This window comes from Leuresthes tenuis, unplaced genomic scaffold (assembly GCF_036924035.1).
Source record: "Leuresthes tenuis unplaced genomic scaffold, fLeuTen1.0.hap1 SCAF_22, whole genome shotgun sequence".
NCBI classification, from domain to species: Eukaryota; Metazoa; Chordata; class Actinopteri; order Atheriniformes; family Atherinopsidae; genus Leuresthes; species Leuresthes tenuis.
Genome location: NW_027325376.1, coordinates 4,106,013 through 4,169,552, shown reverse-complemented (window position 1 = coordinate 4,169,552; position 63,540 = coordinate 4,106,013). Strand labels below are relative to the sequence as shown.

The following is a 63,540-nucleotide window of genomic DNA, read 5'->3' as shown; positions in this document are numbered from 1 at the left end:
TAAGCAGAAGCGCCTCAGGAAAAGGTCCTGCTGAACAGTCAGAGTTCAAGGATAAAGCCCGGCCAAATGAAGCCTCTCGCACTGGTCTGTTTTATCAGACCTCTGCAGGTTCAAACAACCTGACAAGCTTTGATGCATTTGCTTCCCAGCTCATAAGAGATCTGAAAACGTTTCACTATTTCTGCTGATGTTAATTTGCTCCGTGTTAGGGCCCTGGTTCACAGCTCGGTCAGCCTTCCCTGATACTATATTCCCGTTTGTTTCAGTAAAGGTTCTCCTGTCACATCACATTTAGGTCGAGATGCCTGTGAACTGTGAAAGCACCGCGCGGAGGGACTCGGCCACGCTCAGGCCTCTGGGTCCTGGGCTCCGTCGGTTTGGGGGAAGCGAAGTTTCCCTGCATGGAGAGAGTGCTGAGTGAAGAGGGGAATTAAAATCTCTTTCACCCTTAATTATGTGGAGATAAAAGTCAATTTAAAGCAACCATTTTTAAGCCCAACATGGATAAGAAGCCCCCCGAAAAAGTTTAAAGTTTCTATAATTTAATTAGATGTTAAAAAGATTGCAGCAATGAATATGTGAAGGTCACAAATGTGCTATTTTCTACCAGCACAAGTTAGTTAGAGGCAATAATATAGAGACATTTATAAATGTAGACACTGACAAATCAGAAATATTACTCTGAAATTTAAAAATACAGGAAATTATTATTATTATCCGAGTGATTTTAATTTGTCTTTAAAAAATGTGCTTTTTAATGTCAATTTTAATATAAAGAATGCACCCAATGGTAATCCAGTAAAATATATACAAATATATTATATGTTTAGTGATAAAAATTACCTGAATCGTGCAGCTGTATCCAAGCAGCAGCAGCAGCAGCAGCCTGATATGTTTTCTAAGAAAAGGCAGCAGTGTCTGCTGTCTTTATACCAATCCCCCCTCAGTGGGAAAGCTGATCCCTTCATTCTCTTCCTTGTTAACTCTGATTTCATGAATTATTCATCACGCAGTCAGATGCACAAATGAGTGCGCTAATTGGTGCCTTTTTTTCCGTTTGACTGTCACAGTTATTATTTTTATCATCTCCAACTCTGGAGCGTGCGAATAAACATGAAATTAAATTAATGTGATGGTGAGAAAAGCATTTTCCCAACAGCCCCGCATTAACCCTCTCGCTAATATGGAAACGTATTTGGGGGAAATTAATTTGGAATTGGAGGCAGTTTGTGGTGCAAAGATGTTAAACTCCAAACAGCTGATTTGAATATAAATCCGTGTGATTGCTGGTGGAGACGTGCTGATATTTCTTTTAGACTAGTCAGCTGGAGAAGTGATTAAGTTGGGTCCTAATGAAGCATTAACAGGGTTAAATGTTAAAGACAAGTGCTGATCAGCAGGGGATTTTATGTGTCTGAGGAAAAGAGACACTGGCTATTTTTTCCTGAATAATGACTTCAGGCCTGAAGCAGAGTTGTTACTGGACTGCCCCCCCCAACCCAGGTCCTTTTCTGGGGGGGAGGAGGGGCATCCCAGTGTTGCTCACAGCAGCTTCCTTTATGACTTCAGTGGTGTGTGTTCATCAGCATCCAGCAGCTGAGTGCACGAGGCGTTTAAATGGAGGTTAACACGCACGGTAATTAGGTCACAATAGCTTTGTGACCGAGTAAATATTTTTCCTGAAAGCACTTGATCCCCTTCTTTGATTATTTATCTTTTATCTGCTGGTTTATGGGAAGGCTGAGGTTGTTGAGCTAAAGAAATACACTCAGTTACATTTAAAATTGATGGAACAACCACACTTACTACCTCATGCTAAAGGCCCACCAGTTGACTACATCTTCCTTCTGCGTGCGCAGATATGCAACACACCACCAACCCTTTATATGCTACAAGCGTGCCTTATTTCTTATTCATCTTTTACTTTTTCAAATTATTAATGAACAAACCGGCCTCTCCTTTCCCAAATCCACATTTAGAAGTTGTAAAAAGTCAAAAATCCTCTTCTAGTGGACGGTTAAATCACGGAATATTTCAGCTCGGATTAGATAATGTCAATTTAAAGCATCACTTAGTGCACTTTTGCTACTTTTAATCAGTCAAAAAATGAGGTTGAATAAGAGAAACAGTTAGAAAAAAGGCAGGAAGCAACTAACTGATCTCAGGTTGAATAAGAGTGGCCATGGCAGCTATTTACCCGTAATCAGCTGTCTGCCCAGTTATGGAAAGTGTTGTCATCTGCTTCAAAATCCCAGATTTTTAAAGTTTGTCCTGGAATATACTGGAATTGTTTAATTCCAGCGTTGCTGAATGGATTATTTAAACCTGAAAGTGAGTCTTATCAATCTTCTCCTGAACAGAACAGAGGAATCCTCTGAATTATTCCACTGAGTTTTACAGAAAAAGTGCAGATCAGTTCTAATAATGATAATAAAAAAAGATTTCCAGACTAAATCCATCACTTTATTTCAGATCTGCTTTATGTGACTGTTCCTGTGGTTCTGAGCACACCTGGGCACCCCCCACCCCCACCCCCACGTCCCCTCAGGACCGGCTGGATAAGATGTGCTGCGATGTGTTGGAAAAACACCTGTAATGGTCCAGGTGTGTGAGAGGATTGGGGAGCGAGACCTGCAGCGCTCTCGGGACGCGGTCCTCGCTGCTGTCTAGTTTGCGTCAAAGTGCATTAAAATAAACCTCCAGCGATTAAAAAAAAAAAGGGAAGAAGAAGAAGAAGCGCTCCTTTCCTCTCCTGCCCCATCTGTCAGACAGCGGCAGCATCACAGGCAGCTGCCGCCCGTGGTCGGCAGTTACCATGGCAACAGAAGCAGATGTTGAGGTGTGTCTGCTGTGTGACGAGATTTGAACTGTTGACCTCTGACGTTAAAAAAAAAAGAGTAATGGCGGTAATGGATATGGATTTAGAGCGCGCGGGCTGTGCCTCTGACACAGATTGGCTCACCATATGCCGCAGAATGCATTTTTTATGATGTGCGCCTGTTTTACTTGCAGGGGTTGGAAGATTTACTCCGCTCACAAGCTCCGGGGGGGTATGCAGCAGCATGTAAATAGTGTACGTTGAATCCGTGTGCGTCTTCCTGGCATGAAAAGGAAATGATATTCAGACAGTAGCACCATCTACATATGTAACAGAAGTAAATCTCTGTCTCTGCTGTCAACTTGAACGAAGACAGCGTGTTCAGAATAATGTGCTGCATTCTGTGGGTAAATTAGCCTAACCTGCTACTCGTGACTCACACGCACGCGCACTGTCGACCTAATTTGACAGACTAGGACGCATGTATGAATGAATGGCTTTGGGCGCAACGTGAGTCACAGCGAAGCTAACTGGAAGGGTCCACCTCTGCCTGCTCCCCAGAGGCTGAAACACGCAGGCTTTGGTGCTTTTACTGTTCTCATGACACGGTCGGATTTTGTCCGCAGAGCTGCACCGTTTCCCGTCATGAAGCTATCGCACGCATCCACGGGACTCGTCTTGTTAAAAGTATTGTTTAACTGGCCTCGGGCTGGTCCACGGGAATAAACCACTGAGCAGTAATCACCAGCTGTGGGAGCGCAGCTGGTTTTTGTTATCAGGGCCTTGGCCAAATTGTCGTTTTTTTGCTAATAAAAACAAACAAAAAAAAACTTTATTCATGTGCAGCAGGAGAGTGACACGCTGCACAGTACTCTCATTATGCAGCTGTATGCGGCTGAATTACAGATTAAAGGGGAACTCCGGTGTTTTTAAACCTTATTTGTGGCATGAAATACGTTCATTCACGGTAAGAACGTCCATCGTTACTCAAAGTTGTCGCGTCGTCAAAATCTGATAAATATCCTGCCATGTTGCACAAAACTATCAGTAGCAAACTCCGTGTGAAGTTAGCCGACTGTCACAGAGCACGGAGTGAATAAGCCGTGCTGCAGCAGCGCGTCGATTACATCATCCCAGTAGATGAGTGTGTAGAAAGCCCTCTAAAAGCCCCCCTATAGCCGCCAATAACAACAACACAGCAGCTATGAGCTAACAGAGCTATAGCACACGTTCATTCATTCATTCTTCTTAAAGTACTGGTGAAATAAAGACAGATAATGCCTTATTTAGAGGCTGCATCCTCTAAGCCCCGTTCACTCCGTTATATGGATCTCCAGTTATCTAAATATCTTCCGAAGGACGCCGACTTTCACCAAACTGTTCTGTATTTCATGCCAGAAATAAGGAGTAGGTTTAAAAATGCCGGAGTTCCCCTTTAAAGTTCTCCAACTTTTAGTGTTTCTGTTGCTTTTGGGTTCTTCTCTGGCAGTTCATTGGCAACACTCAGATGAAGTGACTGAGATTGCTGTGTTGGAGGTTTTTGGTTCGGTTTGGATGTGATTGGAGTGATTATGAAACAGACCCCGGAGCACAGTTGAACCCATCCTACTGTACGAAGGAGAGGACTAAGATACCCAAAGTGAAGGACGTGTTCTTCGCTCTTAGAGGAGCCGTGGTTTTATTTCTGTGTATCTGTTGCATCACTTTATGTTTTCTTGTCACTGTGCCGTAACTCTTATCAGAATTGGGCTTTAATAGGTCTAATTTGAATGATTCTGTGTGTCGTTTTGATTCTTTTTAAGGTTCTGTGTAGCTCTATTTTTGATCATTTGCATTTGTCTGAAGTCATTATGTGTCTCATTTGGTGTCTTGGTTGGTTTGTATCTTGTATCTATGTTGATTTTGCATCATTTTACATCTCTTCATCGTTATTTTGTCGTCTCATTTTGGTCATTTGGCCCCCTGCAGCTGTATTGTGCCTCTGAGGTAATTTTTCCACCACTTTATTGAGGCTTTTTATGTCCCATTTTAGTCATTTTGTGTCTCATTCAGACCGTTTCTTTGATATTTTAGTGCTCATGTGGTTATCATTATGTCTCCTTATCATTTTGGATCTTTTTTTTTGCTCACTTTACATCTCTCCCTCTGTTTTGAGTCTCTTTTTGTGGTGGTAGATTTGATATTTTTGTTCTTTGTTGCACTTAATTAGATCATTTTGCATTATATTTAGATGATTTAGCATCTCTTTGTTCATTTCTGCTCCTGTTTTTGCTACATTTTGGATATTTCTGGACCAATTTCGGTTGTTTTCGAGCTTTTTTAGGTAGTCGTGCATTTCTTTGAGTCCCTTTATGCTCATTTTGGGACTCCTTTTGGTCTCTGGCCAACACCCCTGCATTGTAATCTGTCCGTGGATGTGTGTGTGCGCCCTGTGGCTGTTTGGTTAATGTCTGTCAGTTCTACGATGAAAGCACTGAACCAAGGCTTTCCTCCCATCCACTGGCGTTCTCAGTGCAGAGCAGCCTAAACTGCAGGGCAGACCTTGTTCCTCTCAGCTTAAATGTGCAGCTTTGGGGTTTCTTTATTTGTATTTCGCGACAGAAGCAGCATCCCCTTCAAGGGCACAAAAACGCACATTTGGTGCCACAAGGGTTGAAGGTATGATCTCATCATTACAGGGTTTAACTTTGAACTAGATTTGTTGGCTCTGGCTGTTATTTTCCTTCCTTTAGGTGAGGATGCAGATCTAGTGGAGAAGAAAGAGTCGGGTTGAAAATGAGCTGGAATTTAACACAGGAAAGCAGCATCAACTCAAAGTTGTTTGATCCCGTAGATTTAAACTTACCTTAAAAAGCAGGAAACTGTTTAATGTTCTTGTCGCCCAAATAACTTGACGAATTATGGTCAAGTCACAGCGTTTTAAAGTACTGATGAGGTTTGGGAAGCGTCTTTCCTCAAATCAGAATAACAAGCACATAACAAGGATCAAGGTCACAGTTTCGCCCACAGAGCAGCTTCAGTCCCTCCTCCAGCCATCATCCATTTCCCTTCATCCAGTTCAGGGTCACAGTGTCAATCCTTCCTGCCATGCAGCTAGTTCTGAACTTGTGCAACCCAGGCTATGTTTGACTTGTTATAATGTTCACGAACCACTTTTTCTCATGTGTGTGCAGCTTATATCAGTGACTGACCAAAGACTTCTGCAGCAGAAGCAGAAAACGCGGCATCGTGTCCTTTGAAACGGCTTCGTGCCGCTTTGTTCTGACCCTGCAGAAGTAGCATCAGTGCTGTTTGTTTCACTGCTCGGGGTAGCTGGATTTCGCTCATTAGCAAACGTTTGGTTTGAGGTCACATGTGTTTGTGGTGCATCTTCTAACCTCTTCCTTCAACCCTGTTTCTAATAAAAGCTGAGATGCTCGTATCAAATTAAAAACGGGACAAAGAGAAGAATTTAGGGAGATTTTTATGTCTTCGTATTGAATATGTTGCCAGGAGATGGACCGAAAATGTGTGCATTTTCTAAAGCTTTTCTCACCTGCTGTGTGTTGTGATTTGATCTAGTCCCTGGATTTATTCATCTGCAGATGTGTGCACGCATGCTCCCAGCGCGCACGGCGCCCACGCAGGGGCAGAAGATTCCTTCCAAGACTGACTTCGTTATACAGTCAATTAATCTTTAATCCACTCCTCACCTCCATCCAGAGCTGTGACTCTGCCGGCGAATCAAACTTTCATGAGGGTAATGGAGATAAAGCCAAAATGGAGTAAATGCTGCCTCCATTCAGTTCCAGAGAAAAGGTGAAAGAAAACATTTTTCAAGGTGTTACGTGGTGCGAGACGGCTCTCCGAATGAGATTTTTTATCCAAATGTGCACCTTGGGTGGTCAGTGAATCACATCAGGTGCATAGAACAGAATACTGACTGTACGGGTTTGTAATTTAGCATTCGTTTTGTGATGATTAGAGTTGGGTATAACCTACGAAAACATGTTTATTTAGCTCGGAAACCTGAGAAAATCATTTTCCAGGAAGAGTTTAAAGATGAGACTGAGGTTAAAAAGGTGTCTACGCTCAGCTGCAGAGAGGAGGAGGGTGTGAGTTTATAACACCCGGCTAATCTGACAAGCAGATCTTTTTCTCTGTCTTATATAATGTAGCTTAGATAAGGTAAACCGGTCAGTCGAGCATCTGCCGTGCCTGGCTGTTTGAGTGTGTGTGTGAGTCAAGTACAAAAGAAGAGACAGTGTAAAGAAAGAGCAAAGAAGAGAAACACATGGTCAAAGCACTGTGACATGATGCAAATTTACCAAAATAAATTTGGCCCGAGGGTGTAAACTCATGCCTGCGTGCATCTCTAAGGCGCACACATCCACATGTAATGAAGTGCATGATGCACGGATGGGACTGCAGTGTGCTCATCCTCTGTGAACTTTTGACCTCCGCTGCTGGCAACTCACACAGTATCACATACGATAATATGATCCAGCTTTGATTAATTGGACAAATGTGGCGGCACACACTGACTCCATGACCCTGCAAGTGAGGACGGAGCCTCTGCAGGTCGGTCGGAGGACCGAAGCACACGTGCACTGATGCGAATTGACAAACTGTGGGACAGAAGAGGAAGAGAAAAGAGAGAAACGGCAGCGTGGGCGGAGACGGAGGAGAGGGGATGACATGTGAAATGGTAACAGATTTAACTCAAAGACATGTTGCTCTTACTGTGTGGAGCATGTCTTGGTTTGTCAGATCTGACCCCAGAGCTCTGTGTCTCCTACGCTTTTATCCTTTCCTACTATGCAGATACGTACCCAGAAGCACAGGAGGTCATCTTTTCAGGTGAAGGTAAACATGTAAACTTGTTCCTACCATAAACATGTGACCCTGAAGCCTTTCTTTCACATAGATTTAAACTTTTTCTATGAGTTCTTGCCTGTGTTTAAACTGGAAATTCTAATTTGTGAGCGTTACAGCAGGTGAACTCCTTCTGTTCTGTATTTACATGCTGTTCTTGACCCGCTTTTTCAAGACCATGTTCTGTATCATCATTTTTAAGCTGACACTGAGCTGGACGTGCCAATAAAACCCACAGATCCCAGCAGCATTGCCAATCTCACAGCTAGTCCTCATCCATCCATTTTCTAAACCTGCTTAATCCAATTCAGGGTCACGGGAGGGGGTGCTGGAGCCTATCCCAGCTGCCACCGGGTGACGCCAGCCGTGCACCAACCTAACGTGCATGTTTTTGGACTGCGGGAAGTTGGAGTATCCGGACAGAATAACATGCGCACCCCACGCAGAAAAAACACTGCACAGCCCGAATAAGAACTTTAGAAACTTTAGTTTTAATCTAAACTCTCACTTGCTTCCGCTCATTGTTTTCTTCCTCTTTAACTCAGTCAGGTGGGAGGCACGTTGGTGTGCATGTTCTCCCCGTGAACGCGTGGGTTCTCTCCGGTACTCCGGCTTTCTCCCACCGTCCAAAAGCCTGCATGTTAGGAGCCCCGGGGAAGGAAAACCTCAGAGAAACTAACCAGGGTAGCGGATGCTCTTCAGCCTCGCTAATGAGAGGGAAAACTCGGACAAGAAAACCAACGCTGAAGACGGATGTACCACTGGGCCTGTGGCGCGTAACGGCAGCGCAACGCAACTACATCATGGAGACGAGCGAGACACCAACAGACTCAGTCAGGTTAGATTTAGGAATTGAAAAATCACTTGGTTTGGGGAAGAAAAACATCATAACTTGTCTAAAAATGTTTGCAGCCCCTTTTTTCTCTGATTCACCAGATGATGATTTGTGCTTCCTCAGCAAAAGACAAACACGGTGAAGGCATGACGGAAACCTCCCACTGAAACACAAATACATACATTATAAAAGCACTATTCATGTCTTTCTGCACCAGTACAATTTCTACACTCATAACATTCCTAATCTAGCAAGACACATTAACTACTGAACTAGACATGCAACATTGCTCAAGATTAGCAGAAGGAGATGTAAAATTAACCTAAAGAGACCGCAGAATTAGAACAAGATGCAGCAAAGCTATGTGGGATGGATCCATCCATGCCTTCCACACCACATTTTGACTCCTCAGCTGTAAGTCACAGCTTGGATTTTCCCTTTTCCTCCTGGTAGCAGCAACACCCTCTGCCTCCTTCCTCATTCCTGCCATTCAGCCTTCAGGCATCTGCCACCACGGGCTGATCAGAGAACGCCCACTGAGGACCAGAAATGTTCATCATCCCCTCTTCTTACATCCTGACCTTCAGCTGAACTCAACTCACAGCTCCGAGGAGGCCGCTGAGATGGAGAAGCTAAATGTCAAAGTTGGGCTGGGTTGAGTTAAAAAAAAGCAGAAGGCTGGGTTTTTCACATCCTCCGCTTAAGTACATTTCAAATGTCTTGACCTCGCGGTGCCAACCCCCCGGTCCTGTTCTTTAGCAAAAATACAGAAAAATGTGTCCAAACTTTTAGGACAATTACTTTAAAGATTGGTGCAGGCAAAAGGACAACATTTCCTTTTTGAACCAGTGGTCCAGATCATGTTTGGGACAGCTTGCCTGAGTCAAAGTGCACCTAAAAATATGTGTAGGACATCCCAGATGAGAGGCTCTGCCTTCTGCACATAGTCAAAAACCCAATATTTTATTCATGCTTTAAAATACATACCATGTCGCTTTCATCGTCAAAGGCCCGTCTCTGATATCTCACTGAATAAATAAAGCCTGTATGTATATTTTTACAGTGAGAGGAGGAATAATATCATCCTATCTGGATGAGGTCTTTTACATGTCTTTAAGTTCACTGTGGCCTTGAAAAAAAGAGTAAATTACAACCATAAAACATGATTTTCTGTGAATCCATCAGAACTCTTTCAGCCAGATAGAGTTGAATTTGACGCATGAAAGGCCCTGAAACGAAGAGACAACCGTAAAAGTTACGTTTTATACACTCACATGTAAGCTGTATGAATTAATAGTCATTTACACATGTTAAGATGAAAAGATGTCGGCCCCTTTTTGTTTGGTTTTAACCTGCGGTGTGCACATTTTTTAAATGTTAAGAGTATAGATTTCACTCTGCTCATTTAGCTTCTTTACTGTGTGCCACACTGGATATGACTGCCATGAGTCTGACGTCCAACACGCTCTGACAGCTGCTTGCTCAGGACTCGATCAACCAATCGTATCTGCCCCCGCAAGGCCCTCAGCCAATGGGATGGCATCGGGCCCTCGGGGGTGTGTCTCATTAGCTAGATTCCAGGACCTGGCTCTGGCCCACTGGACGCACTCAGCCAGAAAGGATGCAGTCCAGAGGGGGATTCATCATCTGCAGCATCGTCTCTTCTTCCTCACTCCATCGCCCCTCCCTCTTCGGAGGAGGAGAGGGAAGGAAGTAAAGCATGCAGACGGGAAAAAAACCACCAGAGCTGGTGAATAAAATCAAGTTCTTTCCAACTGTATTATAAAAGTCTGCAAAAACTACATGTGATATATATTGAAACTGTATTTTATAAGCTCCAAAAAAACTAAAATATCATGATTTTACCCAACAAGCTGAATCTTTCCATAGCAGGAACATTTGCACTCTTTAAGTATTGTTGTTTTTTAGGGTAAAATTAAGTAAGTTTTCTTCTATCCCGACATTTCCTGATAATAGATCTGTCCTTTCGCTGAAAGAGACGTTTAATAGATCTGTCCTTTCGCTTAAAGAGACGTTACAATCTTATCCACGACTACCACCACCACCACCGAAATGCACAGTTAAATAAAATATGAGCAGTTCATAAAAATACAGTCGACTCGTGTTTCAAGATCAGCTAAAGTTCAAGTGTGCTCCCTCAGATGTGAGCGCCCTCTTTAACAGAACATTTTGTGCTTCTCCGGCCTTCCTTCGCACCACGACTATTTCACAGACTCTGAGGACCTGTGGTGGACCTTTGGCGCTTTATGTAACTGGTTGAAGCAATCCCAATCATTCTGAAGGCATCTATCTAAGTGTGACCCCCGTCAGGTGGCTGAGGTGGGGAGTTAAGGCCGGTGGAGAGAGAAGATCAAGAGCCCGTCATGGTCCATCAGGTTCAATATAAATTGTTGCCCTCAAGGGGCCATAACTGACCTTTACAGCCACGATCATGAAAAGCTCTATCTTCCCACCTACCTGGATCCTGCACCTATTCTCAAAGTGACTCATAGAGCGGTGGTATATTCAGAGATGAGAATTAATGCGCTAAAGAAACCAAAATGTTATTTCAGAGTCAGACTAATGTGTACATAATAAGATTAGCTGGAGCTGATGGCTTGATTCATGGTTAATGGGTCATTTAAAGATGGAAAGAACATTGATTATACTGTATTAGAGGACAGCAGGTACCAATTAAAGAGTCATTATTTAATTACAACTTATTAAAGAACTAAGTCAAAATCCACAAAGGAGGTAAAATAAGTTGAATTAGCTGCTCACAATTATTCAAATAAAACAGATAATTCAAGGTATGACATATATGATCAATAAACCTCAAACAAAATAAATATTTCTTTGCTTGGAATTTATTTTACACTATGATAACACAGTATATTGTTTTTTTAAATGTGCTTTCCCTGCTGCCAAATGCACAGTCACAGAAGATGATTTATCGTTAACTAGCTCCAGGCCGGTGTGCTAATTACGGTGAGTCTGTATGAAACCTGGAGTATTAAAGCCACTTGAATATTAATGGAGGTGTTAAAGCGGAATCACGTTTATTTCCTTCCTGGGTCAAGTACTACAAAGAAAAAAAAGCGCAGAAAAGACCATTATTCAAATGAGAGTGCACCGACCTTAATAGAAATCAGCCAAACCATTAACTTCTGTTTTAACATAGCCCAGTAATTTAGTTTCCAACATTTGTAGACATGATTGCCTGTGCAGTTCCTATCTATTGTGGTTCATGTAAATGTGGCCCCATCCATTTTCCCAAAAAGCCTCAATCAGGACCTTAAAAGGCTCCAAATAAAGATAAATTAGGGTTACAATGTTGCCTTAATCTGAACTAATGCCAGCTAAAACCGAAATGAGTGCCCAAGAGTGGTTTCATCAGCCACTGTTTGCACCATTCACAATGACAATGTGGAGCAAGGATTCACCTCTGAACTCGCAGATATGGTGGTGGTTTTTGTCTCCTGAGAGGCCTCGAATGGAAATATAAAAAGAACGTGACAGTAAATCCACATTTGACACATTTAAACTTAAAAATTTTAGATCATCAGTTCTATATGCTGAAGCTGAAATTCATATTCTTAGAGAAGCCTGAACATATTTCTCTAAAGCGAAATATTCTCTTATTCAAGCTCCTGTACTGCCACTTTATCAGGACTCCTTGGTATCAGACTGTAAATGTAGGGCTGGACGCTGTGAAAAGATGTTCTTTTTAGTCAAATCATGTTCTTTTCTTAACCCTAACCAAGTAGTTTTTGTGCTTGAACCCAAAGTGTGAATGAAACCAAAACACAATAATATGGTAAATGCAGTTTTCAAGGCAAAACTGCTCCAAGCAGGAGAAGATGCACTTCTTGCCTTCTTATCCTTGCAATTCGCCAGTTTCTTAATAATAGAGGGCTCTTTGCTCCTCGTGCCAAATCTCAGTTGTAATTTCTTAGCACAGACGCCAAAGCATATATCTCTGAGATGTTATTGGCTTTGATTGAAGTAGGAAAAGAGGCCGCTGCGCTTTGATATTCAAACTGAAGCTTTGAAATGCTCTAACTGAAGAAAGTGTCCAAGCATCGTTATGCTGTGTATCATCTATAACCATTTAAATATGTTTAATTTTCTTTCTTGCTGATGGAAAAGGACAGGATTCAGGTGGTGGAAGCATCGCATAGCAGCTGTGCTAGGTTTGAAAAAACTGCCCAAAATGTGACCCCCCCACAGCACCACCACAACATTTTACACTCAGCCTTTTGTGCAAAAAATATACAACCTGTTAATGAACAAACCTGTGCCTGTGGGTAGATTTTGTTACATCTAAACAGCCACATTTGCTACCTCCAAAATGCTAATGCTATGTTAGGCTAACGGGCTATAAGCTATCTAGCTAATGCATGCACCCTTCTCTTACACAGTACAGTATTTCTTTCGCTGCACATAAAACACTATTACTGATACCAAATTGTACTTTTTTGGATATAAGTGGTGATGTAATGACACTGTGGACCACTAAATTTCTTGGTTTTCAGGACTTCTCCATGAACAACAATCGAAGCTAGCAAAGCCACGTAATGATTTGTCCAGGAAGAAAACTTTTCTTAGTTCAGTTTTGGACTAAAGAATACAGCGAAAGCTTGATGGAGCTACAAAAAAATGAAAAACTCTGTCAAATAAGTCTTTACATTAGTGGCAGAACACAGATACTTTTAACAGAGACCAGACTTTTGAGCAATGTAGAGGCATGTTAAAGAAACACTGAGAGGATCCAGGCCTACAATGTGCAGAACAGATTCAACTATAGAAACTGGAAAAGGCAGGACCAGATAGATGCCATAATGGCATCTTTTAAGACGGGGACCAGAGTGCTATTCCTATTCAGCCTTTAATTCCTTGCATATCTGGCATCCCATTCAAAGATTGGAAATACTGTGAAACACAAAGCTGGCCTCTACAGCAACTGGTCTTACAGAAATACGTGAATTAATTGCCTAATCTTACAGAAATATATTGAAAAAGGATATACTCTTTAACAGTCCTCTTTCCCTGGTAGTGATAGTAGGGATGTTTTAAAGTTTAATGTTACAGTGAAAGAAACAGTGCCAGCTTAAATTCAACTGGCAGCTTTTTAATGCTTGACACACAGATCGTCCTGTGGTACTGAGCTGAAAACATACATTTCAGGTATTTTGGGTAACAAAACTGGGGGTTACCTTTATGGGGGGTAAAATATTGATGGGCAGCCTGAAAAAACTGAAAAATGAGAGCATGAATAAAGTTTAGTAGTGAATGAAGGGCATGTAAACAGAACCTCTTGGGCACCACTCAAGAAAATTGTTCCTTCTTGTGGTGCTGACATGTAATTTTGACACATTATGTGCCTCCACTATGTTTGATGGTGATAAGAGGGTGTTAAGAGGTCATGTGTTTCTCAAGTGTTTAAGTGGGACCACAACAAAGGTCACTACATGTCATATCATCCATCCTTCTATCCAAGTCTTACACTTTTAAAGAAAAAAACCATCACACACACATACTCTAAACAATCCAAGCTTATAATATGTAAATCAGCTTCTGTGATATTTTGAATTTCATACATACAAAATGCTAAATCTAAGGATTTTAAAGTGAAAAGGAGCATTGCTTATGGGATATTACAGCTAACTTTGTGTCAGGGACCTGAACACATTATGCTAAGTGTATGAAAATTACGTGTGAATCAACTGCAATTTATCAACTTTTTTCTACCAGAAGCTTTGAAAACAGAATCATCCTGCAGAGGCGATCAAAGACGCCAGAGATCCATCTTGACAGAACACCCTCTCATCTCGCCTTCAAAGGCGGTTCACATTGAATGGATAGATTATAAGAAAGAGAAGAAAAGAAACACTGGCGCCATGTTGGATTCAGACCAGCACTCACACTCCATAATTATTAGCCTGATGATTGCACACAAATGTTTTTGGATGTTGTATCTGGCTCCACGGTTGATGGAAGTTGTTGTATGTATCCACCCGCATTTTCCTGGCTGTCATAAAATTGCGCTCTGGAGAAAGCTGTGCTCCTCTCATCAAGAGTCATAATTTACTTGTCAAAGCAGGGGTCCTCTCAGCGTGCGGGAGGCTCCCTGGGGTTATAATTGCAAGACAGTTTCTCCTGAAATGCCTCAAGTCCAGATGAAGCACAGGTCTGATACTCAGGCTTTGTGTGCTCTTCTTTTAAAACGAACCATTACACAGAAAACTGAAAATATGGTTAAAACATTTTTGAGATGCTTCATTATACTCGCAGCACCGAGTCCTTATCGTCTGAGACTTTTTACTGTGATATCTCTGGTGCTCGGGCAGGAATCTCTACGCTGGCACAAGGTCTCCATCTTGTGGAGGGAGTGCTGCAGGAGTGGTGACAGCAGCTTTTTAAGCATTTTTCTGAAGTAATGAATGAATTATGGACCTCTGTTAATTATTCAGTCACCAAGAGGTTAATTATGTGTCTGTAACTTGAATCTATAAACTTTATGGAAGTAAAAATTCTCCTTATTTACAGGGACACAGCAGCACCCTGAGACAGACTTGGTCAAACACCAAAACCATTTATTGCACGGTGGTGTGGTGGTTCCAGGTTTGATTCCCAGCTGGGGCCTTTCTGTGTGCATGTTCTCCCTGTGTATGCGTGGGTTTCTCTCTGGGTACTCTGGCTTCCTCCCACCTCCCTAAAACATGCATGTGAGGTTAATTAGTGACCCTAAACTGTCCTTAGTAGTGAATATGAGAATATGAGCGTGTGTGGTTGTTTGTCTCCTTTGTCTCCGTGTGGCCCTGTGATGGACTTGACTCGACCGACTGATTAAGGATGGATGGACATCAAATCTGGAGAGATCTTAAAAGCCCAAATGTCCGTCCCACTGTGGGTGTTTCTTCCCTTAAGTAGGATGAAACATTTCCCTGTTTGGTGCCCCCGTTCCACAGGCACATAGGCAGAAGATAAGGGATACATATCTGTTGAGCCTCCCCTGGAAGCACTAATGACGAGTCCGTTCGACTGTATATTCCTTATCTTGAGACGCCCTGTTTCTTGCTCTGCACAGCTGGTAAGTATCAGACACATTAACATGAACCTTTTACAGATTTCCAGAGAACTGCAAACTTCTCTTTTACTGTAAAAAGTAAAGTAACTGAATAAACCCCCCCTGAGAGGTTCCAAATGAGTTTCTGAATGACGTTGAATACGTCCGAGCAGCTAGATTTTCCACTTGTTCTAAATATCTGAACTGACAACTGATTGATGTCTCTAATGTTTATAAAAACACTCCTAATTCCTGTAAATCACCAGAGGATGGGACTGTTTTTGTGTAAAAGTGAGAGTTTAACTCCCTCGCTCCACACAGTCTGTATCTTTCTAACATGTCAGCTTGACTCAAACATTCAGCCTCAGTCAGTTCAAAATGAAGTAATTTAAGATTCTTTAGAAAGACAGAAACCAGAACTGTCAGAACATGGTGAAGGTGGAGGAAAACAAACATCCCTTTAACTGTAGCAGCAGCTCTCTGAGCGGTTGGATGACGGGAAATGTGAAAGAACAACTTTCAACACTGTCCAGAAACAGACAGGATATGAAAATGAACAGAGGAGAAGAACAGAGAAGAAGAGAGGAAACATAAAAACAGGCGATAGAAACAGTCAGAAAGATCCGACTGGAACTGGATCTCAGCTAAAACAGAAAGTGGATGAAGTGATTGTTTCCATCCATCATGTTTCTATGAAGCAGGATGGATGCTGTATTTGTACAATGACTTTAGGGGTTGTTGGAATCAGCGGCTGAAGCAGCTGAGAGAGAAGAAGGAATCTGAATCTGAACCTGGATGATTCTGTTTCACAGTTTAACCAACAGGCTCTGAGTATAAGTAACTGTTCTTAGAAAAGGTTTAAAAAGGTTTTTTTTTTTAATTTAGTTTCACAAATATTAAGTGTTTATATAATTTAATAATATTGTGTGGTGTATTGGGGATGGTCGCCTTCAGACAGCCTGTGTGTAGATGATGCAGGAAGAACTCTGCTGACACAGAAACCTTTTTTGCCAACCAGGTCCGTATCAGAATTACAGATTCGATGCATCAAGTCTGGAGAGATGTGTGAGATTTCCCCAGGATCTCTGCCTTACTGAGGGTGCGGTCTTCGTTAAGTAGAATCTGCCGGTTCTTAGTGACCTTGAAGATGTTGCATGTTCCCATCACTAAGCACAAAGCAAGGACATGGTGTGTGCGTAATTTTGAGCCTTTTCTTGGACAAACTAACTGGGGAGTTATTCTCAAAATGTCCTGATTTATACCCATAACCCCCTTACACAGATGGCAATTAACAGACTTCTTATCATTTTCCCAAGGCAACTTTGCACAGGTGGTAGACATCAGACAATTGCTTTATGGTTATTAGGAAATTTAACGGAAACAATATACTGTCTGAGCTCATTGGTGACAACAGATATGTTCTTGGCATGAATATGAGGGTGTGGTTATAACAGAGTCTCAGTTACTCCAACACACAGCATCACAGCTCCAGCAGAGCTTCAACATAAACGGATCTAAACCTTCTCTGATGGGTCAGGCGTGGATACATACAAACAGGGACGGCTGCGTTGAAACCTACAAGCAGCGACAGAGGCGTGAATAACCAGCAACTGCGCGGGATCTGCGCGAAACAGGCTTTGTCAGAACAGGTCAAACCATAAACCAACGACCGACTACCTACTGAATCATCCGATCAGCGTTTAGATTCATTCACATTCAGAGCCGGAACTTCTGAGCTGCCTGAATAACAGCTTCATGTTATAGAGGAAGAAGGAGAGAAGAGAAGGTAATGTGTTTAGATGTTGGACACAGAAAGTCTTTGTTGCTGTTGTTCTGACAATAATTCTGTGTTTGGAAAAGTAAAGTTGTTACTTTTACTGTGTGATTTGAATAGAATCAGTTATACTGGAACATGTTCACGATAAGGAGAGTTTAGAGCAGCTGGAGGGGCTCAAACAGGCAAGAGAAGATAAGATAAGTCAATTTATCACATCCAGGAATCACCAGAATTTATAAAAGATATTTAGTTTGACCGCATGTCTTCGATGTTTCTGCATCTTTAATGTTTTTTCTGAGAAGTTGTTAATGTTAATGTTTCTGAAACTCTTTTTGTGCTTTTTCACGTAAAACGGTGCAAAGCTTGAGTTGAATTATTCTATACAAGGCTGCAATAAAGCGTCACTTTAGCTAATTTAGAGTGATGAGAAAGAAACCAGAACCAAGTACAACAGAATTACTTTTCCTATTGAAGTGAACACATATCGGTTATTCAAGAGATACGAAAACGTTAGGTAGGAGAAAGTCGTGGTCTGACCAGGGCGGGGTTATGTAACTATGGGAGGAGTTGTCCAGTCTTGCGACATCACGGCATGGTCTTCTTGTGCCAATAAAAAATGTAAAGGGAGGCTTTTCCAGACCAGGCTGCACGATTATTTATCTGACGTTACCTTCATTTTCCATTATGTTTCTTTCTTCCTGTCTTCTCAACTCACAACACAGCTCTTAAATATGCAGATGGGGCTAAAAGCTGCTTATTCTACTTAAAAATACTTCAAAGCTGCTTATCAGTCGACTTTAATGATGTTAAGAAGTTTCAACCAGGTGCATGATGGGAAATTAAGTAAAAAAAACTCTGGATGTGTTCTTACAAATAGTGACCCTGTCTTTAAAATCTTTATTCTGTGACTTCAAACTCAGTGACATTGTCTTTAGATGTGAGAGGGTGTCAGGAGTTAGTCTTTAAAGTCTTTCTCAAGGTTTTTCAAGGTTAGTGAATTTGAAATGTAAGGGTGACTTATTGAGAGAAAACTAAAACTAATAAACCTCATTTTCATTCTGCTTTTCAAAATGTTTGAAAGGAAAATGTGAAAGTAGAGCTGAAGGTTCCTGATGTGGCCTTTGGGTTGGGAAATCTCTGATTAATGGAGAATTGTAAGTGAATGTGAATGCTTGTGTCTTCCTGCACAGACTGAAGGCTGCCTCACTGAAAGCTGTCCTGCTTTATTCCAGCTGTTTGGCTCCGCCCCCTCAGGCTGCTACCTTTCCTGTTGAGTAGCAGTTGATCTCATTGACCCTGCAGTCAGCTCCTGTCTTGTGGTGGATCAGAGACAGAAGAGAGGGTTTGTGTTTCTCTGCTTCTAGTTGTTGATGATTGTGTATTTGTGTCTGTAAAATGAGGCGACTCTTCACCTCTGTCTCCTCTCACAGGGAGAAGATGATCTGCAGGATCCTGCTGCTCATCATCCTCACTTCATGTGTCTGTGGTCAGTTTCCATCTTCACTTTATCAAGTCCAAATACTTTGATCATCTTCTGTGTTTGCTTCGATAGTGCAGATTATTGCTATCACATGTTAAAGAGTGTCTGCTCCTCTCTTTCCCTCTCTGTCTCCTCAGCAGCAGCATTTGTAGTGAATGTGCCACAGAGCTCCTATCAGGCAGAGGAGGGGCAGAGCATCACTCTGGAGTGGACGTTCACAACCAAACCTGACAGCTTCTGGAGCTCCCTGATTATCCTCTGTGAGCTGATAACTGATGATGGAGGCTCATTTCTATATCATATTCATGAAGGTGTTGAGGTTTCAGAGTCTCAGGATAAACACTTTTCAGGACGAGTCCAGAGTGACAAAGACGCCCTCAGAGAAGGACGAATCAGACTTCATGTGTCCAGACTCAGGACTGAGGACTCTGGTCAGTATGAGTGTAAAGTGAAGAATGATTATGGCTCCGACTTTAAAAGATGTCGACTCAGCGTCTCTGGTGAGTTCACACAGTAGATTTAATCTTCTTGATATTTTTCCTGCTGGTTCTTGTTCATTTAGAGTTTTTCCTGCTGAGAGTTAACATGAGATTTAAAGCTCAGATGTTCCAGTAGTTAGCCATGAAGAACCACTACAGAACTAACCCAGTTTATCCAGCTCAGAGTTTAAAGTAGCTGAGAACCAACTGATTTCCATGAATCACCTTCACTTTTTGTCCTTTACAGCAGCTGCTGATCTCTCCCAACCTCAGAGACAGACTGAGAGTCCACAACCAGACACTTCAGGAGGGATCGGACTCTATGGTGTGATGGGACCGACAAGATTAGTAGCAGTAGCTCTGCTGGTTATACTCCCTTGTCTTAGTTGAACATAATCCACTAACAGGGCAAACTTCAGCGTAGTTATTCAACAGATCCCTGAAGGTCCATGAAGCTGCTTTTCCTGCACATCCAGACTGACCTCTGACCTTTTCACCTCTCAGTCTGCATGTACTGAGACTGTAATGGAAAATTAATTCTTATATGCATTGTATTGAGTGTTACTGTGTATAAGTGTATAAGGTCCTGTTTTCTTAAATTCCTCTTTACAATGGTGGGCTTGTTATAATGAGATAGCTGCACTTTAAGGGGAACAGGGCTGATATTTACGACTGTGTCTGGGTAACTGTGGTTTGGAAGGTATGTATGTAAGGTATAACTGTGTGTTTTTGCCTCAATGGCCAGAGCAACTCTGTATTTTGTACTGTGTTGTTCTCTCTTGCAAGATATTATTAATAAAAGCATCTTATCTCCTCAGAAGATAATAACTGACTCGCTGCGTTACTAAAATTTCCATAAGACAAACAAACAGAGGGTGAAAGACAGAGAGGACCAACATCTGAGAGAGACCAAGAGGACTCTGTGGATTCTTCTTCTCTGATTCTATAAATATAATCACAGAAGAAGAAGAAGAAAAGGCTCCATTATCAGTGGCTGCGAGGCTGCTGCAGGAGAAACTCCAGCAGCTTAATAACTTGTAATCAGTCCAGTAGATGGCAGTAATGCTCCTCACACAGCTGGAAGTCATGAGTGGAAATGGTCTCTGAGATAATAACAATCCTCAGAGTGATGCTGCTCATCAGGATCATCATTTATATGACTTATGAGGACATTCAATGTTGATGAACTCCAACTGCAAATACAGCTGCTCCACCTCGGTTTACAGTTGTTAACTGTGGCACGTCCATGCTGACGTCATGCGACTCGACTCGACTTGAGTCGCACAAACAAAGACTTTGACTTGACGTTTAAACAATCTTCATGTCATGAAATGACTGTTTCTGATCTTTATTTCATTAATTCTGATGTATGAAGGCTGATGGCAGGCTGAGCGCAACACAGCCTCACGCATGCGCGCAGCCACTGATATCAAAACTACTGTAACCATGGCAGCGTCAAGCTCATCTGGAACTGTGCCAGATGTTGTCTCATTTAGTTATAAAGCGTTCACACAGACAGCAAACAGGCCACTTAAAGTGTGTGGTATCAGGGTAAATAACGCCGGCTCAACTACGTCCAACTTCATCAGGCTCCCGAAACCGCACAAGGACAGGTCAGTCTGTTTATAACGTGAAAGGGAAACTTGGCGCGTATCGACGGGTACCGCTAATCAAACTAATCAAAGTAAGCAGTGCTGTAAACTATATGCAGATTATAGCTTCATTGTCCACTGCACGGCGCTGCTGATTTATCTGCAACAGTCTGTGAAATTTGGGAAGGACTTTGGTTCAGTAGGTTAACAGTCGCAGTTACGTCATCGAAATGACGTTGAAGCATGAACTACGACTAACAGTTACCAAACGAACTGCTCAGCCAAGTCTACGTGGATGTAGCTTAACGTTAACATAATTTCTACTTTAAAATAGCCCACTTTTACAATTTCAGCGACGCCTGATAAAATTCCAGGTTGACACTGTAAAAAAAACTGAAAAATGCACTGAAATTAAGCTGGAAAATGTTATGCATGAGAGGTTCAGGCCACACAGCCGGTGATAAATATGTCTGTTAATGTGTCCTGTGGTGCAGAGCAAACACACATATTTCCAAATACATTTCTATACTTCAAACAAGCTTTCGTGGCGTTTCTTCACACCGGATTGAAATAGCCCTGTTGAGTGAGAGACGTCTGGGTTTCTCTGTTAAAGCTGCTGCTCCCGACCCCCGGAGAAGCGGCAGATGATGGATGGATGGATGTTTTTTCCCTTGCACATAATTAGGTTCATCCATGTCAGCTGTCTTTGTTCCACAGCTGCACCCTGTCACCAATCAGCCCCCCCCACAGTATTTAGTTTCCAGGTTTCCCTCAGTGCAATGCAGAATCCTCATCTCTCTCTCTCTTTCTCTCGATGCTTCAGGTTCATGGTTGTTCAGCTTTTTGCTGTAATTTTCCATAGTCAAGTCTTGTCTTGTTTTGTTTTTCCACAGTTTAAGATTTCTGGTATCTGGTTCAGCTGAGCTTTTTGTTCTTGTTTGGAAATTAATCCAGTTTTTGTTTTGAACTCTGCATCTGGGTCCTCCCTCCACACCACGTCCCTGACACAAGTGGCATGTGTCTGATGATATAATGTTCATTTCAGTCATTTGAGACTTGACTTAGACTTGGAAAAAATGACTTGTGAACATGTCTGCTGTGATTCCAACATGAATAAATAGTGGATATGACCCATCAGAGAAGGTTTAGATCCGTTTACCCTGTAGCTCTGCTGGAGCTGTGATGCTGTTGGAGTAACTGAGACTCTGTGATAACCACACCTTCATATTCAGGACGGAGCCTGTTGGTTAAACTGTGAAACAGAATCATCCAGGTTCAGATTCAGATTCCTTCTTCTCTCTCAGCTGCTTCAGCCGCTGATTCCAACAACCCCTAAAGTCATTGTACAAATACAGCATCCATCCTGCTTCATAGAAACATGATGGATGGAAACAATCACTTCATCCACTTTCTGTTTTAGCTGAGATCCAATTCCAGTCTGATCTTTCTGACTGTTTCTATCTCCTGTTTTTATGTTTCCTCTCTTCTTCTCTGATTATCACCCTCTGAGAGGTTTGAATTGAGTTTCTGATCTCCATCGTAATCAGTTAAGTTTTCAGAAATAACAACAGCGTATCAGGATGGGACACAATAAAAACTAATATTCCCAAAAGTTTAAGAAACCACCTCTGCAGAGCTCTGACGCTCATGACCAAAGGAAGGATCAAACTGAAAGTAAATATCAGCTCCGCTGCTCTCCACACACAGTCTGTATCTTTCTAACATGTCAGCTTGACTCCAACATTCAGCCTCAGTCGGTTCAAAATGAAGTGAGAGAAGAAGAGAGGAAACATAAAAACAGGAGATACAGTCAGAAAGATCAGACTGGAACTGGATCACTTGATCTCTGCTCTGAATATCAGAATCAGAATACTTTATTGATCCAGATTAACTTTATGTTATTGGTAATGTGTTTATTGAAATTCTTTTGTTACAGCTGCATTTAAAGAGCATGAAAAGGAATAGAATATATATGCAACAATAATGATGGCATAATTAACCAAACAGAAATACTTATGAGCCATAATAACAGATTAACTGGTCCAACAGCGCCACCTTCTGGATGAACCGGGTACTGAATAAACAAACGCACATGGTGGTCCGCTGAGTAATTAACCACATGAACTATGTCAAGTTACAAGCTCACTGGAAACTCATCCCACTCACAAACATCTTCATTCTCATTATAATCAGAAACAATGTTAAACAACGACAAGATTTAAAAACTATGCATTTTTAATTTATGTTTTCAGTATTTTTTATTATTGTATATTATGACATATTACAATAATTATTATTATTATTTTTTTTTAATAAAAAAATTTAAAACAGCAGGTTGAATGTGACTTAAGGTCCTCATAAGTCAGATAAATGATGTTCCTGATGAGCAGCATCAGTCTGAGTGAACCACTTTGTGTCAACATGGGATTGTTATTATCTCAGAGACCATTTCCACTCATGACTTCCAGCTGTGTGAGGAGCATTACTGCCATCTACTGGACTGATTACAAGTTATTAAGCTGCTGGAGTTTCTCCTGCAGCAGCCTCTCAGCCACTGATAATGGGGCCTTTTCTTCTTCTTCTGCGTTTATATTGATAGAATCAGAGAAGAAGAATCCACAGAGTCCTCTCAGTCTCTCTCAGATGTTGGTCCTCTCTGTCTTTCATCCAGTTTGTTTGTCTCAGTTCATGAAGACAGTCTGAGAGGTGAAAAGGTCAGAGGTCAGTCTGGATGTGCAGGAAAAGCAGCTTCAGGGTTCTGTTCAATAACTGCACTGAAGATTGCTGTTTTATCGGTGGATTTAGTGAAACAACTACTCCAGATAATTTCAGCAGAGCTACTGCAAATACTCCCTTGTTGTGGACTCTCAGTCTGTCTCTGAGGTTGGGAGAGATCAGCAGCTGCTGTAAAGGACAAAAAATTCCACTACATCAGAAAACCTGGCTCTTCTACCCGTTCTTGTTTGGATTCTCCACTGATCTTTCAAGTTCAGTTTGGGGAGGTTGTGATGATTGCATCAGTGTTTTGTGTAAGCTGAAATGACAAAAGTAAATGAGCAGGAAATTCAGAGCTAATGCTGCTCCTCCTATCAGTCCCATTAAACAATAGAGTCCGATCCCTCCTGAAGTGTCTGGTTGTGGACTCTCTGTCGGTCTCTGAGGTTGGGAGAGATCAGCAGCTGCTGTAAAGGACAAAAAGTGAAGGTGATTCATGGAAATAGGAAACATTTCCCTCATCATTAGCAGCTGTTAGTAATTCTTCATCTGCTGTCAGAGAAACTGTTGTTCTGCTGCATTTTGTCTGTTTTCTCTTCATTTGCTTTGGATTTTGTGTTAACAGCTGACAGAATAAAATGTTGTGGATACTGTTCATATGTATGAGTCTATATGAACAACACAACAACACAAACAGAGACATTTGGTTCTCAGCTACTTTAAACTCTGAGCTGGATAAACTGGGTTAGTTCTGTAGTGGTTCTTCATGGCTAACTACTGGAACATCTGGGCTTTAAATCTCATGTTAACTCTCAGCAGGAAAAACTCTAAATGAACAAGAACCAGCAGGAAAAATATCAAGAACATTAAATCTACTGTGTGAATGTAACAGAGTCAATTATACAGCAGTAATATGCGCAATTATAATTACACAAAATCTGTTTAAATAGTTATTACCTGACATGTCTGACCTCCTGAGACAATATGTGGAACGTTTGAGACTCAGTTTCTGTACCTCAACGTTCATTTTTGAGGGTCCCTCCTATATGATATATCTTACGCTTTTGCCTCTCCCCTTTTGCTGGAGCCTTCCAGAGGTCAACCGAGTTCAACTGAGTTCAAACTACAACTCACAATGCCTGATTCAAACTAGTTATTTCTATGCAACCTTTTGTTTTGTAAAGCTCTTCCCCTTTTCTTATCTCTGAATAAAACCAGGCTGCTGCAGGGAGGATGCTGGAGGTTGCTGAGACACATAAACCTGTGGCTGAAGCAGCGACGGCTCTCACCTTTTGCAAAAGCTGAACTTAATACTGATCACTTGTGTGGTTCTTTCTGTTTAAAGTGGGACTTTGTTAATAAGGAACAAAACCCTATCAGTAAGCAACACTGTGGTCACAGAAATTTCTGTGTTTTAGCCTCTGTTAGCTTAAACTTATTGAGTAGTGCACTCACATATTTCTGTGTCAAGTTGGTCACGATTGACTGGAGGATTTTTTTGTTATTTATTTTGTCAGAATAAACGGGAAAAGTTTTCATGTTCATAAAAACACAACGCTAGAAACTAACCGGTTACATGAACTCACCAGAGACGCTGAGTCTACATCTTCCAAAGCCGGAGCCATAATCAGTTTTCACTGAACACAGATACAGACCAGAGTCCTCAGTCCTGAGTCTGGACACATGAAGTCTGATTCGTCCTTCTCTGAGGGCGTCTTTGTCACTCTGGACTCGTCCTGCAAAGTGTTCCTCCTGAGACTCTGAAACCTCATCACCTTCATGAACATGATACAGATATGAGCCTCCATCATCAGTTCTCAGCTCACAGAAGATAAGCAGGGAGCTCCAGGAGCTGTCAGGTTTGGCTGTGAACGTCCACTCCAGAGTGATGCTCTGCCCCTCCTCTGCCTGATAGGAGCTCTGTGGCACATTCACTACAAATGCTGCTGCTGAGGAGACAGAGAGGGAAAGAGAGGAGCAGACACTCTTTAACATGTGATAGCAATAATCTGCACTATCTAAGCAAACACAGAAGATGATCAAAGTATTTGGACTTGATAAAGTGAAGCTGGAAACTGACCACAGACACATGAAGTGAGGATGATGAGCAGCAGGATCCTGCAGATCATCTTCTCCCTGTGAGAGGAGACAGAGGTGAAGAGTCGCCTCATTTTACAGACACAGAGCTTTAAAAAAATGTAAAATGTTTCCCATCATGCACTTGGTGGAAAAACTTAACATCAGTGAAGTCGACCGATAAGCACCTTTGAAGAATTTTAAAGTAAAATAAGCAACTTTTCACAGGAAGAAAGAAAAAAGCATGGTATAAAGGGGGCATTGTCAGAATAACATTGGTGCTTCTCTCTTCATCTTATCCTCCCCACTCTCTGCTACATCCTATGATGCCTTCACTGACCGGTAAAACAGCTTTGAAGTATTTTTAAGCTATAAGGAAAACGCTGCACATATAACAGATTTATGGATATGTTATACAGAGGAAGTGAAGCATCTGAATCTCCCACCTCTGAACTTCCCATCATCACAGGGGATTACCAGCTCTCTTTTGTTTTTTTTTTATCTCACACCCCCACGCAGCATGGTTTAAAAAATGTGCTCTAAATGTAACAATTTGAACAAAAAGGATAAATTACATACAATTATGACAGTTACGACTGTTTTGAGCTGCTCTAAACTCTCCTTATCATGAACATGTTCCAGTATAACTGATTCTGTTCAAATCACACAGTAAAAGTAACAACTTTACTTTTCCAAACACAGAATTATTGTCAGAACAACAGCAACAAAGACTTTCTGTGTCCAACATCTAAACACATTACCTTCTCTTCTCTCCTTCTTCCTCTATAACATGAAGCTGTTATTCAGGCAGCTCAGAAGTTTGGTTTGTCCGCAGCTTGCTGAATAAATAGTGGATATGACCCATCAGAGAAGGTTTAGATCCGTTTACACTGGAGCTCTGCTGGAGCTGTGATGCTGTGTAACTGAGACTCTGCTTTGTAGGAAGTGATAACTCATAACCAGAGCCTGTCGGTTAAACTCACCCTGTGAAAGAAAATCACCCAATCAGCGCTCAGAATCATTTCAAATGTGAAAGTAGAGCTGAAGGTGCCTGATGTGGTCTATAAGCAGCTTTCAGATTCATTTCCCGTCATCCAACCGCTCAGAGAGCTGCTGCTACAGTTAAAGGGATGTTTGTTTTCTCCACCTTCACCATGTTCTGACACTTCTGGTTTCTGTCTTTCTAAAGAACCTTAAATTACTTCATTTTGAACTGACTGAGGCTGAAAGTTTGAGTCAAGCTGACATGTTAGAAAGATACAGACTGTGTGTGGAGAGCAGCAGAGTTTCACCAATGACAGCAGATCATTTCTCTGCACCCATCCAGCAGATGCTCCGGTCCAAAGAAAATATGGACGATGTCCCACAAACTGATTTTAACATGCGGGAGTCTTGCTGAGTGTCAAAATGATCTGCTAACTAGTTAAGACAAACCTTATCAGGAGAAGAAAAGTGATGTAGAAGGTAGTGAAGTGGAAGTGTGGCGAGGAAGAGAAGGATTTGTCTCCTCTTGCTGCAGCAGCTGAATCTGAATGTGAAGCTGCCTCAGATACCTGCAGGTATGTAAAGAAGACTTTAATCATATTATTCATCCAAAGGTTTTGGACACTTGTGGCCTTTATTTGACAGTGTAGACAGGAAGAGGTGCAGAGAGACTGGAGGAAGACACGGGACGTCTGCCCAACCAGCTGAGCTACGCTCCCCAGTTTGATCCTTTCCTAAGCCTGATATCCCTGATGCTTTGAACCAGAGACTCACTCAGCTGATTGGATTTGGCATCGAGCTCTGAGAGACAGCAAAAATATCATCCAGGATAAAAACTACGACTCACTGAATGGAGCCGATTTCTCATGAAAATAAAAACCCTTTTAGTGTGTAATTTAGTTTCTTTTCACATCAGTGCATTATTCAGAGATGTAAATCTATGTATTTAAGATCTTCTTATGATGACAGGTGATTAACACGCTCCTTTGTTTGCACTGAGAGGGCTCAGAATTCACTGCTTATAACTGGTTCAGTAGATTTTTTACACTGAGTTTATATGTAATCATTACATTGAACCATCAGAGAAAGATTTAGAAGTTGGTTGGTACTTAATGTATCCTTTCAGTACCAGGAAGTCGGAGTTAAACCTGTAATAATGTTAAATTAGCCACATAACAGAAAAAAAGCAGTGACAGCAGCGTCAGTCAGGTTGAAAAACTGAACTAAGTGCTGCCAGCAAATGATTTACATGAAACACTTCTGCCTGCGGTTAAGCTCATGCACAACAGGAAACTGATCTGAACACATCATCAACAGCTCAGGCTGTTTCTCACTGGCTGAACTGCTGCTGCAGAAACTGTCACTCTGCCGATGCTCTGGTTGAGGTCACCAGTATCTTTATGATGAGAAGATTAGCTTGAAAAACATGAAACATGAAAAACTGGATGCAGAGCAGCAGCTGATGATGGCTTCTCTCCGGCCCGGACGAAAGCAATGGTGTTCTTCACGGGGGGGAAGCTCCTGCAGCGGCCAATTACATCTGATAAGAAGAAACGTACATTCTTTCATAAAAACAAATTCAGTTTTAGAAACGTTGATGCTGTGTGTCACTGTGCTACATTTAAATACATTTCCACCACAAGAGCAGCAGTTTTACTTTCATTCTGACACATTAACATTCACCTCCCCACCTCCCTGAGGTTCACACTCAGCAGACACGTTTAATCAGCTGTATGTTGAGGCTGTTCTTAGCTTATAAAGCTTATTGTGTGTGTGTGTGTTTGTTCTGTTATATGGTTTTGGTTTGTTTCCCTTTGTTCTGTTTTGTGCAGTTCTTTGTTTATCCAGTTTGGTTACTTTCAGTATATTTTTGTCCCAGTTACATTTGTAATATAGTTTTCTGGATTAAGTTGCAGGTTTTGTTAACCCTCTTTGTTTGTTCCTTTGAGCTTCAGTGTGGCCTGGTTGTCATTAGATGGGAGGCGAGGCACCATGGTGAGGACCTCACTTCCCATTCTGCATGCAGGTAGACACTGGGGCACTTCCAGTGTGGCTGTAGTGGTTTGTTTTTGTAGTGTTGCTTCCCAGGTAAAGAAGGAGGGACACACTCACCCAGTAGTATGCCTCCCACTGAGGCTCCAGCCCACTGATTTTAGGTTTCTGTTGTTGTTTGGATTTTAGCATTGTTATAGTCGGCCTTTTAGCTTCCTTTTTGTTAATAAAAATAATTTTACAAACGTATCTTGTGTTTAACCCTTTTTTTCTTTTCTGCAGGAGCAGTTTTACTTTTGCTTTATTCATCAGCATTTTCAATAAATAGATTTGTTTTATTTACGTTCCTGTCTCTGCCTCCTCAGTCACGACCCTGTGTCTTTATAAGTATTTGTACTCCAGTTGATATATGTTGGGGTGCAAGTCCCCAGGTGGCGTTGTTGGCCCTACAATTCCTTATTTTACCCCAGCTCCTTGCCAGATTTAGAACAAGTGGAATTTCTCGCTGCTCGGTCACCATCAAACAGCTGACAGAAATCAGTCTGATCCGTGTTTTTATTGTGTCCCATCCTGATGAAACGTTGCTGTTATTTATTAAAACATAAATTATTACGATTCGCGTCCATGGATCAGAAACTCATTTCAAACCTCTCAGAGGGTTTTTACTCGGTTACTTTTTTCCACTTTTTAAAGTAAAAGCGAAGTTTGCAGTTCTCTGGAAATCTGTAAAAAGTTCATGTTGCCACAATCAAATGTTGTACAATGTTCAGACAAACAGCTGGAAAACACATTTAATGTGTGTTTTTAACAGATTAGTTTAAACTGAATCTGGGTTTTTATTTAAGCGCTTCACAGGAAGTGGACGGTACCGTCTTTATTTCTGACTTTCTTTCTTATTTAGCCGAAGTTAGAGCTGAAGGCAGCTTTTTAACCTGGTTATAGTTTCTATAATCGATTATTTATGATTAAATCAACGCGAATTTGTTGTTTTAAGGGTCGAAGTCACGAGTTGATCCTGTTCTGTGTCACGTGACGGAAAATCTTCGAACCTTCATCAAATAAAAGAAACAGTTTCTTGTTTGATCAACAGCCTGAAACTCATATTCATATCACTGTAACTTTCCTACAAATGTTCCATCTGTGTGTCTGTTGAAAGAAAACTTTTAAATAAACTGAAACAACTCTGAGGAGATGACCGAGATGTGTTTCCACCATTTAAATAAGTTTGTATGTTTTGGAGAGCAGCGCCCTCTGGTGGCTTCATTGAACTGATCGCATGGAAACATTTCTTCTTCTCGTTCAGATTATCTCCTGACTGCGATGCGCCCTGACAGGTGTTCAGGAGGAAAACTGTGTCCTCACCTGCGTGTTTGTGCTGATGCAGCTGGAGATGAGTTCATGGTTCCTGGGAACAGCTGACAGACACCTGCCACAAACACAGCAGAAGGTGGGAATCTGACAGATTAAACTTACTGTGAGAAATGTTCCCTGATTCACTGTAAAACTAAACTCTGATACGTTGACATCCGGCAGTTTAAAAGCAGAACAAAAGCACCGTGTTGGATGTAACTGGATGGTAGATGTGTTTTAGCTCTTTATGAACACTTTAACTTCTCACAAACTGTGTTGAACATCATCAGAGGGAAACTAGACCCCCTGTTTCACCTGAGCACTCGACCAAGAGTCACAACAACATGAATAAGATGTGAAAACTGAACCTTCATTTGATCTAAAAAACTGTTGAGCCTTTCGGTGAGTTCTTACTGTTGTGTGTAATATTTGTATAGAAACAGGAGTTGATATTGAGAAGATTTGACTTTTATTTCATATTTTGTGGATGAAAGATACTTTTCTGATTTCTCCATGACAGGGAGAAGATGATCTGGATCGTTCTGTTTCTCAGTCTGACCTCCTCTGTTGGTGAGTTTCCTTTTTTTAAGCCTCAGGAAATGAGACTTGTGGGAAACAAAACTAACACACAATAAAAATGGCGCCTTAATGCCAGCAAAGCTCAACATGTTGTCTTTCTGTCCTACAGGTGTGTTTGCTGTGAAAGTGACTCAGAGGGTGCGTCAGGCAGAGGAGGACGACACCATCAGATGGGACAGTCGGGTCCAAACTGACATGTCTGTCCCCAACATGATCTGTGTCCTCCTCTCAGACCCTCCTAAGGTTTATATGAAATGATAAGAGGTGTTGAGTATCCTCAGGATCAGCAGCTTGCAGCTCGAGTTCGGTGCGACGGAGACGCTCTGCGGGAAGGACGAGTCAGAGTGAATCTGTTCAGAGTCACAGCTGAAGACTCTGGAAGCTACAGGTGTGATCTGGCTGCTAATTACAAGAAGTTCAAACAGTGGACTCTGGAGATATCTGGTGAGCTTTGTGAAACATCGCAGCAGGACAGGACTGTAACCACGGCTACAGCTGTGAAACTAACTCAGGTTTCCATCCCCAGAGAGTTTTGTGTTGGATGTGAGTCGAAACAGAGTGCATCACATGCTGTGAGAGTATTCTGTGATACTCCCAGCTGTGTGCCTGACTCTACCTGCAGGTCATTAGTGGCGAGGCAGGTAAACAGTGTAAACTGGCTGAAATTTACTACACAAAAAGGGCAACACATTGTTCAGTCAGCATAAACTTAAGAAAAAACACATTCAGCGTAGTTCTTGCCATCAAAAATCACCGCTGACTTTCCACGTGAAGCAGGACTACAAATTCAGTTGTCTATACTACAAATGTGCGTCATCGTGACGTCACGTCCGGCCTCTCGGACATTTCCGTCTTCAGTTCATTTGTTTTTCGCTTTCTAACTGTGTTTTGACACTTGTAGTTTTGTGTCGGCACGCGTGTTTTTTTTTTTTAATGTGAAGTTGTTTCCTAAAATGTAAATTTGTTTTTAAAAATTAAAACTTGTTTTTCAAAAATACATTTATTTCCTAAAATTTAATTTATTTCTTAAAAAGTTTTTTTCTAAATTTGTTAGTTTTTTAAAAAAATGTTTTAATGTGTTTTTTGAATTGTAAAAGTGTTTTGCACTTCTCAGCCACCGTATATTATAACCCAAAATACACAACAGCAACCCTCCCTTGTTATAGTTGTTTGTTTAACCTGACTTAGACTCTGCTTTGCAGGAGGTGATAACCACTCCCTCATATTCAGAGCGGAGATCCAGTTCCAGTCTGGTCTTTCTTTTTTTTTTTTTTTTGTTGTCTGATCTTTGACTGTTTCTATCTCCTGTTTTTGTGTTTCCTCTCTTCTTCTCCGTTCTTCTCCTCTGTTGTTGTATCATGTCTGTTCATTTTCATATCCTGTCTGTTTCTGGACATTGTTGAAAGTTGTTCTTTCAACATCCTTAGGGCCCCATGGAGGCTTGGGTCGGCTCAAAGGTTTAGTGTATAGCACTAGCTACACGTGAATGTTAGCTTCAGTGCCTTTGTAGTCCGTTTCCTGTTTAATAGTAACCTGTTGAAAGTCTATTTGTGAACTTTTTCATGTTGGGTTAATTCTATTTGTGGTCTTAGGCTGCCAGCTACTGATCATTTAAGGTTATCAGACCAGGCTGATAATCCATTATATTGTCTAGGCTTGTACACAGTAACTAAAACACATTTTAATACCTTTATTTCAGATGACCACACACACACACCTGTATATTATAAAGCCATCAATTCTGCTATTCCTCTATCTGCCACCTCTTTCATTGAACTTGTTCGGACTATATTTCTGGAGTGGGCCTTTCCTTCTGACCGAGGACGACTCAGTGCAACAGTATCACACAGTATAATTGTTGCATCTTCAACATGTCGACCAATTAAAGTCTCCAATGGACTGAAAACATTCACCGAGTCATTTATTGAATAATCAATACATTCTGTTGAGATGAAAGCAAAGACATGTCTTTAAAAAGTCTTTAACACATCTGTAAAACACACCCCTCTGTGTTCCCACAGTCAGGATCTTACAGTGTGAACATCTGTCAAATCTTTTATTAAAATAAGAAATAAAGTGTTTTACAACATGAAAACATATCGTTTCAGTTCCTTCTCTGGTTTCAGTTTTGTTAAAGCTTTATTAAACAAAGTGTGACACAAACACAATAAAATATGTATGAATATATCAAAAAGGTGGAAATTCAGCTTAAAGTGTGAGATTCATGTCACAGAAACAAATTATGTGTTTCAGTTATTGATCAGTTATCAGAGGAAACAGCAGAATCACACTTTCTAAAACTTAAAGCTGTAAATGAAGCTCCCTCATCAGTGATTTGGAAGAGCAGACTTTCATCCCGGCCTCTTCACACTCAGCTGAAAACTCTGAGTGAACCTCTTTGTGTCAACATGGGATTGTTATTAACTCAGAGACCATTTCCACACGTGTTCCAGCTGTGGAAGGTGCAGCTCAATTTAAAGTGCTTTCATTTTCCCTGAGTGGCCATTTAAGGCAGGTGAACACATTATGAACAATATACACACACAGTGTGCATTATACACACTGACACATTTATACTGAAAAGCATCAAATGAAAAATAAACATCTGAATATATATTTATATATATAATGAAAGCAGCTGGTAATGGAGAAGGTGAGGACACTTTCAACAAAGGCAGCTCGTGTGCAGGTATTTATACTCCACCATCTCTGCTGGATAATACAGACACCACCATGTGTTCGGTTTTCTCCACATTCAGCTTAAGGGAGCCGTTGTCACACAACTCAAACTCACTGAGCTGTGGTGATGTGAGGAGCTAAAGAGCAGAGAAAGGAGAAACGTTGGCTTTCAGTTTGTCTGTTTTCCCTCTTCAGTGTAGCTCTAACTCCTCCCTTTTTCTTCCTCGCTGCTTTCGGCAACTGGAAACATGTGAATTTATTTTTTTACTGAGCTTCGCTCTCTTTCTCTCAGCCACTGATAATGGGGCCTTTTCTTCTTCTTCTGTGATTATATTTATAGAATCAGAGAAGAAGAATCCACAGAGTCCTCTCAGTCTCTCTCAGATGTTGGTCCTCTCTGTCTTTCACCCAGTTTGTTTGTCTCAGTTCATGAAGACAGTCTGAGAGGTGAAAAGGTCAGAGGTCAGTCTGGATGTGCAGGAAAAGCAGCTTCATGGACCTTCAGGGTTCTGTTCAATAACTCTGAAGTTTGCCCTCCTGTTAGTGGAGTTAGTGAAACAACGTCTTGAGAAGAATTTGATCAGCAGGACTTCTGCTACTATTATTCCTGTAAGTCCCAGTGAAATAGGGAGGCCGATCCATCCTCTTTTGTCTGGTTGTGGACTCTCAGTCGGTCTCTGAGGTTGGGAGAGATCAGCAGCTGCTGTAAAGGACAAAAAGTGAAGGTGATTCATGGAAATAGAAAACATTTCCCTCATCATTAGCAGCTGTTAGTAATTCTTCATCTGCTGTCAGAGAAACTGTTGTTCTGCTGCATTTTGTCTGTTTTCTCTCAGCAGGAAAAACTCTAAATGAACAAGAACCAGCAGGAAAAATATCAAGAAGATTAAATCTACTGTGTGAACTCACCAGAGACGTTGAGTCGACATCTTTCAGAGCTGGAGCCATAATCATTCTTCACTGAACACAGATACAGACCAGAGTCCTCAGTCCTGAGTCTGGACACATGAAGTCTGATTCGTCCTTCTCTGAGGGCGTCTTTGTCACTCTGGACTCGTCCTGCAAAGTGTTCCTCCTGAGACTCTGAAACCTCATCACCTTCATGAACATGATACAGATATGAGCCTCCATCATCAGTTCTCAGCTCACAGAAGATAAGCAGGGAGCTCCAGGAGCTGTCAGGTTTGGCTGTGAACGTCCACTCCAGAGTGATGCTCTGCCCCTCCTCTGCCTGATAGGAGCTCTGTGGCACATTCACTACAAATGCTGCTGCTGAGGAGACAGAGAGGGAAAGAGAGGAGCAGACACTCTTTAACATGTGATAGCAATAATCTGCACTATCTAAGCAAACACAGAAGATGATCAAAGTATTTGGACTTGATGAAGTGAAGATGGAAACTGACCACAGACACATGAAGGGAGGATGATGAGCAGCAGGATCCTGCAGATCATCTTCTCCCTGTGAGAGGAGACAGAGGTGAAGAGTCGCCTCATTTTACAAACACAAATACACAATCATCAACAACTAGGCTTTGCGGTAAGTGTGGACCATCCAATAACCGGAAGGTTGGCGGTTCGATTCCCCCTCTAACTGCTCAAAGATTGGTGGACTGATAGACCTCCACGGCCGAGGTGCCCTTGGAATAAGCCACTGTTCTCCCCATGCTGTCCGGGCGCTGTGATTGGCTGCCCACCGCTCCAGTGTATGGCGTCTGTTTCCATGAGTGTGTGAACCCGTGCATGTGCGTGTGTGTTCAACCTTGGATGGGTTAAATACGGACGAGTAATTTGTAATTTGCACAGCCCCGATTTCCTTCATTTTGAGTGATCGGTAGATACTTGCATGCTATGGCGTAACCACGCATTCATTGGGGGGGTCGTGTCCCCCCCCAATATACAGAAGAAAATATGTAAAATGCATGTTCTCCTTTTATGAACCCTGTCAAGGGATCGGTCTCTTGTTATGTCTTATTTATTTTCAACTTATTTCCGTGTGTTACCATGGGAACGTAACGGCTGCGCCGTCTCAGCAGCGGCTCTCCTTATCTTTACGTTGGACTTCTACTTTTGACGGAGCCGCTGCTCAGCAGAGCAGATTGTACCAGAACAGGAAATCCAACACAGAATCAACAAAATAAACTTCCGCTCCCTTTCAAAATAAAACAACTTAAAACAAAAATAACATTAGACTATTAGACTTTTCATTGTTAGTCAGTAAACATTAAGCAACTAACCAAAACAAAGTGGGGGGGCAGTCACTGTCTCGGAGAAATTACACTATTCCTTTAGATGTGAATTTATATGGTCAATGTAGTCCTCTAAACTATGTTCTAAATGTCCAATTTTTCATATATAAATAAAGAATTGTAGATAATGCACTCAACAATTTTGTTTTTCTTGGACCCCCCCAATGTCTAAACCATGGTTACGCCCTTGCCAGAGAGTGACACAAAGTTAACTGTTGATCAGCCGGAGAGGAGGAGCACGTTCTGCAGAGAAAACGACAGAATTACGTCCTGATCGACAGATACTTGCATGTGAAACCGATCTTGTCTACTAATCTTATCAGTCTGAAAACAGTAGGAAAACCGGTCTGTAGTCTTAACTGTTGGGCAAGTTTTTTTTTTTTAAATGTGAAAAATGAAAGACAAAAGGAACAAACACCAGCTGCATATTCAGGAGCTGTGTTGTGTGTTGAGAAGACAGGAAGCAATAAATATATTATAGAGGTAAGGTAACTGCAGAGATATGTTCTTTATTCGTCTTATCTTGGCTGCACTTTGGTCGAATTGTTTGTAATGCTCGTTATTTTTTTTCGTGGCAATACAAAAAAAAAGGTTGGAACTGCCTTCGAAACACGTTAATGATGAAACATCGAAGACATGTGGTCACACTAAAGATATATCTATAAATCTCTGTGACCCTTGGATGTGAGAAAGACTTATTCATCTTCTCTTGCCTGTTTGAGCCCCTCCAGCTGCTCTAAACTCTCCTTATCGTGAACATGTTCCAGTATAACTGATTCTGTTCAAATCACACAGTAAAAGTAACAACTTTACTTTTCCAAACACAGAATTATTGTCAGAACAACAGCAACAAAGACTTTCTGTGTCCAACATCTAAACACATTACCTTCTCTTCTCTCCTTCTTCCTCTACAACATGAAGCTGTTATTCAGGCAGCTCAGAAGTTTGGTTTGTCCGCAGTTTGCTGAATAAATAGTGGATATGACCCATCAGAGAAGGTTTAGATCCGTGTCCACCGGAGCTCTGTCACCCTACGAGTATCTCCTCGTTTTATAGTTAACAGCTTTGCCAGTGGGTTGGACTCTGGTGAATCATCCAATCAGCGTTTTCGAGTTTTTAGGGCACTAACTTTTAGGGCGTTAACAAAAAAAGTTCAAACAAATTCTTCTCTGTCAGTTACAGTACAAGGAAGCGAAAGTATTCCTGTGCTTGATTGTTTGCTTTCAGTTTGTTTTTCAGCCTGACTGATCCTGCTCTCACTGATGAATGTTCATTCAGAGGATTGTTGGTTGTTATGTGCTTAATGTGCTGATTACATATGAAAATCTACTTAACTGGTTATTAGACAACCTGAAACAGGCAGCCGTCTGCTTGTCCTCCTGTCTGAGGATACAGCCAGCTGACATTCAGCTGATAAAATGAAGCTGATTCCCAGCATTAAAAAGCTCCAATTAAACCTGCTGACTGGCAGATGTGCAGAGTTCCTGCAGCAAAGCATTAAATCTGCTCCCAGAAACCAGTGACTGTAATATGAACTCACTGAAGATTGTATCTGAAAGTGTTTATTTCTGTCTGTGTTGCTGACAGACAGGTGTCTGGTTTCAACAGGTAAACTGGAGCTCAGAGGATCAGAGGCGAGCGCATTCCAGCACATTGTTTTCTTTAACAGTCAGTTCTATTTTTAATCTGCAGCATGACTGATAAAAACTACATATAAAGAAATAGCACAATAATCCCCAAATATCACGTATGAGTTTTAGCTAAAGACCAGACTGATTCTTGCATGATTCGGCCCAACCCTGAGAGGCTCTGATGTTTCAGGTGGATAGTTCCTATTTTCATGCTCTGAGGGATTTTATCTGGAAAACTATGTCTAACTCAGCAGTTTTATCTGGTCTCAACATGTTTTTTAGCCTCGTGTTTATCGAAGCGTCGATATTCTTTATGACTTAAATGATTTCACAGATTGTACAAGAACAAGGTGATAACAGACTTTTAGCAGATATCTATAAAAGGACTAATTTCATCCCATTTTTTATTCAGAACCTGTTCAAGAGCAGTTTTAAACACACTTATTTATTTATTTATTACAATGTTAAAAGAACAATTAGACCACAGAAAACACATCCTGCTGTGCCTGTATGACTGCATAACATTCATTCTGTTACTTTAAAGAAGCACTGAAGCACATCAGGGACTGACAAACATGCTGCTGATTGGATGGATGACAGAGGAGATAACAGATCCTGAGGAGTATCCTGTTCATACAAAGCTGTCATTACTTAATCCCCAACTGTGGTTATAAATAAGAATGCTGGAAATTAACTGAACTCCTTCCTGTAGCTCAGGTTACATCAACGTTGTGAAGCCGTCCTGTAGCCAACAGGTCGGGGCAGGTAGCTCGGGAGGATTTTCTGTTGTTTTTGTTGTGGTTTAGAATTAGTGTTTTAGAAAGAAAAAAAATCATTTTTGGGCCTTTCAGAAGTGAGATTATTTTTCTGAGCTTTAATAAATGTAAATGCTGCTCATGTGACACTTTTATTCTGCTCTAATCATGTGATGATGTCAGGCTTATGGAAGAATATTTGCTTCATTATCATTAACTGAAATCTTCCAGAGATATTCTAGAGACTGTGGGACCTCTTACAGAAAAACCCTGCAGGTTATGAACAGTTTAGTCTCTACTGTTGAGAAATACACTCAAATACAAGTGGTTTAGATTTGAACTCTAGAACAGACATCATGGAGTTTAGGGAGTGTACTTCTTTTTGCTCGCCTGAGGCCACGCTGTGAGTGTTCGTGTAGGAGGAAGTGAGGAAAGGTGTGACAGGTGAGGTCCCCGGGCTTGAACTTGCCTTAACTCATTTCAGTGTGAGTAACGGTTACACAACACAAGGGAAACACCTGATCATACTGGACTCTTCATCAACATGTATGACATTATGTAAGATATCATGATAAGAACTGTGATACAGAAGAGATGTGAGAGCCAGGTGGAGCTTCAGGGTGAGGTTTAAAAATCATATCATTGATTATAATAAATCCAGAAAGAAGAACAGGTGAGGACTGGTGTCAAGTTGTTTTTTTAAAGATACATTTACAATAATTATGTCATTATTTCCAGAGTACTGTAAGGGTTTGGGTTCGGTTGTGATCAGGTTATCAGTCTCTGTTCTGCACATTTAGATGAAGGTGAAATGCTGCTCCATAGTGACTCATAAGTGGATGTTTTTCCTGTTTAGTTTTAAAATGGGCCTCCTTTATGCTGTACCTTAGACGTGCTTCTCTGAAGCCATTTTGTATGTTTAGGAGCAGCAATGCAGCACGAAGGAGACAGGAAAAGGAGAGGATGGTACAGGGCTTGAAATAAATGAGTGAAGGGTTTGGTAATGCTGTAAACACAGCTGACGGTGTATGAGCCTATATACAACCGCAAATCAGTTCTGTATGATCTTCATTCTGTATGATAAACACCTAAACAGATACTTTTTTAGCTTTTGTAAGTCAAATGCTGAAAATGATTCCTTTTTTTTTAGCATGTGCTGGGTGATGTTTTTCTAGTTCTAGTTCAGTTATTCAGTGTTTTTCCGTGTATTAATAAATGTTTACAGGTGGGATTCCACTGATATGCTGTAGAGGTTAACTTAAACTTATCTGTCCCATGCAGGTTGTCCACTGCACCGCAACAGATAAGAAGAGAGTATAAAAGCAGATCAGACTTGATCTCTGCTCTTAATATAAGGGAGCATTTAAGGAAAGTCCAACAGCATCACAGCTCCAGCAGAGCTCCAGTTTAAACAGATCTAAACCTCCTCTGATGGGTCATATCCACTATTTATTCAGTAAGCTGGTAACTTGTCCAAAGCAAACATTTTAGATCATAGGATGATTGTGTCTCTGACGGTTCCTCACATACATGCATTGTGAAATGCAGCTGGGGCTGAAAGCTGCTTTGTTCTGGAGTCTTTAAAATCTTTATTCTGTGACTTCAAACTCAGTGACATTGTCTTTAGATGTGAGAGGGTGTCAGGAGTTCGAGTTTAAAGTCTTTCTCAAGGTTTTGCAAGGTTAGTGAATTTGATATGAAAGGATTTGAGATTTTATTCATCAAATAAAAGAAACAGTTTCTTATTTAATCAACAGTCTGAAACTCATATTCATATCACTGTAACTTTCCTACAAATGTTCCATCTGTGTGTCTGTTGAAAGAAAACTTTAAACAGAAAACAACTGAAACCAACTCTGAGGAGATGAGCCTCAGCAAGCCCTGGGCTGGCAAGTCGCCAGTTATTTATGTTTTGTGTGTCTTGAGTTGGGTTGAGTGGGACGACCGGTTCATTTCAGGTAGATGAGAGGAGCTGAGGACATGACCTACACCTGGGCAGTCTGGGCTCATAACCACACCTCACTTATGTTCATCCTTGCATACAGAACTGACTTTACAGATTACAGACTCTTTATTATGTTGTTTTGGGCTGTACTTATAAATACATTTTCAGTTTAAAGTTACTTAAAAAGTGTGAGTGCTCCCCTTTTTGTCATGGCTCATGAGCCTGGTCATGACAGCAAGTTGCCACTTGAATAAACTGAAACAACTCTGAGGAGATGACCGAGATGTGTTTCCACCATTTAAATAAGTTTGTATGTTTTGGCGAGCAAGAGCCACACATGAATAAGATGTCAAAACTGAACCTTCATTTGATCTAAAAAACGGTTGAGCCTTTCAGTGAGTTCTTACTGTTATGTGTAATATTTGTATAGAAACAGGAGTTGATATTGAGAAGATTTTACTTTTATTTCATATTTTGTGGTTGAAAGATAAATTTCTACTTTTCTGATTTCGAGCTACATCAATCCGTTGCTTTGCATCCTCCACGGATTGTCTGGTGGCCTTTACGCCGAACAGCTCCGCTATTTCCTTTGTTATTAAACAATTTAATAAATAATTTTCAATGAACTGAACGGATGTTGATGGTTGGTCGTCCTCGTCCCATTTGAGGCTCCACAGCATCCAGCTGTTCAAGGACTGAACAGAGGTTTACTATGGCAACCTCATTAATGTTTAAATCTGTGACGGCAGAGTATGCAGCCGAGCTCTCTGACTGATATATTATTGGATTCTACCTGCTCAGCTAATGCTAACAGTGTTTGCACAGTTTGAAGGAGCGCCTCCAAAGACCCGGCAATTCAATCAATTTCCCGGCACATTTGCAATGTAATGTAATGCAGATGTGCAGAGCGCCGCCTACCGAACAAGATGGGTAGCTCGGTCAGCAGGGAGCTGAAGAAGAGCGGCTACCGACGTCACTCTGACGTCAGATTGCTTTTTCGTTTTCGAATCATGGGCAATACTTTGCGGGCAGACCACGAAAACGAAAAAGCAAAAATGTGCAGTCTTGAAGAAGAAAATGCAAATGCAAATGGAATGATTGATTACTAATTTTATTTATGAGTCCATTAATGCAGCCACATTCTTAAAATGAAAAAGCATCTCTGTTAACGGGGACAACTAGAAATGAGTCGAGTTATTGGTTGTATCCGAAGCAAAATCACAGAAAGTGAGTTAATTTGGAAGAAATAATACACACGACTCTCCTGTATATGTGCATCAATAGTAATGGCATAATTAACCAAACAGAAATACTTATTAGCCATAATAAAAGGTTAACTGCTCCAATATCGCCACCTGCTGGATGAACCGGGTACTGAATAAACAAAGGCACATGGCGGTCCGCTGAGTAATTAAGCACATGAACTATGTCAAGTTACAAGCTCACTGGAAACTCAACCCACTCACAAACATCTTCATTCTCATTCTAATCATAAACAATGTTAAACAACGGACGTCCGAGTTTGACCAGGTGTTCTCTGAAAAACAATCAACATTAAATATGTGAAAATCACCGTTTCTGTCTGAGTTTATTATTCTTAATGAATTATTGATGCAACCTGAACACATTATCATTATAGTTCTCTGTTTTCAGTCTTGACTCCTTTTTTCTGTGACATTAAGAACCTCTGCAGGGAATAAGGCTCATGACAACATGTCTATAAACAGGATTCGTTGACAACATGAATCAGAATCAGAAACAAGTTTATTGCCAAGTAGGTTTGCACTTATAAGGAATTTGACTTGGTGTAGTTGGTGCAGACAATATAGAAATATATACAGAATCTGGATATACACAATAGACGTGCGTTAATGTAACGCAGAAGGTCTGGAGGGGGGAGGGAGCTGTGAGCTGTGAGTCTGAGACTCTCCTAGCTTCACATGCTGCATGTCTGTAATCCACCTGCAGGTGGAGTCAGGCACACTCAGCTGGGAGAGCTTCTCCTGAAGCAGAGCCGGGATGATGCACATTATAACCAGTGTAAAGGCTGCAGATAAAGTGCTTTGTGCATAGTAACAATCCCCATCAGCTGTTACAGGATGAAGACATGATAACAGTTCTGGAGGGGAGAGTGTTTTGGAGGCTTAATAATTCACTACTGTAGACTGGCTTCTCCTTATTTGTAATCGCGAAGTGCGCGTCTGTCAGGACACAGTCTATAAGTTCCCCCAAGACTTAAATGAACAGGCAGGAAGCAGTCAATCCTTTTCACGGTGTTTTAATCCAGTGTACACACTTTCAGGTGTGAAGTGTGTGGATGTGTGGTTCTGGAATAAACCAAACAATAATAGTCATCAATAAACTACTCCCAATATGTTTAACCACAACACACGATCCAAATAATAATGTAATTAGCATGAACATCATATATAAAAAGAATATGCATGAGATACTATATCACATATTGAATTGGCAACAAGAAAATGGTCAGATAGCATAACATAAATTACTTTTGAACCATTAGTGAAGATGCTGGAAAAACTCAACTAGCAGACTTATAAAGATTACAACAAGAGAACGCCTCCAGTAAACAAACAATAACACTTATATTTCTCTGGACGCACCCTGAACCACAAATGGCATATCAACCGAAACAAATAATAGCCTTTCTAAGTAATTATCAGCTTCATCCACGTTATCCAGCATTTCACCGTAATCTGTCTCTTCTTCTCTCTCACAATCCGCGGCATTCAGCCTGATCGAGCGCAGCAGCGCCCCCTGGTGGCCAGACCCACTTAAATTCCCCGTTCTATCATGCAACCTTCAGAACACTCACACTGTGGGTTGGATGGGTGTTTAGAAGAATACACATTTGTCCCTTTTATCCCTTTTCCGTGGAGGTTTATTCACATTAAAAGTGATTGTTATTCCAGTGTGAGGGTAAGAAAATTGACTGGTTTGGCCATATTGTACCATGTCCATCATATCGTTGTGTAATGTGAGTGAGGATAGCTGTATAAGGTGATATCCTGTATAACTGACTTGCTCATTTCTGTGCTTGCACAGCAGCCTGATAAGGAAATATCTCTGAGAACAACAGGTTGTAAAACTAGGACCGCACCTACAACGGTCTTCTGAAAGTAACGCCTTATACCAGTACACACACGCACACACATAGAGGAAGAGATAAGATATTGACACACACACATCCCATAAGGAGGAGACTGAATACAAGTGTATATAACACCACACCCCTAGACAAAGACAGAGCTTTTCCGTACTTTGTGCTGTTCGCATGCATTGTACTGAACTGCTCTCCGCACTTTGCAAACTGCGTAAATAAAACTGTGATGATTCTTATATCGTCTCCTCTGTCTTCCTCCTTCACTGCATCAACGGACTCGGAAAGAGGTACAGGTTAACCTCAACAATTTTGGGGGCTCGTTCGGGATGTGGTGAGGAGAGGACGGAGTTCATTCGGATAAAAGATTCCTTCACGGTGACAGAGACGGGACACGAGCCGGCACGTTAACACAGAGGTAAGCAGAACCTGTTTTATCAAACTCTGCACATTGAATATTTTAAAACAACGTGTCCTGTCCTGAAACTGGTGGTTGAATCAGCAAAAGACGATAAGAATTAATGTCGAGAACTGCGTAAAAAAAAAAAAAAAAAAAAAAAAAAACTATAAAAGAAAAGTGAATATAAAAAGAGGATAAAACAGACTGTCTTTGGTCGTGGCGGACCCCACCGGTTGCCTGACGAGGAACCGGAAGCCTGAGAGGCTGCTGGGTTAGAGTCCCGGGGAGGTGAAGACACCCCGAATTCTACTGGGTTTGAGTCCCTGGGGTTAGAGTCCCCTAAAGTAGTATACTCTACGGAGTTGGGTTAGAGTCCCTTGAGGTTATACTCCTCATAAATTCTTGAAGTCTGTTTGGGGTTAGAGTCCCCTAAAGTAGTATACTCTACGGAGTTGGGTTAGAGTCCCTTGAGGTTATACTCCTCATAAATTCTTGAAGTCTGTTTGGGGCTAGAGTCCCCTATACTAGAGTACAGGAACAGGGTTCCTGAGGTATTTTTCTATAAGTGCATTTTGAAAAAGTTTGTGAAGATTTTAACGTGCTTTGTGTGTTTTGTATTTGTTTGAGAGAAATAAGGAGAAGCGGGCTGTGGGAAAAATAAAATTCTGAGGTGTCTAAAGGTGAATGGGTACATAAAACGGTGTCTTGACAAACTCGACAATCAGACAGAGGAAACCTAACGGTGATAACGTAATCTGTCTGAGCCATCGAAACCTAGCGGTGCTAACATAAGTGGCTTGGTTTGTCAAAAGGGTCAGTTGCTCGGGTGTTATGCCATACAAACTGACTGGCCGTTAATAAATCATCACCTTACAAGGCCTGTTGCTCGGACGTACGTCATACAAACCGGCTGGCCTCAGAATTTAGAAAAAGAGAAGTAAAATGGAGGGAGAGTTTGACAGGGAAATAGATGATGGGGGATGGGGCCCAGGTACGGGTGCCTGGAGGCCCCTCGAGCTGCAGTTAGAGAATACGTTAAAAGCAGCAGGGGCAGTGTTACCTAAAAAGGGTAGGGACAGGAAATTAGCCGACATAAAGGGACAAGTGGAACAATTGGTGAGATATAAGGGCAAGAAAATGTCAGACCCCGGTCCGTTAGGGGCCTGGTTGTGGGAAAAGGAGAAAGAATGTAAGGTGAGGAAAGAAGAGCTGGCAGAGCAGGGACAAAAGGCAGGTGTGCTGCAACGTTCAAAATTAAAAAAGGAGGCGAAAGAGCAGGAGGAGCGACGACGGGGCTGGTCTGAGCTGGCGGTCTTCTGGCAAAGTGTGAGACATCTCCATGAGAACGCAGGAAAACCAGGAGGCAAACAAATGGTAACTGCACCTGACACTCCTACATGGCCACCTCCATATGCACCGCCTGCTGCACCGACACCAGGGTTATATCCCACACTATATGTGACTAGTGGTACACTTCAGGTTGGATCCTCAGAAGAGACACTTGTAAGTGACAGGGTGACTGAAGCAGGTGCAGCCACTCCTACAGCATCAATCTCTGAGACTTCAGTAAGGACAGGGACGACGTCCAAATCTTCTTATAACCCCTTCACAGGTGATAACCTTTCGGCGCCCCCAGACCCATTCTCGCAGAGACGGGCAAGGGAACAGGCTCCACAGCCCACGGTAGAACGAGAAGTCACACCACAGCCACGGAGGCATGTCATGAGGGGAAGTGAGATTTCAGATTGTGAGGAGGAAGCAGAAGCAGCAGGGACAGCTTCTTTTCAAGGAAAGGGACAGTGGGAAGGTGAAAGACAAGAAGTACCAGTAAGTTTTAGCTTGGCAGGATCATGGAGGGAAGAGGAGGAAGATTCAGCCGTCAGGAAAGAGAGAGAGCTAGATGAGTTATGTCGGAGAGAGATAGAAGAGCTCTGTCAAAAAAGGGACGGACTGATGAGAAGTGTAGAGAAAGAAATGAAGATGGCAGAGGAACTGACAGATACGATAGGCAGAAGAGTTAGCCAGCGCCGACGTGGTGGGACAATCCTTCCGGTCACAATGTACCCACTAACAGCAGTACCAGGACAAGGTGACCGGTACCGACCATTTACTATAGGGGACATACAGGCCATAGTGGAGAAATTACCACCTGTAGCCGAGGGTGGAAATTTGTGGCTCAGCAAATTGGATTCTCTGACGGCAGGACAGAAATTGGCATTGGGGGACTTTAGAGCTATTGCAGGACGATGCATGACGGGTGGGGACATGAGAGAAATTGAGACTATCGCTCATACAGACAGGGTGACAGATGACACCCCTTTCACGCATCATAGCACTGAAATAGGGAAAGCTATGAGAGAAAAATATCCACTACCTAACGCCACCGTAATGCCAAAGATGAGATGGGACCCCAAACAAAATCCCAGGGAGTATGTGGATCAGAGCAAGGATTTATGGTTGAAACACACAGGATGCCACCCAGGGAGAGCTGGAGCTCAGAGAGAGTGGTTTAGACAGGCTATACTGGAAGGAGTGCCGGAGAATGTCAAAACAGCCATGGTAAATAACCCGGACATGCTCGGTAGTGAATCCCATGTCTGGGAGAAACACTTAATACACCACCTCACCCGTGCTCAAGATAATACACAGAAAGAACAGGATGACTTAAAAGAATTGCAGGTTCAGCTGTTAAAATTACAGTTAACGGAAGCTAGACAGAAATGTAATGATAAAAATAAAAAACAAAAAGGGGAAGCTGCGAAGGTCATGTTGGCTGCCGAGCCACCACAGGTTCCTGATTTATTTCCGGTCCCACCATGGGTACCGCAGCCCCCATCAGGCGGGAGAAGACATGGGGGAGGACCAATGCGGGGTGGAGGCTTTGGGGGAGAGGTCGGGGACTAAGGGGCGGTACAGGAAGAGGACAGTCAAGGGAGACTCGTTGTTGTTATCTCTGTGGAGACCCTAATCATTGGATAAGAAGCTGCCCACATAATCCAAGAGCACAGAAAGGTGTGGATAGTGGTCCTCCTGGGAGAGGCAGGGGTCGCGGCTCCGGACCTCCTGTTACTGCACCTATGTATCCTCAGCAGCCTTGGGGAGCAGCTGCTGCTGGTCAGTACCCATTGTGGGACAATGGGGAGAACCCTGACCAGTCCGGTCAGTATTGACACACCCCACAGAGACTCTCAGACAGCATCACTACGGCAGAACCGATGCTGTCAGTTCAGATTGAGAAAAAAGATCTGCCTTTCTTGGTTGACACTGGAGCCACATGTTCCACATTGAAAGTTGTACCAGCTGGTTCCCTGTCATCGCATACCATCACGCTTATGGGCTTCTCTGGGGAGAAAAAGACACTGCCGTTCACTAAGCCGCTACTCACCCAGGTGGGAAAACAGACTGTGACACATCCATTTGTACATTCACCTTCTGTACCGATGAACTTGCTGGGAAGAGATCTCCTGATAAAACTGGGGGCCACGATACTCTGCAGCGCCGATGGCCTGGTTGTTGTCATGCCTGATGGATCTCATTTGCCGTGCTCTGGACCGATGGAGAACATCACTGGTCAATATCTTGTGCAGCCAGTGAATGAACAATACGCGGACATATACTGGGGTCTATTACAGCCGGAAACATCTGAGCGGCGTGGTATCCTCTCGGCTTACCTCCAGTGGAAACCCTGGATTTCCCAACCCGAACCCTATGTCTCACCTCCCGATTCCCCCCATGTTACTCTATTTTATGATGGGTTACAGACAGATTGGTATCAGGAAAATTTAGTGGTTTACCTGCATTGACTTGGCTAATGCATTCTTTTGTCTTCCCTTGGCGGAAGACTGCAGGCACATTTTCTCGTTTTCGTATCAGCACAAGCAGCTACAGTACACCAGGCTGCCACAAGGGTTCGCTTTGTCCCCAGGGATTTTTAACCAGGTTTTAAAAGATATCTTGAGTGATTGCCCACTACCAGAGCAGGTGACTCTCGTTCAGTATGTAGATGATTTGTTGTTGGCAGCGCCCACTGCGGCTCTGTGTTTGGAAGCAACTAAAAATGTCCTTTTACATCTTGCAAGAACAGGGTTCAAGGTCAGCAAAGCCAAACTTCAGGTTGCACGGCGGCAGGTAGCGTTTTTGGGCAGGCAAATTTCCCAAAAAGGAGCAGGGCTCTCCCCTCAGCACAGGTCTACTATTCTCCATCACACTAAGCCAGTGAAGGTAAAGGACATGTTGTCTTTCTTAGGGTTGACGGGCTATAGTAGGACTTACATAGCCAATTACACCGGCTTAACTAGACCTCTGCGGGCCCTAGTGAAAGAACAAGGCATGCGCAACCTGTCAGCGACCCTGAATTGGACTCAGGAGGCGGAGGAAGCCTTTATTGCACTAAAACAGGCCCTCTCCACAGCAGCAGACCTAGCTATACCCGATTATAGCTTACCATTCTACTTGGATGTCTCTGGAACAGAACTTTGCACTAATGGCGTCCTGTTCCAGAGAAAAGGGGGTGAGAGAGTAGTACTAATGTATATCAGTGTGATGCTAGACAATATGGAAAAGCGCCATCCTATGTGTACACAACAGGCAGCAGGGATAGCAAAGCTCATTCAAAAAACTGCACACATTGTCATGGGACATCAACTGCACATTCTGACCACACATAGCGTTGTGGCCTATGTGAACTCACAGACTTTTACGCTGACTGCTCTGAGACAAAGACGACTGAGCAAAATTCTCGAGGCACCAAACCTGACTTTCACTCATGAAGGCATAAACATGGCAGATCAGCTAGGAACAGGTGAGCCACATGAGTGTACGGACAGAGTGCAGAAAGAGGAGAAAGTACGACTGGACCTACAAACAGAACCGATACCAGGGGCCAGAGAACTATACACAGACGGCTGTTGCTTCAGGGATGAACGAGAAGGACTGAAAGCAGCATATGCAGTTGTAGAGGACGTGCAAGGGGAACTGATCACACGATAAACAGAGAGACTGGAAGGACAGCAGTCAGCACAAAGAGCAGAAGTACTGGCAGTAATAGCAGCACTGAGGCTAGGGGAAGGGCAGGAAGTAAACATTTACACAGATTCAGCCTATGCGGCAGGAGCAGTACATGTGGAACTGAAACAGTGGTTGAGGGCTGGATTTCTAACCGCAACAAATAAACCCATCAGACATGAGGCAGAAATGAAAGAGCTAGCGGAGGCCCTACTACTCCCGAGCAAAGTAGCTGTTATCAAATGTAAGGGCCATGAGAAAAATGACTCACCTACAAAAAAGGGAAACGACGCAGCAGATATGGCAGCTAAAACCGCGGCAGGATATGTGGTGAAGGCGATCCTCATGTACGCTGAGACAGAGAAAGACACAGACATGACCGCACTGATAGCTGAGCAAGCTGCGGCCTCTCCACAAGAAAAGACATTATGGAAAGCGAGAGGGGCGACAGAAGTACACGGCCTCTGGAGGGGCCCAGATGGACGACCTATACTACCTCCAGGGATCAGACAGACAGCGTTGGCGGAGGCACATGGAGTGGGACATGTGGGGGTAGCTCAAATGATGAGAAATCTAGAGCACTGGTGGCATCCATACCTAAAGGACATGGCCAAACATTTTGTGGGGTCATGCGAGGAGTGTCTAAAGTACAATGTCAGACCAACAGTGAAACCACACCCTGGATGTTATCCATTGGAGGTAAAGCCAGGGAAAGAAATCATCATTGATTACACAGACATGATCACACCGGTGAAAGGGTATAGGTATATTCTGATGTGTGTGGACGCATATTCAGGATGGCCTGAAGCATGGCCTACCAAGAAAGAGGATGGTAAGTCGGTAATAAAATTTCTGATTAACCATTATATCCCCAGGCATGGATTTCCAGAAAGGATCAGGTCAGACAACGGCACTCACTTCAAAAACCAAGAGTTGCAACAGGTTGAGGCCATGCTAGGGCTAAAACACAAGTTTGGTACTGTCTACCATCCACAATCACAGGGTAAGGTTGAGAGAATGAATCAGACAGTGAAGAGCAAATTGGCTAAAATCTGTGCACAGACCAAAATGAATTGGCTAGATGCGTTGCCCTTAGCATTAATGTCCATCAGGAGCTCTGTTAATCAGTCCACAAGGTTTACACCACATGAGCTCCAGACAGGGAGAGCTTTTCCTGGACCTCAATCTAAGTTGCCAGGAACAGGACATATTGAACAACACCTAACCCACAAAATGTATTTCCATGAACTCCAAAGTCTCGTTGCAGAATTTTCAAAGCAGGTGGCGAGTAGCAGAGGAGAGGGCCAACCAGCGCCGGCTCCAGAGGCTGAGTGGGTATTGCTGAGGGTCATCAAACGAAAGTGGTCGGAGCCAAGGTGGACGGGGCCCTATCAGGTGACCGAGAGGACCTCCCACGCAGTCCGAGTCAAAGGGAAAGGTGATACGTGGTTCCATTGGAGCCAGTGTGCGGCAGCCGAGGAACCTCAACGCTCCCTAGCAGCGACTCACCAGGCGCTGAAAGATTTGCACACTGTACCGGCTGGTACAGAGGAAAAGACCACCAACCAACAAGGGGCAGAATAATCCCCTGGTGGCATTTTGCAGGCAGAAGTAGTACACTTCTGCCTCCTTGCAACGACATCATTTACGAGCAGGAAGGGTGTTAGACCCGGGCTCCAACTCAACCCTCATCTGGAAACGTCAGCCCTCACCTTCTTCATATTACCAGCGACTGACTTTCCTTAAAGAGCACCCGGAGTTGTGCTTCTCAGAAGAACGGGACCAGATGACGTCATCGCAGTTGAATTGTTTTATTTTTGGATTTGTTATACTCATAATCGTGTTTGCTTGGGCTTTGCTTAAACTTGCTCTTACAGGTCATACCAAGTTATAATCATTGCAGTATCACCCTTATGTTATCTTTTAATAATGTGTGCTATTTGCTAAGGAGTTGGGTAATGTTGACAAACTATAAGGTTTAAAGCTCCTCTAGGGGTAACCCCGCCTAGAGCACCCTGATAGATAAGGTCTGAATTACCAAGAAAGTTTTGCTTGCTATTTTTATCATACTTGAGACACAGTGAAACATATTAGAATGTTCACTTTTTGTATCTCTTGCTATATTCGTCGCTATTTTGGTGACTTGTGGTTGCTGCTGTATCCCATGTATTCGTTCACTTGCCAATAGACTTATAACTACCACTATAGAGGGGAAGGCTCCCTCCCCTTTGGTAATGCCACTGCTGAACCCTCCCGATCCTGATACAGATGAAGATGATATCATCAGAATGTCAGAGATTGTGTGATCACCTTGTAGTGATCAAAAGGGGGCGTGAAGTTTTTCAATTTATTTTTAGTCATGTATTGTTACTCAGCCATTTGTGTGATCTCTTAATAGAGATCAAAAGGGGGTATTGTGAGTGAGGATAGCTGTATAAGGTGATATCCTGTATAACTGACTTGCTCATTTCTGTGCTTGCACAGCAGCCTGATAAGGAAATATCTCTGAGAACAACAGGTTGTAAAACTAGGACCGCACCTACAACGGTCTTCTGAAAGTAACGCCTTATACCAGTACACACACGCACACACATAGAGGAAGAGATAAGATATTGACACACACACATCCCATAAGGAGGAGACTGAATACAAGTGTATATAACACCACACCCCTAGACAAAGACAGAGCTTTTCCGTACTTTGTGCTGTTCGCATGCATTGTACTGAACTGCTCTCCGCACTTTGCAAACTGCGTAAATAAAACTGTGATGATTCTTATATCGTCTCCTCTGTCTTTCTCCTTCACTGCATCAACGGACTCGGAAAGAGGTACAGGTTAACCTCAACAGTAACTATTTGGAAAAGAAAGCATGTGTTCATCATGCGCGTTGCACATGGACTTAAATGTTTCAGCACTGCAGTTTGTTCTGGTTTGGCATATGATGTCATAATTTTTAAACTGTTTGTACATAAAATTGTACTGTATGAGATGGATGGTAAATCATTCACTACAGTGTTAAATAAAGATGGTTAAGTTGATTTCAGCTCCTTAGTGTTTGTATTTGTTTGCTTATAGAAAACAAAGGAACATTCCCACACATGAAATTCATCTCAGCTCTGCCTTTTCATTATTTTATCAGGACATTTCATTATACAGACATATAATATAGGTCAACAAAGGAGGTGAATGAACAGGAACCTTAATTTATTTTCAATAAATGACTGCAGTCATCAGATCTGCCGGCAAAGAAGTCAATGATGTCATCATTCCTGTGTCCTGACCGACATCTTGTCTGTTGTACAACCCAAACGAGCTGCATTAATCCTTACCTCATGAACAAGTATATTCTCTTTGGACATGTTGGCAGCTTGAGCTGGTTCTTTAATACGCCTCCAATCCAGACAACAGCAACAATAAGGTTGAACTATTGCAGAGACACACACAGTCAGCATGTTATATGCAGATACATGAACAGTGAACAGGAAATGATGAACGCCTGAAACATTTGATAAATTAGAATAAAAAAAGAGTCTTGAACTAAATCCCAGCTCAGTGAAAATACTCAGTTTCTGTTCCAAATACTCAGGTTTGTTTCCCACTTCACTGAGAGGCTTTATTTGTCCTGAAAAACTGTATTCTACATTTCTGTGTGTGCTGTTAACAAGTAAAAGTACCAACAGCCAATGGACACTCTTAGAAAAGCATTTTCCCACAGAAAAATGAGTCTGGAGCTATTATATGTCATCAGGAGCTAAAGTCCCATCACAGATCTCAGAGCAGTTTCATTTCAGAGGGGAACTTCCCTTTGATCAGTGATGCAGGAGACGACTGAACCAGAGGCTCAACCTGAGCTCTCCTAAAAACAACAAATGCTTTTTCATTAGTAACTGAAAGTTATCGGTGAAAGTTTCGTCTAATTATGTCTCATATAGTCGGTTCCATGTACATTTGCCTTTCACTTTACAATTATGTGCTACTTTCTGTTGGTCTGTCACATAAAATCTCTATAAAATACGTTTATGTTTGTGGCTGTAATCAAATTTTGGAAAGTTCAAATGGGAAGAACACTTTTTCAAGTCACTGTATACGTTAAAAGTCCCCAAGTTCAACCGCATTTTACAGACTACGTTACCCATGATGCACCTCAGTTGTAGTTCCGGTGTTGTGCAGGTTAACAGGTGAGGAACTCATATCGGTATTCCTGTGTGTATGAATACTGTGTGAGTTCCTGCCATGTAAGTATTGTGTTTACAGCAGTGATGAATGTTTAATTGTCCCTTTGCTTCCCAAGAATGTCATTTTTATTGTAATAAGTTAGCTCGTTGCTAATGCTAACACGCGATCCGCGGCTTACAGTGTGAACATCTGTCAAATCTTTTATTAAAATAAGAAATAAAGTGTTTTACAACATGAAAACATATCGTTTCAGTTCCTTCTCTGGTTTCAGTTTTTTAAAAGCTTTATTAAACACAGTGTGACACAAACACAATAAAATATGTATGAATATATCAAAAAGGTGGAAATTCAGCTAAAAGTGTGAGATTCATGTCACAGAAACAAATGATGTGTTTAAGTTATTGATCAGTTATCAGAGGAAACAGCAGAATCACACTTTCTAAAACTTAAAACTGTAAATGAAGCTCCCTCATAAGTGATTTGCATTATACACACTGACACATTAATACTGAAAAGTATAAAGTGAAAGATAAATAAGAAGCAGACGAGGAAAAAAATACTGAAATTATTAGTATTTACATGGTTCAAAAACTGAAATTATGTTGATGGACAAACAATCATAATGAAATATGCAGGCAGGAGGACAAAAACAAGGTCAAGGGGGAGGGGGCTGCTGCATCAGTGTTTTGTGTCAGCTGCGACTCATGCATGGATCAAAGTGTTTTAACAGGGAGTCCGAGGACTTCAGAGCAGACTTTCACTGAGCTTTGCAGACGGTCCTGTGGTGCAGGCTGATGGCATGAAAGCAGCTGGTTCTGGAGAAGGACACTTTCAGAAAAACAAGGAGTGAGATAAAGGTCAGTCACGTTGGAAAAAATTAAATTAAGTGTTGCCTGCTAAAAAGAAATCAAGCACACGAAATTTGTCTTTACCTTCCAGCCAAATTCTGTGTTATGCTGGGAAATAGGACCTAAAGAACTGATTGGAGGAACGCGACAGGTTTTGACGCTGATTGGATGCTTTACTTTAATAACACATGCTGGACAAGGGCCAATATAAGGGGTTGAGATACTCGCAGGGTCACAGTTCCAGCAGAGCTCCAGTGTAAATGGATCTAAACCTCCTCTGATGGGTCATATCCACTATTTATTCAGCAAGCTGCGGACAAACCAAACTTCTGAGCTGCCTGAATAACAGCTTCATGTTATAGAGGAAGGAGAGAAGAGAAGGTAATGTGTTTAGATGTTGGACACAGAAAGTCTTTGTTGCTGTTGTTCTGACAATAATTCTGTGTTTGGAAAAGTAAAGTTGTTACTTTTACTGTGTGATTTGAATAGAATCAGTTATACTGGAACATACTATTCATCATTAGAAGGTAAAACAGGTAGGACTGCATACACAAGGAGAGTACCAGTATTTAGCTTCCATAGCTTAATAGCATTATACTTGAAGTTCATTTTATTAAGTTCGCTTGAGTATAAGTATAGCAAGTATGCTACGGACCATGTATACTAGAAAGTATACTAATTTAATACTTCTTTTAACTAAGTTGGAACATTTTTAAGTTTACAAAGGTACACTTTCCAGTATACAACAAGTACACTTGTCTATATATTACTAGTATACTAGGTATATACTTCCAGTTTATTGAAGTATGCTTTAAGTACACTTGTATGAACTGAGAATCAATAAAACAACAAATCTTTGCTAATTTACTTGTAAATTTTCTTAGCATATTACTTGTAGCATACTATTTATGTTTATGCATTTGGGTCATGTTTACACTGCAAACACACAAAGCAACTAAGGACAAAGTGATTCATACACGATCGCTGAACCACGGTCAGCCACATGAAAGGTGACATTCTCCACTATCCAGTCCCATAAATTTATACTAGAAATATACTTCCTAAAGTATTCTTAAACATTATTCAAACTGGGTGAAAGACAGAGAGGACCAACATCTGAGAGAGACTGAGAGGACTCTGTGGATTCTTCTTCTCTGAATCTATAAATATAATCACAGAAGAAGAAAAGCCCCCATTATCAGTGGCTGAGAGAAAGAGAAAGAAGCTCAGTAAAAAAAAGTAAATTCACATGTTTCCAGTTGCTGAAAGTAAACTCATGCTGTATGTATACTTGCCTGAAATATATTTACACAGGACAGAATGTTGAGAACAAGTTTGATATATTTCTTTAACATTTAATATGAAATCAAGTCCTTTGCTGAGTCAACGACTCAACCTTATTCTGTACTTGGATCAAGAAAAAGAAAGTACTTCATGGTGGTGATGTGCGGTTCATGAGTCGATCGTTCAGAACTCGAGATTCTTTTTACTGACTCGGGAGTTACGAGTCATTGTCTCCATGAACTCGTTCACTGACTCGTCGCTGCTCCTGACTGATAGCTAACTATACTGACTCACTGCAAAGAGGAGACACGCCACAAAACTGTTATTCTAACTGCACTGGAGAGAAAGACAGGAAAACTTTATGTTTATTGATTTTTAGTCTTTTTCTCAATGATTTGGGGACTGGTTTGGATGGTTTGGAACTTGTTTTACACATTTCATGGAGACACTCTGGGTGACTGATTAAAGTGACTCGAGAACCCATTTCACTTCAGTGAGTGACTCATACAAACTCGAGTCAGCAAAAGGAATCGAGTCTCCCATCACTAGTTTGTGGCAGAAATGAGTAAAAAGTATGCTAAAGTATAAGCTTTAGTATTAAAGTATAAGTGTAAGTCTTAGTATTAATGTACTTAGTCTCAGACTTTTCTTTACTTTTCTACTTTTCTTTTGTAAACACACTGAGCAGAACAAGTTATGCAGGATGTATAAATACAGGAGCTTTTTATCTAAGAAAAAACGTGATTGTTTCCTTTACAGTTTCTCTTTTGTACCATGTGCAGAGCTGCTTTTTCTTTCTATGTTTTTATTGAACCCACAACACAGCTCTTAAATATGCAGCTGGGGCTAAAAGCTGCTTATTGGTCGATTGAATTGATGTTTATCATTTCCACCAGGTGCATGATGGGAAATGATGTCATAAAAATCCAGATGTGTTCTTACTAACAGTGACTCTGTGAGATCTGGAGTCTTTAAAATCTTTATTCTGTGACTTCAAACTCAGTGACATTGTCTTTAGATGTGAGAGGGTGTCAGGAGTTAGTCTTTAAAGTCTTTCTCAAGGTTTTTCAAGGTTATCTGGTGAATGTGAAGCAAGCTGCATTTTGACCAACAGCATCAGGCTGCTACCTTCCCTGTTGAGTAGCAGTTGATCTCATTGACCCTGCAGTCAGCTCCTGTCTTGTGGTGGATCAGAGACAGAAGAGAGGGTTTGTGTTTCTCTGCTTCTAGTTGTTGATGATTGTGTATCTGTGTCTGTAAAATGAGGCGACTCTTCACCTCTGTCTCCTCTCACAGGGAGAAGATGATCTGCAGAATCCTGCTGCTCATCATCCTCACTTCATGTGTCTGTGGTCAGTTTCCATCTTCACTTCATCAAGTCCAAATACTTTGATCATCTTCTGTGTTTGCTTAGATAGTGCAGATTATTGCTATCACATGTTAAAGAGTGTCTGCTCCTCTCTTTCCCTCTCTGTCTCCTCAGCAGCAGCATTTGTAGTGAATGTGCCACAGAGCTCCTATCAGGCAGAGGAGGGGCAGAGCATCACTCTGGAGTGGACGTTCACAACCAAACCTGACAGCTCCTGGAGCTCCCTGATTATTTTCTGTGAGCTGATAACTGATGATGGAGGCTCATATCTGTATCATGTTCATGAAGGTGATGAGGTTTCAGAGTCTCAGGAGGAACACTTTGTAGGACGAGTCCAGAGTGACAAAGACGCCCTCAGAGAAGGACGAATCAGTCTTCATGTGTCCAGACTCAGGACTGAGGACTCTGGTCTGTATCTGTGTTCAGTGAAGAATGATTATGGCTCCGGCTCTAAAAGATGTCGACTCAACGTCTCTGGTGAGTTCACACAGTAGATTTAATCTTCTTGATATTTTTGCTGCTGGTTCTTGTTCATTTAGAGTTTTTCCTGCTAAGAGTTAACATGAGATTTAAAGCTCAGATGTTCCAGTAGTTAGCCATGAAGAACCACTACAGAACTAACCCAGTTTATCCAGCTCAGAGTTTAAAGTAGCTGAGAACCAACTGTCTCTGTTTGTGTTGTTGTGTTGTTCATATAGACTCATACATATGAACAGTATCCACAACATTTTATTCTGTCAGCTGTTAACACAAAATCCAAAACTCAAAGCAAATGAAGAGAAAACAGACAAAATGCAGCAGAACAACAGTTTCTCTGACAGCAGATGAAGAATTACTAACAGCTGCTAATGATGAGGGAAATGTTTTCTATTTCCATGAATCACCTTCACTTTTTGTCCTTTACAGCAGCTGCTGATCTCTCCCAACCTCAGAGACCGACAGAGAGTCCACAACCAGCCACTTCAGGAGGGATCGGACTCTATGGTGTGATGGGACCGACAGGATTAGTAGCAGTAGCTCTGCTGGTTATACTCCCTTGAGTATAACCAGCTCCCTCTATAAACAGAATCAGAGAAGAAGAAGAAAAGGCCCCATTATCAGTGGCTGAGAGGCTGCTGCAGGAGAAACTCCAGCAGCTTAATAACTTGTAATCAGTCCAGTAGATGGCAGTAATGCTCCTCACACAGCTGGAAGTCATGAGTGGAAATGGTCTCTGAGTTAATAACAATCCCATGTTGACACAAAGTGGTTCAGTCAGAGTGATGCTGCTCATCAGGAACATCATTTAACTGTTATCATGTCTTCATCCAGTAACAGCTGATGGGGATTATTACTGTGCACAAAGCACTTTATCTGCAGCCTTTACACTGGTTATAATGTGTACATGTTGCATCAATAATTCATTAAGAATAATAAACTCAGAAACAGTGATTTTTCACATATTTAATGTTGATTGTTTTTCAGAGAACACCTGGTCAAACTCGGGTGTCCGTTGTTTAAAATTGTTTATGATTATAATGAGAATGAAGATGTTTGTGAGTGGGTTGAGTTTCCAGTGAGCTTGTAACTTGACATAGTTCATGTGAATTCAGAACAATAAATTATTTAAAATATCTGTTGATTACAGTCTGATATTCTAGTTATGCCATTTCTTCTGATAACTGATCAATACACTTGTGATGATTGTATTAGAAAACATTTCTTTCTTTTTTCTTTTTTTCTTTCATTTCTTTTATTTCTTCCAGAAGCTTCCCCTGGCTTCCTCTGGAAGTTGCAACAGAATCAATATGACGCACACGCTCACATTTAACAAATTATTAATTAGTTTGCTTTGTTTGTTTTATGATTTTAAAGAGACTGAGCTGATGCATCAATATCAAACCTCTGATAAGTCTGGAAACGTTTCATTTTAGCCATCTGATGGAGGTCAGAGAATAAAAAGTATGTTCAGTGTAATATAGTTTTTTATACATAGATCATACACAGGGAGGCTGTATCTCAGGTGTCTCCATCCTCCTTCCTGATCACAATCATCCATCTGTCTGCCAATGTCAGCAGTTCAATTCCCGGCTTCACTGAACCCCAGAGCGGGCCTGAGGCATAAGCGCCTGCTTAGGGTCCCACGGCCACGAGGGGGCCCCCAAGAGCAAATGACCAAAAGTTTTATTTTTTATTTTTTGCATGTATGAGTGATGTCTCCAAATCCGAGACTATGGTTCTCAGCCGGAAAAGGGTGGAATGCTCTCTCCGGGTCGGGAATGAGATCCTTCCCCAAGTGGAGGAGTTCAAGTATCTCGGGGTCTTGTTCACAGTGAGGGACGAATGGAGCCTGAGATTGACGGGCGGATCGGTGCGGCGTCTGCAGTGTTGCGGGCTCTGCACCGACCCGTCGTTGTGAAGAGGGAGCTGAGCCAGAAGGCGAAGCTCTCTACTTACTGGTCAATCTACGTTCCCATCCTCACCTATGGTCACGAGTTGTGGGTAGTGACCGAAAGAACAAGATCGCGAATACAAGCGGCCGAAATGGGTTTCCTCCGCAGGGTGTCTGGGCCTCCCTTAGAGATAGGGTGAGAAGCTCAGTCATCCGGGAGGGGCTCGGAGTAGAACCGCTGCTCCTCCGCATTGAGAGGAGTCAGATGAGGTGGCTCGGGCATCTGGTTAGGATGCCCCCTGGGCGCCTCCCTGGGGAGGTGTTCCGGGCACGTCCCACTGGGAGGAGACCCCGGGGAAGACCCAGGACACGCTGGAGAGACTATGTCTCTCGGCTGGCCTGGGAACGCCTCGGGGTCCCCCCGGAAGAGCTGGAAGAAGTGGCCGGGGACAGAGACGTCTGGGTTTCTCTGCTCAAGCTGCTGCCCCCGCGACCCGACCCCCGGATAAGCGGCAGATGATGGATGGATGGATGGATGGATGGATGGAGTGATGATTTCTGTATGACCAAATATATATTATTAACCTTCTATGCCAACAGAGTGCTGCTGCTGATGCAGACCCAGTGATTCTTACTGACTCTTTAAATGTCAAAGCTCCGCTGCACCGGTAGTGCGCGCCTCCTGCCGTGCAGCGCGCATCCAAAGCGCAGCTGAAGGCAAAACAATTCCACGGAAGACTTCCACGGCACAAGAAGAACAGAGTTACAAAAAAAAGGAAAAATGTGTGGATTAAGGTAGTTTACTTATATTTTTTTAATTAATTTTACTTTTGCACAAAGTTACATAGTTTACATAGTTTTAAGACCTAATTATAAGTGATTTTATTGTTGTTGCATTACAAATTATTTTTTGCAAGTTGCAGTTGCAGTTTTTTTAAACCAGAAATAATAAACCAGATGTCACTTTTACAGTAAATACGATGCTTTATCACTTGGAATGCTGTGTAAATCAACCCCAGAGCGCTGTTGTAGCTGAATTTTAGGATTAAAAACCTTCCCTGGACATCATTCATTCATTGGTATTATTTATGTTATTAGCCGGGCCTTAAATGTGTAAAGACATGTCAGGCTGACAATAGGATAATGTAAACAACACTGCCAGAGCTGCAACGAGTTTATAGTGAAAATGATCAACTAGAATATTAGTGGCAGAAATAGAGGGCCACAACATCCAACCTGTTGGCCCCGTCTGAATGTGAGTGAATGTGGCTTGAAGTGTCAAAGTGCTCTGAGTGGTCAACTAGATGAGAAAAGTGCTGTTTAAGTACAGCCGTTCGACACATCACTGTGTAAACTGCTTATTGGCTGTATTTGGGTTGGATCTTAAACAGCAAAGCTGCACATTTGATCCGTCATGAATACAACATGTTGCACCTGCATCACAAAGATCACAACTGGTCTGATCTCCCTGGAATATGTGAGTTAAGATGCCAACCTGCCGTTTGGTGAGTCCTTTACGAGTCTGTTCTGGTGCATCTTGAAATACCGTCTGCAGGACCAAGTTAACTGAGTATTTTTACTTGAGATTTTGACAATTTTAGCTGCTGTGAGACTGATAACCTGATCAGTGTCACAGTGAGTGATTTATTGGGAGGAACCAAATGCAGAAACGGAAAAAGTTGTAGAAGAACTAAACACCAAAAAACAAAGTCAGAGCTCCATGAAACTGAACTGTGGGAAAGAAACAAAACCCGACTGAAACTAAAAATAAAGTAGATGGAAACAAAACACAGAAAAAATTAACTAAAATGCCACAGATTCTAACAATTAACACAAACAAGGAGCCATAAATTAAAGTGAAGGCCCATACATAGAACTACATCAGCAGCTGTATACTCACCACAAACCTCCTGTGTACATTTCTGATTCTGATTAATATCTAAGCAGTGGATTTAGTGAAATCAAAATGTTAAGACATTTCTAATAGTCAGAACCTCTGCTATTACTACTACTAATACTCCTATTATTATTATCAGTGCAACATAGAGTCCGATCCATCCTGAAGTGTCTGGTTGTGGACTCTCAGTCTTTCTCTGAGGTTGGGAGAGATCAGCAGCTGCTGTAAAGGACAAAAAATGATTCATGGAAATAGAAAACATTTCCCTCATCATTAGAAACTGTTAGTAATTCTTCATCTGCTGTCAGAGAAACTGTTTGACATGTTTCATGCTTCTGATTCAGATCAATGCATCATTAGCAGGCTTCTGCAAAGCCCAAAATCTTTTGAAGATATATATTTGATCTGAATCAGATGTATTGAAGCAGGAAACATCTAAAACCTGAAGGACAGCGGCCTTAGAGGACCAGATGTGGACATCCCTTTACTGTGTGAACTCACCAGAGACGCTGAGTCGACATCTTTTAGAGCCGGAGCCATAATCATTCTTCACTTTACACTCATACAGACCAGAGTCCTCAGTCCTGAGTCTGGACACATGAAGTCTGATTCGTCCTTCTCTGAGGGCGTCTTCGTCACTCTGGACTCGTCCAACAAACTGTTCCTCCTGAGACTCTGAAACCTCAACACCTTTATGAACATGATACAGGAATAAGACAGTGTCATTAGTTGCCAGGTAACAGAGGATAATCAGGGAGCTCCAGAAGCTGTCAGGTTTGGCTGTGAACGTCCACTCCAGAGTGATGCTCTGCCCCTCCTCTGCCTGATAGGAGCTCTGTGGCACATTCACTACAAATGCTGCTGCTGAGGAGACAGAGAGGGAAAGAGAGGAGCAGACACTCTTTAACATGTGATAGCAATAATCTGCACTATCTAAGCAAACACAGAAGATGATCAAAGTATTTGGACTCAGATCGATGCATCATTAGCAGGCTTCTGCAAAGCTCAAAAATCTTTTGAAGATATATATTTGATCTGAATCAGATGCATTGAAGCAGGAAACATCTAAAACCTGAAGGACAGCGGCCTTAGAGGACCAGATGTGGACATCCCTTTACTGTGTGAACTCACCAGAGACGCTGAGTCGACATCTTCCAAAGCCGGAGCCATAATCATTCTTCACAAAACACAGATACAGACCAGAGTCCTCAGTCCTGAGTCTGGACACATGAAGACTGATTCGTCCTTCTCTGAGGGCGTCTTTGTCACTCTGGACTCGTCCTGCAAACTGTTCCTCCTGAGACTCTGAAACCTCATCACCTTCATGAATATGATACAGGAATAAGTCTCTGTGATCAGTTAGCAATACACAGAAGATAAACAGGGAGCTCCAGAAGCTGTCAGGTTTGGCTGTGAACGTCCACTCCAGAGTGATGCTCTGCCCCTCCTCTGCCTGATAGGAGCTCTGTGGCACATTCACTACAAATGCTGCTGCTGAGGAGACAGAGAGGGAAAGAGAGGAGCAGACACTCTTTACCATGTGATAGCAATAATCTGCACTATCTAAGCAAACACAGAAGATGATCAAAGTATTTGGACTTGATAAAGTGAAGATGGAAACTGACCACAGACACATGAAGTGAGGATGATGAGCAGCAGGATCCTGCAGATCATCTTCTCCCTGTGAGAGGAGACAGAGGTGAAGAGTCGCCTCATTTTACAGACACAAATACACAATCATCAACAACTAGAAGCAGAGAAACACAAACCCTCTCTTCTGTCTCTGATCCACCACAAGACAGGAGCTGACTGCAGGGTCAATGAGATCAACTGCTACTCAACAGGAAAGGTAGCAGCCTGAGGGGGCGGAGCCAAACAGCTGGAATAAAGCAGGACAGCTTTCAGTGAGGCAGCCTTCAGTCTGTGCAGGAAGACACAAGCATTCACATTCACTTACAATTCTCCATTAATCAGAGATTTCCCAACCCAAAGGCCACATCAGGAACCTTCAGCTCTACTTTCACATTTTCCTTTCAAACAGTTTGAAAAGCAGAATGAAAATGAGGTTTATTAGTGTTAGTTTTCTCTCAATAAGTCCCCCTTACACCCTGTTTGATCCACACTAAGTTTAAAGTATTGCACACCACTGCCCTGAACCTGAGACCTCAGTGGAAATGCAACAGAACCAAGGCTGAAATAATCTGACTGTAGCTCCTGGATAGGAACAGAAGAAAAGCCCCGGTCCGTTTCACTTCTGGATGCTGTTGGTCAAAATGCAGCTTGCTTCACATTCACCAGATAACCTTGAAAAACCTTGAGAAAGACTTTTAAGTCTTAAGTAAACCGATAAGCAGCTTTTAGCTCCAGCTGCATTTAACAATGTTAGAGACACAATCATCCTGTGATCTAAAATATTTGAGAAAGGCTAAAGTTCCTTTGTTAAACCTGCTCGAACAATCGAAACTAGATAAAATAAAATGATAAATGTCCGCAGCTTACTGAATAAATAGTGGATGTGACCCATCAGAGAAGGTTTAGATCCATTTACACTGGAGCTCTGCTGGAGCTGTGATGCTGTTGGAGTAACTGAGGCTCTGCTTTCTGTTGTAGCTGCAGATACTGAAACAGAGAGCAAAAGAAGCTTCTATTCTATTATCAGCTGGGTGGGGCTTGACACTGAAACATTCACCTTGAGCCAAAGAAAACATTTGTTTTTCTCCACAGAGAAAAATACAGACAGCTGTTATGGGTTAAAGTAAATATTCAACAAAAAGTTAAATGACCACCTAAAACCTATTATTAAGAAAAGTTTGTTGAGACTAAACAAATGTGTCCCTCATCGTTCCAGCCGAGGCTCATCGTTTACTAGAGAGCAGGAATACCCGACAAATAGATCACTAATAGCACAGCAAGCATTGATGAAGTGTCGCTGTAAGAAGTTCACAACAAAACAAAAGATGAGTTAGTTTCAGTCTTGACAACATCTCTCAAAGATCAACAACAGAAGGAATCTGGTTTTCATTAAGTCTTTCAGAGACTTGTAAGCTTTGGATAAAAGCGTCTGCTAAATACAAACCAGGTAAACTTTCCCTCACTTTGAGACACCACTCTAATATACGCAGCCTCATGGCACTAATAACCATCTGAATGATGGAGAATCTATGGAAGTAACTAAGATTACTTTATGAAGATTACTTTATTGTCAGGTAGTCA

The 63,540-nt window shown here is 42.0% G+C and overlaps 4 protein-coding genes across 6 annotated transcripts; 1 reads left to right on the top strand and 3 right to left on the bottom strand.

The window, feature by feature from the left end:
* Positions 1–22,853: 22,853 nt before the first annotated feature.
* LOC140281986 (programmed cell death 1 ligand 1-like) lies at positions 22,854–26,608 on the bottom strand. Of its 3 annotated transcripts, none has more exons than XM_072376516.1 (4): positions 26,457–26,608; positions 25,700–25,755; positions 25,206–25,565; positions 22,854–24,086 (listed from the first exon to the last, which is right to left on the bottom strand). In XM_072376516.1, exons 2-4 carry the CDS (start codon positions 25,746–25,748, stop codon positions 23,854–23,856), a joined length of 642 nt encoding a protein of 213 aa, XP_072232617.1. In that variant the 5' UTR covers positions 25,749–25,755; positions 26,457–26,608; the 3' UTR covers positions 22,854–23,853. The 3 variants fall into 3 exon arrangements, with proteins under 3 accessions (XP_072232617.1, XP_072232616.1, XP_072232615.1); XM_072376515.1 differs by having other exon boundaries at positions 22,858–24,086; positions 25,206–25,568; positions 25,700–25,785; XM_072376514.1 differs by having other exon boundaries at positions 22,858–24,086; positions 25,206–25,568.
* Positions 26,609–33,770: 7,162 nt separating this feature from the next.
* LOC140282361 (programmed cell death 1 ligand 1-like) lies at positions 33,771–34,799 on the bottom strand. The gene is made up of 3 exons (XM_072376940.1): positions 34,683–34,799; positions 34,189–34,551; positions 33,771–33,982 (listed from the first exon to the last, which is right to left on the bottom strand). The coding sequence occupies exons 1-3, from the start codon at positions 34,771–34,773 to the stop codon at positions 33,771–33,773; spliced, it is 666 nt and encodes a 221-aa protein (XP_072233041.1). The 5' UTR covers positions 34,774–34,799.
* Positions 34,800–55,812: 21,013 nt separating this feature from the next.
* Positions 55,813–57,099, top strand: LOC140282359 (programmed cell death 1 ligand 1-like). Its single transcript, XM_072376939.1, has 4 exons — positions 55,813–55,898; positions 55,987–56,042; positions 56,174–56,536; positions 56,966–57,099. Exons 2-4 carry the CDS (start codon positions 55,994–55,996, stop codon positions 57,097–57,099), a joined length of 546 nt encoding a protein of 181 aa, XP_072233040.1. The 5' UTR covers positions 55,813–55,898; positions 55,987–55,993.
* A 1,973-nt stretch (positions 57,100–59,072) lies between these two features.
* LOC140282358 (programmed cell death 1 ligand 1-like) lies at positions 59,073–62,377 on the bottom strand. Its single transcript, XM_072376938.1, has 5 exons — positions 62,097–62,377; positions 61,953–62,008; positions 61,459–61,821; positions 60,449–60,549; positions 59,073–59,141 (listed from the first exon to the last, which is right to left on the bottom strand). The coding sequence occupies exons 2-5, from the start codon at positions 61,999–62,001 to the stop codon at positions 59,073–59,075; spliced, it is 582 nt and encodes a 193-aa protein (XP_072233039.1). The 5' UTR covers positions 62,002–62,008; positions 62,097–62,377.
* Positions 62,378–63,540: the final 1,163 nt, after the last annotated feature.

Coding starts and splice junctions, on each gene's coding strand:
- LOC140282359 (XM_072376939.1), top strand. CDS start 55,994: ATGATCTGCAGAATCCTGCTGCTCATCATCCTCACTTCATGTGTCTGT. Junction 56,043..56,173: donor CCTCACTTCATGTGTCTGTG/GTCAGTTTCCAT, acceptor CTGTCTCCTCAG/CAGCAGCATTTGTAGTGAAT. Junction 56,537..56,965: donor ATGTCGACTCAACGTCTCTG/GTGAGTTCACAC, acceptor TGTCCTTTACAG/CAGCTGCTGATCTCTCCCAA.
- LOC140282361 (XM_072376940.1), bottom strand. CDS start 34,773: ATGAGGCGACTCTTCACCTCTGTCTCCTCTCACAGGGAGAAGATGATC. Junction 34,552..34,682: donor CCTCCCTTCATGTGTCTGTG/GTCAGTTTCCAT, acceptor CTGTCTCCTCAG/CAGCAGCATTTGTAGTGAAT. Junction 33,983..34,188: donor ATGTCGACTCAACGTCTCTG/GTGAGTTCACAC, acceptor TGTCCTTTACAG/CAGCTGCTGATCTCTCCCAA.
- LOC140282358 (XM_072376938.1), bottom strand. CDS start 62,001: ATGATCTGCAGGATCCTGCTGCTCATCATCCTCACTTCATGTGTCTGT. Junction 61,822..61,952: donor CCTCACTTCATGTGTCTGTG/GTCAGTTTCCAT, acceptor CTGTCTCCTCAG/CAGCAGCATTTGTAGTGAAT. Junction 60,550..61,458: donor ATGTCGACTCAGCGTCTCTG/GTGAGTTCACAC, acceptor TGTCCTTTACAG/CAGCTGCTGATCTCTCCCAA.
- LOC140281986 (XM_072376515.1), bottom strand. CDS start 25,748: ATGATCTGCAGGATCCTGCTGCTCATCATCCTCACTTCATGTGTCTGT. Junction 25,569..25,699: donor CCTCACTTCATGTGTCTGTG/GTCAGTTTCCAG, acceptor CTGTCTCCTCAG/CAGCAGCATTTGTAGTGAAT. Junction 24,087..25,205: donor ATGTAGACTCAGCGTCTCTG/GTGAGTTCATGT, acceptor TGTCCTTTACAG/CAGCTGCTGATCTCTCCCAA.